The sequence below is a fragment of the Canis aureus genome, chromosome 1, assembly GCF_053574225.1.
Source record: "Canis aureus isolate CA01 chromosome 1, VMU_Caureus_v.1.0, whole genome shotgun sequence".
In the NCBI taxonomy this organism is placed as follows: domain Eukaryota; kingdom Metazoa; phylum Chordata; class Mammalia; order Carnivora; family Canidae; genus Canis; species Canis aureus.
In genome coordinates, this window is record NC_135611.1 from 26,138,473 (window position 1) to 26,200,244 (window position 61,772).

General features: G+C 38.2%; 1 protein-coding gene and 1 non-coding gene across 7 annotated transcripts; both read right to left on the bottom strand.

The window, feature by feature from the left end:
* Positions 1-22,222: 22,222 nt before the first annotated feature.
* VNN1 (vanin 1) lies at positions 22,223-56,972 on the bottom strand. 6 transcript variants are annotated; one of them, XM_077893403.1, is made up of 11 exons: positions 56,824-56,972; positions 50,595-50,734; positions 50,125-50,179; positions 46,116-46,253; positions 42,464-42,712; positions 40,812-40,942; positions 31,357-31,549; positions 30,383-30,674; positions 29,579-29,940; positions 23,741-23,911; positions 22,223-22,785 (listed from the first exon to the last, which is right to left on the bottom strand). In XM_077893403.1, exons 3-11 carry the CDS (start codon positions 50,158-50,160, stop codon positions 22,603-22,605), a joined length of 1,755 nt encoding a protein of 584 aa, XP_077749529.1. In that variant the 5' UTR covers positions 50,161-50,179; positions 50,595-50,734; positions 56,824-56,972; the 3' UTR covers positions 22,223-22,602. The 6 variants fall into 6 exon arrangements, with proteins under 6 accessions (XP_077749529.1, XP_077749537.1, XP_077749565.1 ...); XM_077893411.1 differs by lacking the exon at positions 50,125-50,179; XM_077893439.1 differs by lacking the exons at positions 46,116-46,253; positions 50,125-50,179.
* On the bottom strand, positions 38,419-38,522 carry LOC144289085 (U6 spliceosomal RNA). The gene has a single exon (XR_013357138.1). It is a non-coding gene; the product is annotated as a U6 spliceosomal RNA (small nuclear RNA).
* Positions 56,973-61,772: the final 4,800 nt, after the last annotated feature.

Sequence of the window (61,772 nt, forward strand, 5' to 3'; positions counted from 1 at the left end):
ATGCTCTGCATCACTTGCCATCAGGGAAATACAAATCAAAACCACAATGAGATACCACCTCACCCCAGTGAGAATGGGGAACATTAACAAGGCAGGAAACCACAAATGTTGGAGAGGATGTGGAGAAAAGGGAACCCTCTTGCACTGTTGGTGGGAATGTGAACTGGTGCAGCCACTCTGGAAAACTGTGTGGAGGTTCCTCAAAGAGTTAAAAATAGATCTGCCCTACGACCCAGCAATTGCACTGCTGGGGATTTACCCCAAAGATACAGATGCAGTGAAATGCTGGGACACCTGCACCCCGATGTTTATAGCAGCAATGTCCACAATAGCCAAACTGTGGAAGGAGCCTCTGTGTTCACTGAAAGATAAATGGATAAAGAAGCTGTGGTCTAGGTATACAATGGAATATTACTCAGCCATTAGAAACGACAAATACCCACTATTAGCTTCGACATGGAGGGACCTGGAGGGTATTATGCTGAGTGAAATAAGTCAATCGGAAAAGGACAAACATTATATGGTCTTATTCATTTGGGGAATATAAAAATTAGTGAAAGGGAATAAAGAGAAAGGAGAGAAAATGAGTGAAAATATCAGTGAGGGTGACAAAACATGAGAGACTCCTAATTCTGGGAAATGAAAAAGGGGTAGTGGAAGGGGAAGTGGGCAGGGGGTTGGGGTGACTGGGTGATGGGCCCTGAGGGAGGCAGTTGGCGGGATGAGCACTGGGTGTTATGCTATATGTTGGCAAATTGAACTCCAATAAAAAAAAAAATTAAAAAGAAAAAAAGAAACTGACTCTGAATGAAATATCTGAATATGAACTCTGGAGCTAACTGCTTGGATATGTGCAAAGGGGAAGAGCAATCAAGGGAGAGGATGCAGCAGCCAAAGGCCCTGAGATGGGAACATGCTTTAGTGTGTTTGCAAAGTTAGCAGGTGTCAATGTGGTTGGAGCAGACCCAGCAAAGCAGCAAAGAAGAGATGGGGAACCTGTGGAAGCATATAAGGCTACACTGAACAGAGCCTTACAGGTCACAGTAAGAATTTTAGCTTCACCTTTGAGTGAAAAGGGAAGGCACTGGTGGGTTTTGAACCCAACAACATGATCTGAAGTGGAAAAGATGGCGGTTGGAGAAGGATAAGGAGCTATCCAACCTCTTGGGGTTACAGCTTTCTCATGCAAGAAAGCCTAGAAAATTGCTTGCTTGCTTGCTTGCTTGCTTTTCTTCTTTCTTGTCTGCTTGCCTGCTTGCTTGCTTGCTTTTTCTTTCTTCCTTTTCTTTCTTTTTTGCATGAGAAATCTGTAACCTCAAGAGGTTGGGTAGCCTGACCAAAGGCGCAGAATGGGTGAATGGTGACTTACTTTATATGGGCCACAGGGAGCATAGAACAGAGGCAGTGGGCACTATAGGCCACGCTCTTCAGCACGCAGTTCCAACTTCACAAATTCAAAATCCAACTCCCAATTTCCTCCTGCTCCTTATCTTTCTCCAACCACCATCTTTTCCACTTTCATAAATGGAAGACCCCTTCAAGCTGCTTAAACCAAAAGCCTTGTTGTTTCCCATGATAACTTCCTCCCAGCCTGTACTCAGTCCATGTGTGAATTCTCCCTGCTGTATCTTCAGAACATTTCCAGACTTGGCCACTACTTCCCACACTCAGAACTGCTGCTTCCTTCACCTTTGTTCTTACTTTCTGCTTCTGTTCTCTGCACAGCAGCAGGGTGAATCTGTCAGATCATGTTGCTGGGTTCAAAACCCACCAGTGCCTTCCCTTTTCACTCAAAGGTGAAGCTAAAATTCTTACTGTGACCTGTAAGGCTCTGTTCAGTGTAGCCTTATATGCTTCCACAGGTTCCCCATGTCTTCTTTGCTGCTTTGCTGGGTTTGCTCCAACCACATTGACATCTGCTAACTTTGCAAACACACTAAAGCATGTTCCCATCTCAGGTCCTTTGAGCTGCTGCATCCTCTCCCTTGATTGCTCTTCCCCTTTGCACATATCCATGCAGTTAGCTCCAGAGTTCATATTCAGATATTTCATTCAGAGTCGTTTCTTATTTAAGTTTCTTAAGTCAGTTTTATATGGGTATGACCATATAAAGTAAGGCAAATACACTTAGCCTGGCTCTGATTCCAAAGAAAGGAAACGTTGTAGCTATCCAGTTAGAAATTCCTTCATTGTGGTGATAGTATCATAGGTACTTGCATATGTCCAAACTCATCAAGTTGTACATATTAAATATATGGTTTTTTACATATCAGTTGTAAGTCAAAAATGCTGCTTTAAAAAAAAACAAAGAAAGAAAGATGATCAGGCTACTGTAGAATTTATTTGTAATTTTAGAAGCCAGTGGGCAGTGGAATGAGTTTAGAAACTATTAAGGAAATAGCAACTCAATCATCTAATCTTCAGCCAAAATGGTAGTCATAGAAAGGCAAAAGAAAGATAGTAAATGTGCATTTATAATCACCTTCTGAGAAACTACAAAATACTCCAGCAATATAAAAATTAAATCAAACCAAAAATTTCTAAATAGCAAGAGATGAAGAAAAAAAGCCACAACTGTGAGTAATATTACCAAAATCAAGATTTATTTAAAATCAAAAAGGAGGGATGCCTGGGTGGCCCAGCAGTTGAGCACCTGCTTTTGGCTCAGGGTGTGATCCTGGGTCTAGGGATGGAGTCCTGTATCAGTCTCCCTGCGAGGAGCCTGCTTCTCCCTCTGCCTGTGTCTGTGCCTCTCTCTGTGTGTGTCTCTCCTGAATAAACAAATAAAATCTTTAAATCAATAAATAAATAAAACCAAAAAGGTTTATGATCATAGGACAGAAAAGAATGCTTGTTGAATGAGGATTTTTGAAATAGAAAACATGTATTTCAAGAAAACACTTAATATTAACCTAGAACTTAAATTCTCAACTATCTCAGTGACCCCCAATTGTTATCAGGTTGATGAGGGGCTAGCAAGTTAAACTTCTTGACAAGATGACAAGATACATAGCTAATCATTTATTTTGGCAACTTTTCTAGCAGTATTTTTTAAAGTTTTAAATGCCCGTGTTGTTCAACCCAGCAGTAATTTTTGTAACAGCAACAGAAGTAAAAACTAAAATAGTCTGAACTTCTATAAGACATATACACTTCAGTAGATATGACATATATTAAATAAGTTGTTAAATGAATTGGTTCTTTTTAATGTCCAACTCCATTGGAATGAAACAAGACACATCTTCACAGCTTTTGACAGGCACTATCGTGGGTATTTAGCTTTGGAAGATTTCAAGAAAGCATTTAGGCTGGTAGTTCCCAACTTATCAGAAAGGACTATTCTGGATGTATTTAGGACCTATGTGGATTTTTGACAAAGGTCCTCATGATCTCTGAAAGCCCAGAATTATTATGAGCTGGGTGTAGAACTGAGTTGTCCATCAAGAGACCTGGTGTTCTATCCTGCTTTTGTTGCCAGTTGGATACGTAACTTTAGGGAAGTAGATCAAGACTCAGATGGTCTTTTCAGCTTTAAAGACTTTGAATATGCCATGAACCATGGACAAAATGAAGCCTAACTATTGTAAACTGGTTTTGGCAACTTCTGGGGAGACAAGTAGATTGTAATATATATTTAAATGTCAAATTCTGTTCTGCTAGTTATGTAATAATGCTGCATATTTGTGATTAAACTCTCCGTCATGGTTTAAAAAAAAAAATGTGGAGACATAGAAAAATTGTTGTGCCCAAGATTGCGAATCTGAGAAACCACCGAGGAGCCAACACCAATGCAAGTACACGAGGATTTATTAACAAGCTCGAGTTTGGGTCCAAGTATACCTGACACAGCGGAGCAGGGACATGGACCCCAAAGTGGGTTCCAGCTTAGTTTTATGGGCTGGTCTAGGGGACCTCCAGAAGAGGTGGAGGAATTTCTCAAGTTCTGTTTACATTCTGATATGGGGCTTTTAAAGGCATTAAATTCTGTTCTTATTCTGATACGGGACTTTCTGCCATGGGGCTTTTAAAGGCATTAAACTCTGTTCTTATTCTGATACGGGACTTTCTGCCATGGGCCTTGAGCTCTGTTCTCATTCTAATATGGGACTTTCTAGGGCATTAAGCTGTCCCCCCGTCCTCCCCCCACACAGTAACTGAAGTAAGGTAAAGTTCAGCTCTTATTCACAGGGGCCTGAGATGGATGTACTTATGCTAATGCTGAACTTAAGGTGGAATGGCCTTAATTTCCTCAGCTTCCACAAAAATGTCAAGCACATGTTGTCAAGTAAAGAAAAAACATTTATACAGTGTTTTAAAATACCATATATAGGGACACACATACTAACACACACAAATGCACACAGCCACACACACATATTTGTATAAGCATGGAAAATAGGTGTGGAATGGTATACTCCAAATGCTCAATATCATTTATTCAGAGATGTTGAGATTGAAACTAAAAAAAAAAAAAATTAAACAACAACATAAAAGAAAAATAATATCAAATTTTAGCAATAAGTTTTCCTGGCTGATAAAATAACAGGTGAGTTTTACTTTCTTCTCTATTATTTCTACATATTCCAAGTTTTCTACTATGAGAATGTCTCACTTTCATAACTAGAAAAATATTATTTAATAAAATTAAATGAATTGCTCCAAATGACAGTTTAGTGAAACATAAAAAAACCAGTGGCGAATAATTATTTACAAATGATACAATCTGTGCTCTTTGCACTTGCATAATTTTGAGTTACTCATCCATTTTAGCATCATCTTAAAATTAAATTTTTTGCTAAATATCTGAACTAAACCCATATCCTGTTTTTGTCCAATACAAATTTAGAAATAGAGTTAGAAATAAACTTGATAATAATTGTATTTCAAAAATATGTTTACAGCTGTGTAGTTTATCTTATTAAAATGCTAAAAGTATTTTTGAAAAATACTTATTTTAAAGGAGAGATAATGTCAAGGGTCAGGAGAAACCATATTTTCAAAAATTTAAGTCCTGAGTCTCAGTGGGGGGACATCACTGGAAGCAATCTGTTTCCATCTTAAAGAAACAGGAAGCCTGGCAAATTCCATTTGTTTGCCTATCCATCAACATGGACTGACAGGAGAAAAAACAATCTCCAGCAATATCATGATAGGTAAATAGACTATACCTGAAAGTTTTTCTGCTGTGTAGACCTGCATAAGATAATATATATTAGCTTTAGGTCATCATAACTAAAAGATTTTTAAGTTAGTCTAATATACGGCATATGGATACACACACACACACACACACACACACACACACATAAAACACACCCCACCCACTCAGGAATAAAGTCACTCGACAATAGGCCAGGAGTGTTTAACTTCAAAACCTGTAAAAATCTCCATGAATACTTTCATAATGTTAAAACCAGTTAACATACACAGAATGAATTTTCTTCTTCATTTACAAGAAAAGGAGATAAAAAATTGTGTTTCAACTTTTCAAGTTTCCTAGGTTTTCATAGGTGAATTTTTAATAAAAGCGAAACATTTTAAAAGCACATGTAAAGCAAGTGATTTAAAAATATGTAACTACTAGTTGACCTCTCTTACTAACACAGGATTTAAGTAACTAAATTACAGAAACTTTGTTACTTTTCTATTAAATGATTGTAAATTTTAATGTAGGAGTAAGTACTAAACCATTGATAACTTTTGGTCTTCAGCATTCTCTCAATAAAAGATTCCCTAAAGCCCCAGGCTAATCCCTGCTTTTTTTTTTAATCCCTGCTTTTTGATGTGGCTATTGAGTGCCCTCAGACCTACCTTCTTAGCTAAGACTGAACAGAATGGATGAGCTGGGAACAGAAACAGCCTTTGGGAGGAAGTCCACTGCATCTGTGTCCTGCAGAGCTACTGCTGGCTATAGCCACTGCTGCGCTGTGGTAGGCCACAGTTCACATAGACAAATGATACAGATATTAAAATCTGGAAAAGATAAGCTGATAATAAATCTTTCTGAAGCAAAGTAACAATATATTATTGATACATATAACTGGGAGAGGTTTTTATTCCAGCATCAGGAAGCTAGCAGTGAGCAAGCTAAAAAGAGAAGGTAAATAATACCATTATTTTCAAAATAATCTCAAACATGAGCCACCAGTCACGGGTGTTAGCAGCATATATATATAAAAACACATGTCTGTTAAAACTGCCTTAATTGTTGATTGATTTGAAAGAAAAGAACTATATTAGACATCTTTACAAAGGAAATAACTAGCACTAAAAAACACTTCAGTTTTGAAACAGGTAACTTATACCTGCCAAAGGACTATTTTGAAAAATTAGAACATACTTAAACCCAATAACATCCTATAGATGGAAAATAAGTTAAAACAATGGCTTTCTCAAACTTTGTTTTAACCACAATAGGAAGAAATATATTTTATATCATGACTCAATATACATGTAGGTAAGCATCCATAACAGAAGCAAATGTTTTCACTAAAAAATATGCTTACTTCATTCAACCCATTCTGATATTTTCTATTTTATTTCTTTTTTTAATTACTGGGATTTATATTACAATAATGTTACTAATCACAATTATAGAAGCACTGCTTTAGAGCTTAAATGGTCACATATATGTAGTCCACCAATGTTTTTAATTGTGTAAATGTAAATGTAAATAAAATGTAAATAATGTAAATAAAATATTATGTAAATAAATTTTCCAAAATGACATTCTTCCACAGGGATCCAGATCCTTCTGACAAAATAACTAGCTTAACAAGTGCAATTTCTCGTCTATGTCTATTTGTTATTCTGCCACAGAAATCATAAGATCATTATGATAGACTATTACTGGTCCTAATTCTTCACTCTCCTAGCATCTACACTTGTGTCTTGTCTTCATTGAGAATGGAAGGTTCTTCCCTATCCTTCAAACTTCAGCTTTCTTTGCCACTTTACTTTTTTGGCCAAAAGAATATAGACAGAAATAAAAGTGTGCCAAGTTCTAAGCCTTGTCATTAGGAGGACTTTCATATTTGTGAATGCCTTCCATGCCCTTCCACAAGGAGACAATTCCCCAGTGAAGCCCACTGGTCCAAAAAGGATGACATGTGGACCAGATTGGGGTGTAGAAATATGCAGTATAGGGCAGAACAAGCCACTCTAGCTGATTCCACAGATTCATGAACATAAGTTACTATGTTATTTTAAGCTATTGAGTTTTGGGGTGGTTTGTTATACAGCATTTTCATGGCAACAAATTACTGGGTTAATTGTGTTCCTGAAAGAAGCCACTGAGATCTATTACCCCATTCTCCTGCCTTGCAGAAACACTGACACCACACGTTGGGTCACCTGTTATCTAAATAGCCATTAACAAAAGCTGCCTTTGCAAAAACAAAAACAAAAAAAGCATAAAATGTAGATTACCCTTTACTAAGTGAAGTTGGCATTTTACTGGGTTAATATAACTCCTTTTTCAGAGATTTCCAGATATTAAAGTTTGGTTCAAGGAATAACATACAAGTTCACTTTTTATAACAGTAAATAGAAAATTTCATTCATCTATCCAAACATGAGTTCAGTGTTTGTCTGAATCATACACACATCTGTCATTTTGTGAGTTTCTTTGTAAGCAAGCACAAGGCCTCACCTAGTGGAGTTTATTATACTCTTGGAAATCAGAGATCTCATCTGCTTTGTTCCTTACTGTTTCCCCAATTACCTGAAACCGTGCCTGCAAATCATTTGCTTAATAAATATTTGTTGGTTGAAAGGTAATAAATTATAATTAAGTCAATTATTCATTTTAAAGGTTTTTCAATTAAAGTATTAAGTGAATATGGAATTCTCATAATTTCACTTGTGTTAAATATAAAACTGCTCTGCAAGTTTTCTTTTCATTTTATGTCACATTCTTCATTTTAACCTGAACACTTATTTAGTTGACTGGGTGGTAAGCTTGTGGGATAAAATATAATTATGATTCTTCCTTCCAGGAATATGTAGCTAATGGTGAGTTAGATGGGCAAATGGACACAGTGTGATAGACAAAGTGCTGACTGGAAATAGAAAGGCTGAGTTATGGGAGCACATAAGAGAGATTTGGAAACCACACATGGTAGCTGGGAAAGATTGCCCATGGGAGATCACATAAAAGCTGAATCTGGAAAGGTCTCAGAGAATTTCACAAACAGGCTAAATTTAGAATAGAGAAATATAACAAAAATCTATTATTTAATTTTAATAATATAATCTCATAGTGGACAATTAAAATATTTTAATTGGTAAGAATCATATTTTACATTTTTATTATCTTATTCTAGCATGATTTTTATCAACAAGTGTTTTGACTATGTGCCTTAGGCATTCAAGTTAGTTTCTTTTTCCTTCTTGTTACACACACACACACACATACACACACACTTAAAAAAATAGAAACTAAGGACACCTGGGTGGTGCTGTGGTTGAGTGTCTGCCGTTGGCTCAGATAGTGATCCTGGAGTTCTGGGATCGAGTCCCACGTCGGGCTCCCTGCATGGAGTTTGCTTCTCCCTCTGCCTGCATCTCTGCCTCTCTCTCTCTTGCTCTGTCTCTCATGAATTAATAAATAAATAAAATCTTAAAAAAAAAAAGAAACTAGTAAATGTCTTAATGTCCACTATCTAAGCCCAATGAATTACAAGTTAATTATTAGCTTTATCTCTCTTATCATATTTGCAAAGAACAAAATTGAGGTATCTTTGTATTTGGAATAACGATATCATTTTTACAAATGGCATGTTTCTGTGGGTACACTGATGTTTTCAAAATACATAGAAATATTTTTAAGGATTTTAAAGTTTATTTTAGAGAGAGAGCATGAGCAGGAGGGGCAGGGAGAGAGTCTCAAGCAGACTCCAAGCTGAGCATGGAGCTCTACATGAGGCAATTTCATGACTCTGAGATCCTGACCTGAGCCAAAAACAAGAGTTGGACATTTAACTGACTGTACCACCCAAGCAACTCTCAAAATATATTTTTAAAGTTATTTCTATTATATATGAATAATACTAATTGAGAACTTATTATGAATAGAATTAAGTGCTAAAGTAGTATTTTCACTTAATCCTCACAATAACCAGATGGAATAGATATCATTACTCCCACTTTACAGGTTATGATGAGTTTGGGAGAATTTAAGTTGCTTTTCCAATGTCATATTACCAGCAAACAGCAAAGTCAGAAATCAAGTTAATATTTCTTAAACACCTGACCCCATTCTCTTAAGGAAGATTCTACACTGCCTCCAGAAACCACTTTCGTAATATGTATAGCAGTTCATTATTGAAGAAAATATCACACTCTCCTAAAGGATGAAAAAATTTAATGAAACAGACTATGCAAAGACAGGAAAGAGTAAATAGAGTAATATTACTGCTTTCTTTCTATTCACATTTTCTTAGAAATGAAAAAAGATCTTTGAGAGAAATGAAAGTCTCACCACTGACACAGGCTAGAGCATTGGTTCTCAAAGGTGGTAAGATGCCCCCCAGGGAACATTAGGCAATATCCCGAGACATTTTTGATCATCACAACTGGAGGATGTAGAACCGGGAGGGTGCTATGGTCATCTAGCAAGTAGAGGCCCAGGATGCTGCTAAACATCTTATAATGCATGGGGCAGTCCTCACAACAATTATCCAGCCCCAAATGACAATGGTACCAAGGTCAAGACATCCTGGTTTATTTATTTATTTTTTTATAATAAATTTATTTTTTATTGGTGTTCAATTTGCCAACATACAGAATAACACCCAGTGCTCATCCCGTCAAGTGCCCCCATCAGTGCCCGCCACCCAGTCACCCCCACCCCTCACCCTCCTCCCCTTCCACCACCCCTAGTTCGTTTCCCAGAGTTAGGAGTTTTTATGTTCTGTCTCCCTTTACTGATATTTCCTACCCATTTCTTCTCCCTTCCCTTCTATTCCCTTTCACTATTATTTATATTCCCCAAATGAATGAGAACATATAATGTTTGTCCTTCTCCGATTGACTTATTTCACTCAGCATAATACCCTCCAGTTCCATCCACATCGAAGCAAATGGTGGGCATTTGTCATTTCTAATGGCTGAGTAATATTCCATTGTATACATAAACCACATCTTCTTTATCCATTCATCTTTCGATGGACGCCGAGGCTCCTTCCACAGTTTGGCTATTGTAGACATTGCTGCTATAAACATCGGGGTGCAGGTGTCCTGGCGTTTCATTACATCTGTATCTTTGGGGTAAATCCCCAGCAGTGCAATTGCTGGGTCATAGGGCAGGTCTCTTTTTAACTCTTTGAGGAACCTCCACACAGTTTTCCAGAGCGGCTGCACCAGTTCACATTCCCACCAACAGTGTAAGAGAGTTCCCTTTTCTCTGCATCCTCTCCAACATTTGTGGTTTCCTGCCTTGTTAATGTTCCCCATTCTCACTGGGGTGAGGTGGTATCTCATTGTGGTTTTGATTTGTATTTCCCTGATGGCAAGTGATGCAGAGCATTTTCTCATGTGCATGTTGGCCATGTCTATGTCTTCCTCTGTGAGATTTCTCTTCATGTCTTTTGCCCATTTCATGATTGGATTGTTTGTTTCTGTGCTGTTGAGTTTAAGAAGTTCTTTATAGATCTTGGAAATTATCCCTTTATCTGATACGTCATTTGCAAATATCTTCTCCCATTCTGTAGGTTGTCTTTTAGTTTTGTTGACTGTATCCTTTGCTGTGCAAAAGCTTCTTATCTTGATGAAGTCCCAATAGTTCATTTTTGCTTTTGTTTCTTTTGCCTTCGTGGATGTATCTTGCAAGAAGTTACTGTGGCCGAGTTCAAAAAGGGTGTTGCTTGTGTTCTCCTCTAGGATTTTGAAGGAATCTTGTCTCACATTTAGATCTTTCATCCATTTTGAGTTTATCTTTGTATATGGTGAAAGAGAGTGGTCTAGTTTCATTCTTCTGCATGTGGATGTCCAATTTTCCCAGCACCATTTATTGAAAAGACTGTCTTTCTTCCAGTGGATAGTCTTTCCTCCTTTATTGAATATTAGTTGACCATAAAGTTGAGGGTCCACTTCTGGATTCTCTATTCTGTTCCATTGATCTATGAAGGCATCCTGGTTTAAATGATATTCTCAGTCATAAGAACGAAGACTCTCCTAACTAATTTTTGCAGGAAAAACAACTTCAAATTACACTCTTTGGGAAAAAGGGGGACTTCAGGAAAGCAAAAAGGCACTGCCTGATAGAATGGGCATATGCTAGGATTAGAAATAAAAGAACAATTATCCACTTCTCAGTTTTACTGAAAACTCTATACATGGGCATGTTGCCAAACTTCTGTGAACATGAGTTTCCCAATTATAAAATGAAGGGTTGTTTGTTTATCTGTTCCATCACTGAATGATTTTTGATGATGGCATAATCCATGTCACTGGATATGCTTCCAGTTTGCCTGTTGACCTGGAACTGGAGTGGGACACTCCTGTGGATGTCGTGAATTCGATGAAGACAGAGACCAGATAGGCTTTGTTCACTGCTGTGTTCCCAGGACCTGGCACATAGTATGTGCTCAATAATGACTGGTCAATTGACTCCCTGAAATTTCTAGCAGATTCACTGAATATTTAGGTCTATAGCACAAGAGGAATCAGAATCTGTGGTGTGATTCGGAAAGCATCATTCTTATGGTAACAATTGAAGTTGTCTGTATTAGAAGACTAAAAAAAATCCCAGAGAGAGAGAGAAAGAGAGTGGAAGATGGAACTGTGTGAAAGATATTTCTTAAGGGTGGAGAAGAAAAAATAGACCATTACAGTCAAGGGGGAAAGAAGAATGCTTCAGATGGAGTCATAGTGTAAAATACTACAAAGTGACAAAGTAAGGACATGGACCAAGAATAAGCTCAGAGGATAAAGAAAGTTGTCATTAATGATTTTAGAGCAATGTCAATGCAGCAATATGGGCCATGGAGAGGGGTCAGAAAAAAGCTAGATTCATGAGATAAGGAAGATAATGTGTAGTGAGAAAATAGTGGTAGCCAGATTAAAATTAATTTTTTGAGACATGTGACAGTGAAAGAAAGGTGGAAAATGGAATATTAGTTTGAAGGAATGGGAGGTTCAGAGAAGGACAAATATAAATTAAAAATCAAATGCTTAATTCTCCTTGTTGAAAATAAGAGACTCCCCACAGCAACCTGCCCACTCCCTTTTCTTAAAGCATTTACTTTAGAAGACTTGCAAGTTTTTTCCCAGTCTCTTTGAAATGTATGTAAATGTTTTTAAAAGCTTAGTAATCCTCTTGCCAATTTTATGACCCAGGAATGTCTTGCTCAAGGACCAGAGAATGTCTCTTTGAAATGTAATCATTAAGGAAGATATCTTTATTTCCCAGTTTCTGTGGATGCAACTTACCTCAGTAGACACTTCTGCAAGACTACCTCTTATCATAAACGGCCTGTTTTTCCTTTGCTTAAAGTAAAATAGCTAACACAGATGGTCATCTCAACTACCAAGTGAATTTAAGATGAAATATGTGGGACAAACAATACTGTCAGCACTTTCACTTGAGGACTAGTGATTTTTTATCTTGAGAACATGCATTAGTCAGCGTTCTCCAGAGAAAGAACCAATAGGTTGTATATATACATAGAAGAGACTTATTATAGGAAACTGGCTTATGCAATTATAAAGGCTGACCAGGCTCAGGATCTGCAAGGGGATCCAGGCAGTTGGAGACCCAGGAGAGTCAATAGTGTGGTTTCAATCTGAAGGATAGCAGGCTCAAGATCCAGAAAAATCCAATGTTTCAGTCTGAGTCCAAGGCAGAAAAAAGCCAATGTCCTGATTCAAAGGCAATCAGGCAAAGAGAACCTTCTCTTCCTCAGGGAGGGTCTGCCTTTTTGTTCTGTTGAGTCCCTCAACAGACTGGATGGAGCCCATCCATATTAGAGAGGACAATATGCTTTACTCAATCTATCGATTTCAAAATTAATCTCATCCAAAAATATCCTTACAGAAACACACAGAATAATGTTTTACCAAATACCTGGGCACCTCATGACATAGCCAAAGTGACACATAAAATTGGCTGTCACAATGTATGGAATGGGGTCTCTGCTTGACTATATAAAAGAGTGAGATTTTGTTCTCTTTGCAATTTTGTAGCAGATTGCCCTTGGTGTGCATCACATTCTGGTTCAATGCTTATTCACTAACAAGATGATTTTCTTTCTCTTCTACCTTTGTGGTGTGTTTTTTTGGGTTGAGAGAAGATGGTGTTTTTATCTATATTTCCCCAGCAGTAGCATTCATTAGTTTTATTAGAATATGCATGAAAGAATTTGTCAGCTTCTAGGTCAGACCAGAGCAAAAGAAAGAGTAAACACCAAAGAGGAGGAATATGAGGCTTAGGGAGATGGTTGTGATGGGGTCAGAAATATGAGAAATGATGAGCATTAAAAATAAGAGGAACTCTCCCATCTTGCTCTTTCTCCTCTTTCTAGTAGAATTAGTTTGCTAGGGCTTCCATAACAAGTATCACAGACTGAGTTCCAACAACAGACATTTGTGTTCTCATAATTTTGAAACTGGAAGTTAAAGATTACAGTGTAAGTAGGTGTGGTGTCTCCTCTGGCCCATCTCCAGGGCTTACAGTAGACTGCCTTCTCACTGTGTCCTCACAAGGTCTTGCACATCACTGGTGTCTGTGTGTCCAAATTCTTCTTCTTACAAAGACACTGGTTAGATCACATTGGGGCCCACCCTATCAGCATCACTGTAACTTTATCATCATTTTAAAAGCTCTGTTTCCAAATGCAGTCAAATGAGGCTTTGTGTGGGCTAGAGCTTCAGCCTATGAATCTGGAAGGAACACTGTTCAGCCCATAACACCAATGTGTCACATTTTACTCATCTTCCAAAACCCAATTCATGTGTTCTTCTCCCCTTCTCATCCAAATTAATTTCCCTCATCCCTTTTCTTCCTTAGCATTTTATCTTTTATTAATATAACTGCCTTGTAATAGTTATTATTTATATTTGTTAGAGATTTATTTTAAATAGATTAAATAATGCTGTACTGCAAACATTTTCTTACATAAATTATACAAATAAAATTAATTGATTTAATGGTTGTGTGTGTAGAACTGATACCTGATCATGTTGACTTTCCCTGACCTTGGAATTTTTATCTTTCAGTCCTTGCTCAAAATACTGCCTCTCATCAGACAGCATATCCGGGACTTAGAATTTTTATCTGTAAAGTGAACAGATTGACATAGATAATCTTGAAAATAGGGCCATTTCTTTCTTTCTTTCTTTCTTTCTTTCTTTCTTTCTTTCTTTCTTTCTTTCTTTCTTTCTTTCTTTCTTTCTTTCTTCCTTTTTTTTTTAGTGAGAGAGAGCACATGCATGTGTGACCAGGTGGAAGGGTAAAGGGACAGAGAAAGAGAATCAAGTAGACTGCATGCTCAATGCACATAGAGCCCAATGTCATGACCCTGATATCATGACCTAAGTCTATAGCAAAAACTGAGTCAGTTAATTAATGCCCCATACATAGACAATCTTTCAATTTCTTTAATCCCTGATTTTCCATACATTCATTCATTTATTTATTCCTCCACTCAGTAGGAAGCATCCTTTACTCCTACATGGCAGACACAGAGTTCAGTATTTATAATGTAATGAATAAGACTGAGTTCTTACCGTCAAGGTAAAAGAGTTTACATTCTAATCCTGAACTGCCATCAAACCTATTGGTTTGTCTTGATACTCTCGTTTCTCAGCTTCTACATCTATGGCTCACTTTGCAAAATCATGCTTCAGTGAGTCTTTTCAGACTACCTTCTCCTATTATAAGTGTGGTCAATTCTCTTTAGTTTTCAGGCTAGATATTCTATAGTCCTCTGGCTTCAACACATCACATAAGGGATGCCTGGGTGGCTCAGTGGTTGACCATCGGCCTTAGGCTCAGGGCATGATCCCGGTTTGGGGATCGAGTCCCTCATCCAGCCTCCCGCAGGGAGCCTGCTTCTCCTTCTGCCTGTGTCTCTGCCTCTTTCTCTATGTTTCTCATGAATAAATAAATAAAATCTTAAAAAAAAAAACCCACATCAAATGAATACAACTATATTACAGCTAAACAATTAGATAGAATGATGGGATATAATTTGAATGCCATAAACCTAATAATCTGCCCTAAGCCATCTTGCCCAGTAATGAGCAAGTGTACCTGAAATCACCTCTCTATAGAAGCTTCTTTGGATTAAGGCATTCTCTCTGGAAGTTTTCTTTTGAAATGTAAGTATTATAGTATTATATTTTCTGTTGTACTTTATTATAATAATTGATTGGAATTGTATCCTTTAACTCACATTTCCCACAGTGCTTTTATGTAAACAATGAATGAAATACAGTTCTCAGAAGATTATATCCACTAACATTAATAGACATTTAACACAAAATCGCTTATGAGAACAGTATGGGAAGAAGGGTTTCTGCATAACAGAGTGTGGTAAGAAGGGTTCAGGATAGGTTTGAGGACAGTTCTCACAGGGGAAATCAGGGTATCAACGCTGATAAATTTAAATGCTCTGAACTGGGGCACCTGTGTGACTCAGTCGGTTAAGCATTTGCCTTTGGCTCAGGTCATGATCTTGGGGTCCTGGGATCCAGCTCCCTGCTTAGTGCAGTCTGCCTCTACCTCTGCCTCTCTCTCCCACTCATTGAACTGGAAAGTAGTCGTCATAGATGTTACATAAATGAATGGGTGTGGTTGTGTCCAATAAAACTTTATTTGCAAGACACAGTTTACTGACTCCTGATCTAGATTATAGAAGAGATACTATGGGGTTTCATATCACCAACCAAAGCAAAATGATGAGGATTCAAAACCATTTTACTGGTAAGATCCTTCCTTCCATTCTGCTACACAGAAGATACCAAAGGTTTATAAATGTCATGTTCAGTGGGAAAAAAATAAGTTGGTTGAGGCAAAAATAAGGAATAGCAAAGTCTCAACAATTCCACTTGAATTTTACATTTGCAGCTGTTGCCTACTGACATAAAATGAAAGCAACGTTGTCAGAGCAAGAAATCATATAAATAAAACTCTCTGTAGGGTTATCATAGGCATAACTGGTTGTTACTTGGAAACTATTCCAGAGATGTCTTAGACTTAAGGAGAATTCTCTGATATGGAGGGCCTTCTCCTTTCTTTGATTTTTTTACTGTAAATACAGCAAAGATTTTATCTGAGGTCTTTCCACTTTTCATTATTCTCAGATGCCCTAATGCTTCTTTCCATTGTAGAGCTCATCTTTTCAGTGAATGGTCATCAATGAGCCCAAGTTTTCAACAGCTAAGCAAATATGACCATGCCCAGAGATACTTGTCATTGAAAGGACTCAAACAAACCAGATCTTCAATGCATAAAAGAATGTCTCAACTTAAGGAATTTTTAGCAGACAGGAAAAAGGCATTGGTTTAAAGAATGAGACTTCAGGTCCCTGAAATCACAGCATAGCCTAGGCATTGTCTGGGACTAAGCCTTTCCTGCATAGGCCATGCATATGGTCAGTTGGGCAGCACCATTTCTATTGTGAAGAAAACTGATTCAGCAAACTATCATGGCCTCCTGAAAAGTATTCCACAAGAAGATAAATGTCCTTTATTATCATTTTTTAAAGAAATTATTTTATTCATTTTAGAGAGACAGAGGGTGTGTACATATATGGGCATTAGGAAGGAGCAGAGGGAGAGAATCCCCAAGCAGACTCCCAGTGAGTACAGAGCCCAACTCAGGGCTCCATTTCACAACCCATGAGATCATGACCTTAGCAGAAAACCAGGAGTCAGTTGCTCAACTGATTGAGTCATTCGGGTGGCCATATTATTTTTTAGCAAGCAGAGCTATGTGTATTACAAGATTCAACTGTAATGTCAACTGCTGACCCTCCATAGAATTGAAAATCTATGTATAACTTTTGACTTTCCAGAAACTTAACTATTAATATCCTACTGTTTGACTGGAATTCTTACCATTAACACAGTCATATAACACATATTTTGCATGTTATATGTATTATATATTGTGTTATTACAATAAATAAGCTAGAGAAAAGAAAATGTTATCATGAAAATCATAAAGAAGAAAGATTACATCTGCAGCAGTGTATTCGTCCAAAATGTGAGTGTAAGCAAACCCACACAGTTCAAACCCATGTTGTTCAGAGGTCAAATGTATTCGGGCGTCCCAGGAAGACTTTTATTTCTTTTCTTTTCTTTTATTTCCCTCATTATGCAGAGAACTAGAAACACTCTGATTTATAAAACGTCTTTGGTGGAATTTAATTAAAGTGGCTCAATTTCCCAGAGTGGCATTGAGACATTTCTGGTGGCATTGAGACAACTGAGTGTAGAGCTTGCAGTATAGAGAACCAGACAGGGAACAGAACTCTCTCCCCATCAAAAAAAAAACAAAAAAAAAACACCTTTATACAATTTGTCAATTTCTTGGCTGTATTAGCAGACAGGGTATAAGTAGTGGATATGACAACAATGTCTTTTACTAGCCTTGAAAAAGACATGCAGCAATCCTTGGGTGTGGAATCTAGTAGCAAGTCAAGTGACTCTATAGAAATCTTCATACAGTTCTCTACATCAGTGCTAAATATTATATCTCAGGCCACTTATATCTAAGTATCAGCTGAAGCATTTATATTTTATGGGCCTAGCTTAGCCCCTGGAATTTAGAAACCCAGTAAATAATAGTTACAGAAACTAATATTGTATGGAGCCCAAAAAGCAAAGTGATACTTCAAAAATTGTGTTCAGTTCAAAGCCCTGAGAACAGACCAAATGCTAGCAGGTCTCATAAATCTCTTAAAACTTTTTTCAGAAAACAGGTTGATAAATAAAATCATCCTGATGACACCAACCCTGAATATTTTCATAACTATTACAGGGAGGAGTTTTAGAGGATTGTCTGGATATCTATTCTTTGGCCACGACAAATAGAAGAATGGAATATAGGGGAATTCAGCTTCTACATTTCAGGAAGGATAGTCTTTTTGAACCTATCCTAAGACACTTCACCTTGAATGTTAATTTCTTATTGAACTGGAATCTCTGACCCAGGTTTTGCATGCACTTGGAGCTATAGGGGGCAGCCTTTGGGTATTTATACTTGATTTCTTACTGCCCGCCCCCTCTGCCCAAGGTCCCAGAACAGAGGATGACCCAGTACATCTCTATTAGTTTATTTGTTTTCCCATTGGGAGGGGAGAAGAGGGATAAACTAGGGCAACAATTTACAATAGTGAATTTCCCACAGTGTGCTGTTTTCTAGATAATTTTTTCCATATTCATCTTGATATTCAGAACATTTCAATTATTTCAATTTTTTCCACTTCCACTATATTTTTTTTATAGATTATTAGAAAAAAAATCCTTGCTGATTAAAAAAAAAAAAAAAAAAACACAGTTAAATAAATATGCTGATGTTCTTAAGACCCTTTTCCCAAGTAGTGTCATTTCATGAATTAATGATCCTGGAATTTATGCCATTTATACTATTTTACTTTTCAGTGTATATTCATTCTCTTATAAAGTAGGATTCTAAGAAGTGAATATAAAAGTGACAGGTATATATCTGGAGAAGATAGTATTGCCACAAATGAGTTAATCCAATCAATTTGAGCATCAGAAGCAGAAATCATTAAATTATTTAATCTTTGTTATAGAAAGTAATTGTAGAAATTGCCCAATACCTTTCAGATATAAATATTGGGAGTATATTTGATCCTTGCCTCTTGATATTCTCACCTTTGTGTGATTCACTCCCACATCATACCACTGTTGGTCTGTGTGACTAATAGCATATGACAGAAATGATATAACTTCCACAATTAAGCTATAAAAGACTGAAATTTCCATCCTTTCATCTCCGTTTTTCTCTCTCTTTCTACTTCTATTCTACCTATCTCATCACTCACTCTAGGAGATGCCAGTTGCATTGTTGTGAAAACTTTCAGGCAGCCCACGCATAAGGAACAAAGGCATCAGCCAACTTCCAGCAAGAAACTGAGGCCCATTAACATCTATGTGAGTGAGCTTAGAATCAGAGTCTTCAGCTCCAACAGAATTTGAGATGACTGCACCACACTGGGCAGGTTGATGACAACTTTAAGAGAGACCTTAAACCAGAACATCCTGACTCGTAGAAACTGTGTAAGATAATAAATGTTGTTTTAAGCTGTTACATTGACAGTAATTATCCGTGCTACAATGGATAGCTAATATAATTGTCAAAATTGAACAGAAAAAAGCACGCAAAGTTTTTGAAGCTTTAATACTTTGAACTTATCACCACTACAACAATTTTCTTCTTTAAACTGAACTTGTATGATGGTATTAGTGCTTGCCATGATGATTGCTGTTCCTAAATTCCCAGGGGTTTATTTTCTACTGGGTCTTTTTTTGGAAGTCAGTTAATGTCACCCAAAAATCACCAGATGAATTTTACTCAAATATTTATTATAGTATTTTTTAAGAAAAACACCTGCCACAAAAATGTTTATTTCAAAATGCTGTATTGCTGGTATGGATCCCCGCTCTCTTTTCCAGAAGGGCATGTTTTGTACAGCATTGGGCAATTTCAGGGCTATGTGGATTGTCTACCAGTTGAGAGATGCTTTGAATTAAAAAGTGTTCTTCATTTCACTAAATTGTATAATGTCAACAGATTCTGCTCTTACTGAAAAAGAACACTTAAGGTCAGATTAATTACATGATTTCATCAATGTGATTTTCTTATTTCCAAACTCCAGAAGATTTTCAATGTCTGATGGTTTCACTATCAGTTCATCACCAGTGCTTCTCTAAGAGGATCTAGTTGAGTCTTGGGGAACCTGGCTAGCTAGATATCCTTAACCAGGTAACCATTTTGTATAAGATTCAATTTGTGGTGGAAATACAAAAGAAGGGGATTGGAATTTGTATTCGTTTGCTAGGGCTGCCATAATAAAGTACCATGGATTAGCTTAAACAACAAAAATTTATTGTTTCAAGATTCTGGAGGCTAGAAATATAAATCAAATTGGTATCAGCAGGGTTGATTCTTCTGAGGGCCTCTATCCTTGCCTTGTAGATGTCCATCTTCCTTTGTGTCTTCATATAGTTTCCACTCTGTGCATGTCTATGTCCTAGTCCTCTCTTCTTACAAGAACACCAGTGATATTGGTTTAGGGTCCACCCTAATGCTGTCATTTTACCTCTTTAAAGACCCTATCTTCAAATATAGTCACAGTCTGAGGTGTGAAGTTCAACTTCAATATATGAATTTGAGAGGGCACAAAATTCAGTCTATGAGACTTGAAATATATTGTTTGGATAAACTAAAAGAGCAAATAAGTAAAATCATTGGAAGACTTAAAGCAGAGCTGAATAAGAGATATGTTACAGTACAAGTGGGAATGGATTCAAATTTATAAGTGACAAGGCTCAGAAATTGTATAAGAAATAATACAAGAATCAGGGGCACCCAGGTGGCTCAGTCAGTTAACCGTCCAATTCTTGATTTCGGCTCAGATCATGATCTCAGGGTCATGAAATTAAGCCCCACATCGGATTCTGCACCAGGTGAGGAGAATGCTTAAGATTCTCTCCCTCTGCTCCTCCCTCCCACTCATGTGCTCTCTCTCAGAAAGACAGAGAGAGAGAGAGAGAAGGAGAGAGGGGAAGGGAAGGGAGAAGGGAAGGAGGGAGGGAGGGAGGGAGGAAGGGAGGGAGGGAGGAAGGAAGGAAGGAAGGTAGGAAGGAAGGAAGGAAGGAAGGAAGGAAGAAAGAAAAAGAAAGAAAGAAAGAAAGAAAGAAAGAAAGAAAGAAAGAAAGAAAGAAAGAAAGAAAGAAAGAAAGAAGGAAAGAAGGATTCAAGAATCAATAGCAACAAAACAGTTAATCATGGAGAATTTCCATGATTCCATGTGTGTATTAAAAGAGCATCATGAATTATGCAGAGGAAATAAAAATTACAGTTAAAAAGCATATCAAAACTATCATAAAATACATACATATGGCTTAAAGAAATCCAGAATGAACAAGTAATCAGAGCTGGGTACAGATGTAGTAAATACCATTTTGAAAAAAATAGATTCACTACTTGTAACATTTAACTTTAAGAAAAATCACTTTGAAACAGGCTAGTAAGTTTGCCACAGGGGAAATTATCAGATAGTATGTTCATATCAGTAGTTCTCAGTTGATTTCCAGGAAAATTTTGAAAATAAAAACTAATATGCATTCTCTCAGAATTTTAGAACATATTAAATGCAAAAAAAAACAAAGACTTTTGTGTATCTTATAGTAAATAAATATCAATCATGTTCAAAAATTATCTTCACTTATTTGGGGCATTAATCTACTTAGCACATTTGGTTGTAAGTTAATCAGGGTAATCTTTTGTGTGTATGTGTATCTGTGATGGCATATCATACAAAGCAAATAAAACTATCTTATTCCTCCTTTTATGAAAGAATTACAAGACAGACACTTAAGGCAATTTGCCCACTGAGATGTTTTAAAGGTTTTCAATACTAAACTCCATTGTTACTTAACACTTCAGAGCAGGAGTCAACAAACTGTTTCTATTAAAGGCCAGGCAGTAAATATTTGCAGCTTTTCTGGCCATAGGGTCTGTGTCATAACAACCCAACTTCAGCACCATAGCATAGGAACAGCCATCAACAATACTTAAAGAATGCGGTGTGTTCAATCAAGCTTTAGGTATGGAGACTGAAACTTGAGTTTCAGATCATTTTCATGTGTCACGAAATATTATTCTTCATTTTACTCTTCTTTGGTTTTCAACCACTTAGAAACTTTCTTAGCTCACAGGCTTCACAAAATCAAATTCAGTAAGTGCTTGGTTTAGAACCACCCTATTAATATGCTCGTAGGCTGATAAAATAGGCAAAACACTACAGACATACTGAAAAATGTGCAAAAATGTGAAGAAGTGCTAATAGATTCCTAGGTGCAAGCCTAGTTGCCTTCTAGAGTACATAATTGCTAGGTATGGAGCCAAAACCAATTTGCTAAGGTTGAGTTCACTGATTTTCTAACTGAAATATGCATGGTGGCTAAGCCATGAGAAAATGTTTACACTTTAGACAATCAGAAGTAATATAACTTTAGCAATAAATATATCACACGTGCTTTTATTGTGATAGTCACACAGTTATAATAGCTAGCACACATACCAGACCCAGAAACTTGCCTAAGGACTTTAAATGTATTCAATTATTTAATTCTCACCCCAAGAAATCCTGTAAAATATGGGTAAAACTGTTACTCTCATTTTATAGATTTTACTTTCAAAATTATGTCACAGTTTATCCGGCATCTATTATCTGGGGGGGGGGGGGGGTGTGTGTGTGTGTGTCTAAAAAACAGTGAACTATATATGAAAATATACTTGTATTTGCTTGTACAAGAGACCATGACCACTGTTATGGTCTTCATTCTTTTCTCATCCATCATTTTTTAAATTACACAAAATAAAAGAGAACAAATGAAAATATTCTACCAACTTAATGAGCACACAATTGGTATTATGACTAAGAGCATTACTCCTGGTACTTGTGACCTGGGATCTGATGAAGCCTTTAATGTCTGGTCCTTCTCATATATTCTCCCAAACAGAGTCACAGTCAAGAGGGGTCCAGATAGCGGCTTCATGCTAAACAACCGTCCATCACTTGACACCTAATTAAAACACAGAGGAGTTGACTGAGTCTCCCTGTAAGTTATACCACCCCAAAACAGCTTCTAAAATTCAGTACAACTAGGTGAAGAAACAATAAAAATAATGTTGTTGAAATGGTATAGAGTATAAGAAGAATCAGAGCCATGGAATCAGCACTGATTCATTTATTATTGAAATGGCTATAATCAAGATCTTATCATTTACTTATTTGAAGAAGTATTCCATGAGTCGACAAGCCTGCCTAAAGCAATGGGTTTGTGAGTATCTAAGAGAAATCTGGTCTAGTCCTCTCAGACATAATAGGCTCCTCCAAGTGGACAGAGGGGATTGATTGAGGGGATTTGAGCTGAGCCTCTGCCATCTCTGCCACTCACTCACCACAGTCTCCCAACCTGTTCATTGTCCCTAGTGCCCCACAGTAGCTGTTCCTACAAGGAAGGGGGAATAAAAGCAGAACCCACAGGAATGTCAAGGGAAGAATATGGCTGGGCAGAGCTTGTATGTTAAGGAAATATTTCTGGACTTTCAAAAAAGTGATAGCTTTCTTGCCTATTTCAGCCATTGTCAGATTCTCTCTCCTCAGCTGTTCCTTCTTTCTTTTTCACTCATGAATCACAGAAGGCCTTCCCCGCACAATGAGAGGAATTCTCTTTAACTTTGCTAAGCTATCACTGCCCAAAAGCTGAAGAGTTTCCCTCTGGTGGGGCCAATCCTGAAACCCTGCTTGAATCTTCTTCCTATTCAACAGATCCCAAACAGCTCAGCCTCTTTCCAATAGTCTCCACAATAATATATAAATATATTATTTAATTTATATATATATATATATATATATATATATATATATATATATATATATAGTGTGATATTTGTAAACACTTAAGAAGGTTTTGTACTCAAAAAGTGTTTCCTCTTACATAAAATGAATTGTCAATATTAAGCAAAAGTTCTTACCTGAAATTCTCCGGGTGCAAGCTGAGTTTCACTTAGCAACACCTCAGGGAAAACATACTGGGTTCCAAAAGTACCACTGAGGGAAAACATGTCAAACCTGGTAGAAGCAGTTTCAACTGCACCACCACAAGTATGTACATGTGCTGTTTTACACTTCAGCAGAGTACAAATCTAGGAAAGTAAATGCAAACCAGTAAGCCTTAAGCATATACCCTCCAGAACTAGAAATCATATCTATGCCCCTTTGTTTGATAAAATACTTTTTTTCCATTACATTAATCCAGTTCATTGATACATAGCTACTTCAGCTAGTAATAAAAATAAAGGACTTCAGAACCTACCTAGTGCTTTCTGCAACTCACAGTCAAACAGATTAAATTTCTTAAAGAAATGATCAGACACCTCATCTTTAGCTGTGAACAGCTGTACCCTCATCGTTCTCAAGCTAGCAATGCTTTTATAATCAAATATTCTATTTTTTAAAGGATATATCTAGACACTATAATCTCTACATTTTTGCCTATTTGACACAATAAAAGAACTTTAAAGTTGTAATGAACCCTAGAGTTGATCTAGAGGCAATCCCTGTGAATTGGAAAAGTCATATACGTTATATCTAAGTAAGAACTGACACAGTTCTCACTGTACTACATAGTTATACTAACTACACTGGCCTGCTACATACTTATTGAATGTAAACTTTAAGTATTGAGTCATCTCTCTGTGCAGATGCAAAGTCCTCAAAAGGAAGATCCTATTTATTTAACTCTATCTTGCTGCATCTTCCAAGTCTTATTTCAAACCACCTTCACCTCCTGCCTGACTAAAGCGGTCCCCCTGCTTCTACTTTTGAAGTTGGAGAATAAATGCTTTAGAGCAAATGTGTTAGATGGGATACAATTAGATTTCAGGTTAAGGTAAAATGAATATATGCTCCTATTTTATTTTCTTGACATCTTACTGAAACCAACATTAGGTTTTTGTTTGCTTGTTTTTTTAAGACATAAACTCACAAGGACAGAATGGGAGGATAGATCATGGTACAACGTTGGAAGCTGGGGTGGTTGATGCAGAAGAGGCAAATGATTTAGCAGACCTAAATAGAAAACCGAGTCCTAAACTGGCAATGGGAGAGCCAAGAATCAACCCTATCTACACTGCAGAATACTCAGAAGATTCCATTACTGGAAGCACTAAGTGCCCCAGGAGCCAGTAAAGTACTGGCTAAAGTAAGGAAAATTTGTGGGAAGTTAAGGATGCCTCAGATACTGAGTCCCCCATCATGGATGTGCAACTGTCCTTACCTTCCTCCCATAAAAGGTGGAGCATTTATTTCCAGAAAGGGTAAAGCAGATTATGTTTAGTGGAGGTTTTAAATAACCTAGTTGAAGGGGATTCATGAATGAAACCTAGTAAATGTTGTGACCATCTCCTTCCCCCAGGGCCACATCCGGCAAGGTCATTGCTCCCACCTGGCTCTCTAAATGCTGCCAGCAAATAATTAATCCTTTAGAAATAAAATTGCCAGATAAATACAGGAAAGGAGTCTTGTTAAATTTGAAGTTTAGATAAACTAAACTACCAAAAATAGTTTTCAGTTTAAGTATGTCCCAAATATTGCATGGAACATACTTGTATCTTTTAAAATATTTGTTGTTTACCCAAACTTTGAATTTACCAAGCCATCTTGTATTTTAGTTTGCAAAATTAAGCAACACTATTAAGGAAGGGAATTAGAAGAATTTTAAAACCTGAGTAACCTGACCCATCTCAAGAGGAAGTCTCCAAATATACTTAACTCAGGGATTTCTTTAACAAAGGGCCTGGCTAGTTATTCTCCAGTGAAGCTTAAAATTGGCAAGTATCACTCCTATGCTCAACTTTTCAGTCAGTTTTTGGTAATGTTAAAGGGTAACCCTATCTATGAGGAAAGCTTCTAACATGAAAGGGAGAGCAAAACAAGTAGATAAAGGAAATTTGAGGGGAAAAGAAAGTGTTTAAGGGGAAGAAACTCCAAGGAAAAAAAGATTTCCTTAATAGCCTCAGAGAGTTAAATACTGTATCCAGAAAACATCAGCAAAAAAGATACAAACAAAAACTCATAAAGGAAAAAGTAATTCTTCAAAAATAAAAACATGTCAGCAAAAATAAAAGACTCAATGCAAGCCTTGGAAGATCAAGAGGAGAAAAACTCTCAGAAAGCAAATGGAGAAAATGAAAAGAAATAGCAAAGAAAAGTTTAAAAAATTAGAAGACCAATCCAAAAGACACATGTCCCCGATAACAGGAGTTCCAAAAGAAGAAATGGAGGGGAGGAAATTCTAAAAGATTTCTGAGAAACCAGGAGGAAGAGGGATACATATACAAAGGATCAGGAATCAAAATAACTCAAGAATTCTCATTGTAGCAATACAATGACCTTGATTTCCATACCTAGGGATATACTCCATTAAATATGAAAAGAAAGGCATTTTCAGTCTTTTAAGTTGAAAACATTTCATCGCCCACTCACTCTCTTCCCAGAACTTAGAACAAAGGAAGTGTGTGGTATTGTGATTTATAGTAAGAAATATATATTCGGTCTTTTTCTAGTTCCTGACATAGAAGGCCCTAAAATCCTTGGAATTTCCTTAGTGATAAGAGGGGAAATGTGAAAGGAGGCACTTTTTTTATTCATAATGAGCCTCTTTCCACCACACCTGAGTGCATGTTAATGATGAGATTTTTGGAAAGCCTTTAATAACCACAGAATGGAAATGGTTACCATCTGGTAAGAGAGTTGGAAATGTAAGCCTCATCATTTACACCCCCATCTCTGGGGAGGAGAGAGGAGCTGGAGGTTAAATTAATCACCAATGATCAATGATTGAATCAATTGTGTCCATGAAATTAAGCCTCCATAGTTACTACTAAAGTATGGGGTTTAGAGAGATTTCAGGCTGGCAAACAAGAATGCCATATTTACATGCCAGGAAGGTGGCACAAGCCAAAATCTCCATGGGGACAGAAACTCTTATGCTTGGGACACTTCCAGATCTTGCCCTATGTATCATGTCCTCGATTGTTCGTATGTATTCTTTAAAATGTCCTCTGTAATAAATGGTTAGTAGTACATAAAGCACTTTCCTGGGTTCGATGAGCCATTCCAGAACATTAGCAAATCCAAGGCAGGGATATGGAAACCCCTGATTTACAGTCAGGTCAGAAAGCACCTAGACTTGCCACAAGTCTCAAGCGGAGAGGGGACCAGACTTGTGAGACCAAGTCCTTACTCTGTGGACTCTGCACTGGCTCCAGGTAGATGGTGTCAGATGTAGGCTGCTCCTTCTCCCACTCTCCCTTAACAACTGCTGTAAATCTTTATCCAATATTTTACCATCTTCTACTCTAAAAAATGATACAAGCACCTTCTTTACCCACGTCCTTAAAATTCACTCTAGAATACTTGGAAAATCTTTGTGGCAAGATGTGGAGTTATTGTATCCTTATTTCCTTTAATTTCTCTTCTCTCAGTTAAGAAATAGATTTCGGTGTTAGAGATTTTTCTAGCATTAATTATCATCACAGTTAGACTATAAAAGATTATGAACATAATACCAAAATCCCTCATCCTCAATCCCAAGATCAGACTTCTCTAAAAATAAAGGCTTTGTAGCATTTGACATTGTGACCTAATTTGAACTAATATAAGGCTATTCTGTTTTTAGTTAAGCTATTTAGGGTAAATAGTCCCATGTTTTCCATCAGTCATATTAACATGTTTGATTTGGGGTGCTGCCCCAGATTCTGCTGGTGATATTGGGTACCATGGCTCCAGGTGAATGTTCCATGAATACTTCAAACCAACATCCAAAATGATCTGAGCATCTCCCCACTGCCACTCAATCTGCTCCCACTCTAGCATTCTGATCTGTCAGAGCATTATATTCACCCAGCTACTCTTGCCAGAAACCTGGCACACTCCGGTTGCCTCATTCTGCTGTCCTATTCTGTATCAAATTAACTACTAAGTTAAGTTTTCTAAATATTGCTTGACTCCAAACCCTGCTCTTATTCCAACATAATCTTGGTACAGGTCCTGATAGGACTATTCTAGTAATCTAAGTAGCCTTTTTGCCCTAGTTTCATCATGCCACAGTGATCTACTCAACAGCAGATCTGATAACATCATTCCCTTGCTGAACACCTTCCAACAGAAGACTGTCACCCAGAAAATAAAGTCCAAACTTTAGGAATGACTGGTAAGATTCTGTCAAATGTGATCCTGCCTCTAGGTTCATCTTCCACCAACCCTTGTTTCTTACATTATGCCTTAATAACAATGACCTGCATACCCTACTTCTTGACACATCCACACACTTGCTCAAATTCCATTCTGTCTAGAATTTCCTTCCACTCTTTTCATTTGGATAAAAGCATAAGTCTATATATCATGTCTCTGGAAACTTCCCTGAATCTCCAGATTAGGCCAGGTAGAGCTTGTTCGTATTCCTACAACAAAATGTGGATTCTAAGTTCTATTACATGCCACCTGTATTGACCTTATTTATTCATATGTCTATCCCTGCTACTAAATTCTTCAAGAGAAGGGCCTTTACTTATTCATCTTCATATCCAGTAGCACTGAATATATACCTACTATGCAGTAGGCACTAAAATAAATGTCCAAATGAGCAAGCATTGGTAAAGTGTTTGTCATATAGCAAACAGAATATTGTACAATGGGTTTAGGTCCAGCACTCAATAGTTTTCAGTCTTAAATGAGTATGTGGATAATTTCACATAATATGTCCTTGATAAAGCTGAGCATGGATGTCTGAAGTACCTAGACCAGGTAGGGAGGTGGGAGTGGTGCTACAGAAAGTGCCAGGGCAGCCTTCTTGGTGAAGACAACACTTGAAAAGCACTGTGAATGGTGAATAGGTGGGGCCATCATGGATAAAGGAAACCACCTGTGCACACATGCATAGGGTCTGCAGATGCCCACACAATGGGGAAGAGGAAAGGTCTCAATATGAGAGAAGCCGAGGGCACATGTGAGAGAAGTGAGAGAAGACAATGGAGACTAGGAAATGGCACATGTCAAGAATTTGAGTATGTTTTGTTAAGGAATTTGATTTGCCCACTAGAAGACAGTGAGGAATTTTAAGCAAGAGAATAAAATAATCAGAAATGGCTTTTAGTAATTTTTGTAACTAGAGTACAGGAAATGGATTGGATGGGGCTGAAATGTCAACAGGAAGCCTTGAAATAGGATGGGAGCCAGTTTAGGGAAGAGGAGAACAAAATGAGAGGAATATGAAAGTTGTTTGCTCATAGGGGTCACACCTCACCAGGCTATAATAGTTCCCCCTTTAATGTTGAGGGAAGTGAACTATCTACTACATATCTCAGAGGTCAACTGTCAATGTCTCCAGGACATACTTAGTGTCAAGCTCTTAATGAAACATGCAATGATAAGCTTTAGTGGACATATCAAAAAAAAAAAAAGGATAAATTTATTCAGGAAAGAAATAGGAGAGGTTAACAACCATTAAAGTCATCTGTAACTTAATTATTATATCATTTTAAATACAGGTACTGTAAATAAATCTTCTGCCTTTTCTCTAGCCAGTTTCAAATCAGACTGACAACTAGGATTTCAAGTTTTAGCACATAAAAATTCAAGATGCCCAACTAAACTCAAATTTCAAATAAAATTTTTAGTGCACATGTATCCAAAAAATTGAGGCATGCTTATAATAAAAATAAAAATTCATTGTTTATCTGTAATTCAAATTCAACTGGGGGTCCTGTATTATATCTGGTTAACTTCCCTGTGACCAAAACAATAATTACCTGTAAATAATACCTCCCTTCGACAACATGTAGTCCATCAAACGCCCCTAGGGCATAAACTTCATCTGTTCTCTTTTCAGACATCTTGTAGCTTAGATGACAGCAGAGTTTTTTCTGACAAACTGTGTAATTTCCTGTGACTCTTGTGAGCTCCAAGAAGGTGAATTCATCAAAAAAAGCAGTACCTGTAAATTCCTGATTTTCTGTTGGGAATGCTTTTATACTACTGGCATAAGAAGTCCAATTCACCACGATAGGGTGATGTGTATAAGAATCCAGTTGTGAGAGGAGAAGTTTTCCCTCTTTTGTCTTCATATCATAATGAAATGCTCTTGGAGAATCGGGTGCATAGATGCCACTTCCTGAAAGTGATGTTGGAAATAGCATTTAAAATAGAGAAGTGAAATGGAATTGCATAGTTGTTATTGTTATTTTAAACTCACATTACCATTTACTCTAAGTTATATGCATCATTAATTATAGTAAAATATATTGAAAAGGACAACAAGTGAGAAGAAATCAAAGTATGATACTAAGAGGCCAATAAGAGAAACTTTCATGTAAGAAGTGGTGAATTTTTGAAGGGGAAAAAAAAAGTATACATATAAAAGGAAAAAAAAAAAAAACCTAAATAAATCTACAAAACAATTTGGATTGAGACTGATTCTACAGTATGTCACCAGCTAGATATGCAAAAATTAAGAAAATATTATATTAAGGAGTATACACGTTAGCTAGAAAAAATATTATTTCTTGTACTTTTTTTATTACAAAAGTTTGTAAATTTTAGAGCTTACACATTACCTGTCATTCTTTTTGAGGGGTGATGTATATTGGATGCAAGGAAGTTGACTCCCATGCCCATTGCCCAAGCTGAGTGGAATTGAATAGCTGATAAATGTGGCAAAACATTCATCCATGCTGTTGGGAAGACTATGGTATCCACATGGAAATCTTTCACCAGAGTAACAGCAGGATCATAGAAGAGTATATCAAAGCATGTGAAAACGCCAAATCTTCCAAAGATGGTGTCAAAAGTCACAATCTCAGGTTTCTTGGGTACATTGAATTGATTTTCACCCATGAAAAGGTTGTGCTGTAAGAAACGGAAGATGAAGTGGGTAAAAGTCTCTTTTCAGAAGTTGGCCTGGGTGTTACTGTGCCTGAAAATGTGCAAGCCAACATCTCTTAGTGCCAATTTAATCCATGACCACTGTCTTCACAGGGAAAAAGTGTAAGAGAATCAGAGATTACTACAACTGATAGGAGCCTTTGGTTCAATATCCACATTTTATAGATATGTAGAAGGAAATCCTTAACTATTAAGGCCCTCTTGAATCTTAGAAAGACATAGGAGTGAAATAGATAACTTCTATTTGCCAAGAACACTTAACTCTTTTCTGTGGAGAAAGAACTTTCTTTGCTTCTTTCTCTTCAAAACCAAGTCTATCTGGTAGGTAGTTTTTCCTTCTAGTCTTGACCCAATGCCAAGGCATGTCTTTAAAAGGACAAAGTCTAAAAGGCAACATTATACGTCAATGCAGGTACCTCCTGCTGATTTTCATACACTTCCACAGATATATTCCTGTGTTCCTAAATGCATAGGAAGCCTCCTGAGCCTCTTCATAGGAGCTTACCACACCTAATCATTGCTTACTATGCTTGGTCTCTAGTCTGCTTCTGAAGTATACTTTTTACCAACACTAATTATTTTTCTTTCTTGTCCACTTTATTTTGTTAAATACTTAGTAACTGAACTGTTTGCAAATTAATTTTACCTTATGGTAGCGTGCCACCAGTTTTCCCTGAGAATCAAACACCACATCAGTGTTGTATTGATAACGACCATCGAGGGGACACTGAGAGTCACTGGCATTGCATGGCTTCTTATCTCCAATATTAGCTACAACGTAGATAGAGTTGTCCTTGGCCAGGCAGCTGAGTCTTTCTTGCACTGGGGTGTAGCCAAACCTGATATGTGTTTATTGGAAAAAGAAAACAAAAATGAAACTTATCTTTTAATAAAATTCAGAATTATGTTGTCTAAACCTATTATGTTATATATGTGAAAATAAATTCTAAATAAAATCATAGAAGGGAAGGATTAAAACAAGAATAGATTTCAGAGGAAGTACATGCTTGTGAGAATTTGGTTGTAGGAAACTCTTCTAGGACAAGATTATAGGCCATGAATTTTTTTCATCAGAGCATTTGTCATCATATATAATAATCATGTATTCATTATGTGTTTGTCTTAAGATGTGTGTCACATCTCATGGATATTTGGGAGCAATGATACACATCTTCTGTTCACTAACCCTGGCAGAAAAGAGGAATAAAAAAATATTTCAAGTGAAAGAATGAAAACTTGGAATTTACAATTCCAGATGGCAGAGTAGGAAGGACCAGGAATACATCCCTCCACCTAGATAATATTTGTATCAGCAGAATCTAACCTATGCAACTATTTTGAAATTCTGAAGTCTACCCCAAGGCTTGTAAATTCCAAGGGAAGGCTTGGAAGGCAAATTGTAGCCAACTGCAGTCACTTTCAGCTCTTAGCTCAGCAATGGCTACCCATGCTTTACCCCACATCCATGCAGGTGCCTGGAGCACCATGCAGGCAGCTTATTGGGACCAGGTTGGACAATAAAAACCCTGTCCTCCAAATATCAGGGATCTGTGTTCTGATCACTGATAAGAGCTTCTGATCATGGAGGTACAGACACAAGGGTAGGTAGCCATTTTTGTACCCCATTACCACCACAACTACCATATTATTGCAAGTCCTTCCCCTACTAGCTCAAGTAATTTCTAGAGGATTTAAAGAGCCATGGTTGTCTTCTCTCTCCCTTCCGTAATTTTGTCCTTTTTCTCTTTTGGGAGTCAGACATTTAAAGACTAGGACATAAAAAAGCAATAATATACATAGGAGAATTTAGAAAGTCAACACATGTGGTCAGGGAAAGACACAGGCTAAGAAAAGCCCTCAAAAGATCTTAATTTTACACCTCAAGCTTATGCCTAGAACAGAAACAGCCTACAAGAATCAAAACAAGCAAACTAACAAAAGGCACTAAACCCTGAGGAAGGGGAAGAATTTGATGTCCAGAATGATCATATTTAAGTTTCAAATATCAATTTATCAACAAAAAAATCACAGGCATGCAAATAAACAAGAAAGTATGGCCCATTCAAAGGGAAAAAAAAAAAAAAAAGAATAAACTAATAAACCTACAGAAATCATCCTACGGAAAGACCACAGGGCAAACCTACTGGACAAAGACTAAAACAACTGTCTTAAAGATGCTCAAGAATTAAAAGCAAGTGTAGAAAAAGTCAAGAAGATAACATATTAACAAAATGGAAATATCAGTAGGGAGATGGAAAACCTAAGAGGAACCAAAAAGAAATTCTGGAGCTGAAAATTACAATGACTAAAATAAAAAATTTACAAATGGTATTCAAAGATGAATTTTAGCTGAAAGAATCAATAAATTTAAAGGTAAGCCAACTGAAATAATCAAGTCAAAATAATGGAAAGACAAAAAGATTGAAGTGAACAAGGCCTAAGGGAGCTGTGGGACACCACAAAGTGGACTAATACACAGATTATATGAGTCCAAGAAGAGTGAGATAAAGAGACAGAGAGATTATTTGAAGAAATCATATCTAAGAACTTCCCAAATTTAATTAAAGACATGAATATAAATAACCAAGAAGTTCAATGATCTCCAGGAAGGATGAACTCAAAGACACCCATACCAAGACATGTTGTAATCAAATTGTCAGAAGCCAAACACAAAATAAGGATTTTGAAAGCCACAAGAGATAAGTGATTCATAACATACAAGGAATCCCCAGTGAAATTATTAGCAGTTTTTGATCAGACACTTTAGAGACCAGAAAGCAGTGGGCCAATATATTTAGAGTGCTGGAAGAAAAAAAATGTCAACTAAGAATCTGGTATCCAGCAATACTGTTCAAATGTGAGGGAGAAATTAAGACACTCTATGCTAATATCAGGTAAAATAGATTTTAAATTAAAAAAAGATTACAAGAGACAAAGAAGGACAATTTATATTCATATTCACAATACAAGAGAACTCTTAAAATTCAACAACAATCTGATTTTAAAATGGGCAAAAGACTTGAATAGTCTTTTCTTAAAAAAACAAAAACAAAAACAAACAAACAAAAAAGAACCAGCCATGCAAATGGCCTATAAGCATGTGAAAAGATGCTCAACCTCACTAATCACTAGGAAAATGCAAATCAAAACCACAATGAAATGTCACCTCACACCCTTTAGAATGTCTACTACTTAAAAAAAAAAAAAAAAAAAAGGAAAATAACAAGGGTTTCTGAGGATGTGGAGAAATTGGAACACAAAGGCGCTGTTGGTGAAAATGTAAAAATGACATGATTAGGAAAAGAACTGCCAGGAAACCAGTTTGGTAGTCCCTCAAAAAATTAAAAATAGAACCAGCATATGATTTGGCAGTTACACTTCAGGATAGATTTCCAAAAAATTGAGAGCAGGGTCTTGAAGATACATCTGTATACTTATGTTCATGGCAACGTTATTCACAATACCTAAAGGTGGAAGTAACTCAAGTGTCCATCAATGGATGAAAGGTAGTAAAATGTGGTTATACATACACAGTAGAATATTATTCAGCCTAAAAAGGAAGGAAATTCTGACACGTGCTATAACACGAATGAACTTTGAAAACATTGTGCTAAGTGAAATAAGTCAATCACAAAAAGGTAATATATAGGTAGCTAGCATAGTCAAGAGTAGCCAAATTCATCAATATAGAAAGTAAAGTGATGACTGCCAGGGGCTACAGAGATGGGGAAATAGGGAGTTATTGTGTTCTTTCTCCAGCTTTACTGAAATATAGTTGATGTTTAACATTGTGTGAGATCAAAATATAAAATGTGATTTGATCCATGTATATATTAATGTTTACCACAATTAGGTTAACACATTCTTTAGTATAATTACTGTTTGATTGTTAATACGGTGAGAGCATTTAATATTCACTCCCATTGCAACTTTCAAGCAAACAATAGAGTATTGTTAACTATAGTCACCATGATATACATTAGATCTCTGGAACTTATTCCCTCTTATAACTAGAAGTTTGTATCCTTTGCCTAACTTTTGTCTCATTTCTCCCACCATCAGCCCCTAGCAACTATTATTCTCTCTGCTTCTAGAAGTTTGGCATTTTTAGACTCTACTTATAAGTGAGATCATGCAGTTTTTGTCCTCTGCCTGGCTTAGTTCACTTAGCAGAATGTTCTCGGGGTTCATCCATGTTGTTGCAAATGGCAATATTTCTTTTTCATGGCTGAATAATATTCCATTGAATATATGTATATAACACATTTCTTTATCCATTCATCTGTTAAAGGTCACTTCATTGTTTCTATGTCTTGGCTATTGTAGAAAATGCTGCAATAAACATAGAGGTGCAGATATCTTTTGGAAATAACGATTTCACTTCCTTGTGGATCATACGGTAGTTATATCTTGAGGAAACTCCATACTGTTTTCGACAGTGACTGCACCCCTTTATATTCCCACCAACAGTAGAAAAGGTTTTCTTTGTATTCTCTTCAGCAATTGTTATCCCTTATCTTTTTGATAATTCCAGGAGATTTCCAGTGAGCGTGAGATATCATACAGTGGGTTTGATTTGCTTTTTCTTGCATTTACTTGATTAGTCATGTTTGGGGGAAATGTCTATTTAGATCCATTGTCCCTTTCTCTCCCTTTTTAACTATTGAGTTGTGTGAATTCCTTACATATCTTTGGATATTAAGCCCTTATCAGATATAAGATTTGCAAATATTTTCTCTCATTCTATAGGTTGCCCTTTCATTTTGTTCCTTGGCTGTGCTGAGCTTTTTACCTTGAGGTAGTTCTATTTGTTGATCTTTGCTTTTTTTTGTTTATGCTTCTGGTGTCATATCTAAAAAGTCCTTACCAACTCCAATGTCAAGATGTTTCCCTGTTTTCTTCAACTGTTTTACGGTTTCAGGTCTTATGTTTAAATCTTTAATACATTTGAGTTAATTTTTGTGAATGGTGTAAGATAAAGGTTCAATTTTGCTCTTTTGCATATGAATATACAGTTTTCCCAACACGAGTTATTGAGGAGACTATCCTCTTTCCATTGTATATTCAAGGCTGCTTTGTCAAATATTAGTTGACTATATACACATGATTTATTTCTGGGCTTTGGAGTCTGTTCTACTGGTCTATGTGTTTGTTTTTATGCCAATAAAATAGCACAGTAAGTTTTGATTACTATAGCTTTCTAATATAGAGTGAAATCCGGAAGTGTGATGCTTCTGGCTTTGTTCTTTCTCAAGATTGCTTTGGCTATTTGGAATCTTCAGTAGCTCCATACAAATTTGAGGATCTATTTTTTTCTATTTCTATGAAGATACAATTTTAATTTTGATAAGCATAGCACTGAATCTGTAGATGGTTTGGGTAGTATGAATATTTTAACACTATTAACTCTTCCAATCCAAGAACACAGGATCTTTTCATTTATTTATGTTTTCTTCAATTTCTTCCCTTAATGTCTTATTATTTCTGGTGTACAGATCTTTCCCTTCCCTTCTTTTGTTAAATTTATTCCTAAGTATTTTATTATTTTTGGTACTTTGTAAATGAGATTATTTTTTAATGGTTCATCATTAGTATACAGAAATAGAACTGACTTTAATATATTGATTTTGTATCCTGCAACTTTCCTGAATTCACTTTTTTTTTCCAATTTTTATTTGAATTCTAATTAATTGGCTCCAGGTATAGAATTTAGTGATTTATCATTTACAATAACATCTACTGCCCATCACAGTAAGTGCTCTCATTAATATTCATTATTCTTCTAGCCCATTTCCCCACCCATCTCCCTCCATCAATCTTTGTTCTATAGAGAACTCTAGCTATAGAATTAAGAGTCTCTTATGGTTTGCCTCCCTCTTTTTTTTTCCTTCCCATATATTCATCTGTTTTGTTTCTTAAATTCCACATATGAGTGAAATCATATGGGATTTGTCTTCCTCTGACTTATGTCACTTAGCATAATATACTCTAGCTCCATCCATGTTGTTGCACATGGCAAGAGCTCATCCTTTTTGATAGCTGAGTAACATTCCGTGTGTGTGTGTGTGTGTGTGTGTGTGTACACTACATCTTCTTTAAAAATTTATTTGTGAGAAGAGAGAGAGCATGAGTAGGGAGGGGGGAAGGACAGAGAAAGAAGGAGAGGAAGAAGCAGACTTCCCACTGAGCAGAGAGCCCAATGTGGAGCTCAATCTCAGGACCTCAAAATCATGACCTGAGCTGAAGGCAGATGCTTAACCAACTGAGCCCCCCAAGTATCCCTATACTACACCTTTATCAATTAGTGAATGGACATTTAAGCTCTTTGCATAGCTTAGCTATTGTTGATAATGCTGCTATAAATATCGGGATGGATGTGCCCCTTCAAATCTGTATTTTTGTATCCTGTGGGTAAGTACCTAGTAGTATACATCCTGAGTTAGAAGGTAGTTCTATTTTTAGCTTTTTGAGGAATTTCCATACCGTTTTCTAGAGTGGCTACACCAGTTTGCATTCTTACCACCTGTGTAAGAGGATTCCCCTGTCTCCACATCCTCACCAACATCTGTTGCTTCCTGTGTTATTATTTTTAGCCATTCTGACAGGTGTGAGGTGGTATCTCACCATGATTTTGATTTGTATTTCCCTGATGATGAGTGATGTTGAGCATTTTTTCATGTGTCTGTTAGCCATCTGAATGTCTTCTGTGGAGTAATGTCTATTCATATCTTCTGCCCATTTCTTAACTGGGTTATTTAGCTTTGGGTTTCATAGTTTTTTGGTGAAGTCCTTAGGATTTTCTTTATACAAGACACAGCAGCAGCAAATCGAAACAATTTTAGTTCTTCCTTTCCAATTTGGATGCCATTTATTTCTTCGCTTGACTAATTGCTCTGGCTAAGACTTCTAGTAGTACATTGAATAGGAGTATGGAGAGTGGACACCCTTGTCTTTTCCCTGATCTAGAGGGATTCTTCAAATTTCTATCAGTATGCTTTGAGCTGCAGGCTTGCCATATATGGCCTTCATTATGTTGAGATGTGTCCCTTTTATATTGACTTTCTTGATCGTTTCTATAATGAAAGTATGTGGAATTTTGTCAAATGCTTTTTCTGCATCTATTGAAGTGATTTTATGATTTTCATATTTCATTCTATTAATATGGTGTATCACATTTTTGTATTACTTATGTTGAAAAATTCTTGCATGCCAGGACAAATTCCATTTAATCATGGTCTCTTATCCTTTTAATATGCTATTGAATTTGGTTTCCTAGTATTTTGTTAAGAACTTCTATGTCTGTATTCATCAGGGATATTGGCCTGTAGTGGTTTCTTTTTTTTTACCTTGTGGTATCCTTATCTAACTGGCATCAAGGTAACCCTGGCTCCATTAAGTGAATTTGGGAATGTTCCCTCCTCTTAAATATTTTAGATGAGTTTAAGAGGGACTGGCATTAACTCTTCCTTAAATATTTGTAGAATTTATCTGTAATTCATTTGGTTCAAGCTTTCCTTTGCTGGGAATTTTTTGATTACTGATCCAATCTCCTTAATCATTATTGGTCTTGTTAGGTTCCCTATTTCTAGAAATCCATGGATTTATCTTACGTTGTCCAATTTGTTGTCATATACTTATTCATAGTAGCCTCTTCTCATAATCTTTTGTATTTCTGTGGTATCATTATAATGTCTCCTCTTTCTTTTCTAAAAATATGGAGTGCTTCAGGAATTTGCATGTCATCCTTGTGCAAGAGCCATGCTAATATTCTCTGTATTGCTCCAATTTTAGTATAGGTGCTGCCAAAATGACCGCAAGCAAAATTATTGTTTAATGGGTATAGAGTTTGAGTTTTGCTAGATAAAAAGGGTTCTGGAGGTGGGTGATAGTGATGGTGGAATAACAATACGAATATACTTAATACTACTGACTGTACATTTTAAATGGTTAAGATAGTAAACCTTATGCTCTATATATTTTACCACAATAAAAAAAATTAGGAAAAAAGAGACCCTTGGAGGTTAAGAAAAGGGAAATCTTGTTCAGGGAAGTAGTCAATCTGGTTGGAGCAGAGGCATCATTAGGGATAGAAAAGGGAAAGGGGAATTTAAAAGATGCATTTGGGATCATAAAAGAGCTCAGCACAAAAAGCTAAAAACTTACTTCAAATTTAATAGACAAAAGGTTTTGAGGACAGAAGTCACATGATCTGAATTTTCCTTAAGATAATAGGCCATTAGGGTATAGAATGTATTAGAATGATAGACTAAATACAGGGAATCATTAGAAAGCTGTTGCAATAGCTCAGATTAAAGGAAACAAGGATTGACCTAGGGCACTACCAGACAGTATGGAAAAATGGAAATACTGGAATGCTTGTTAATGTTTTCTTTATTCTTTTTTTTTTTTTTTTTTAAAGATTTCATTTACTCATTTGAGAGAGAAACAGAGAGAGAGAGAACACACACGAGCAGGGTGGAGAGGAATAGGGAAAAGCAGACACCCCTATGAGCAGGAAGCTTGGGGCTCAATTCCAGGACTCTGGGATCATGACCTGAGCAGAAGGCAGACAGATGCTTAACCATCTGAGCCACCCAGGTGCCCCTGATTTCTTTATTCTTTATCAGGTTACCAGTAGTTGTCCCAGTAAGTAATTTAAAAAGCAATCTTCAAAAGTGAGACCCTACTACAGGTAACATGTAGCCATATTTATTCTCTCTTGGCACAATCTTTAAATAATAGATGGTTAATAGGAGGTAGGTTATTGAAGAAGAGCTGAGAAGTGTAAAATAACAGTTAAATGAATGGAAATTTAGCGCTATCTCCTGGCAATAGTAGTAAAAGCTTTCTTTGAGTATCAAACCGAGACCATTAGATAGATCTACAAATTGGTACAATTAATATAAGCAAAACCATACCAATTATCAACAAAAACATATCCTTGAAAAAGACCAAGAAGGATGAGAAACCACATCTAAAAAATTATCTTAATGCATTATATATAAAGAATGAGTATTTGACAATTCTTCTCTCTCGTTTGCTTCAATTAATGTCTGAAATACCTAGGTATTAAACACAATACATCACATCACTTGAAACATTTAGCCGAAGTCTTTTCAGATCACCACAACTGGTAGAATAAGTACCTTAAATAGAATTCTGGTGTTTGGGATTTTTTAAACAGTCCTGATAACATATTTCCCTTCTGCCTCTATTAATCTTGAAAGTCCATCATATATCCAAATATATGCACATTTAAACTATATCTTTCAGACTGTTTGCTATATCCAATAAAGACTACAAAATGCTTTCTTAGAACACACACCCTAAAATCTTTAAAAAAAAAAAAAAAAAAAAAAGGAACACCTGGGTGGCTCAGGTTTAGCGCCTGCCTTCAGCCCAGGGTGTGATCCCAGGATCCTGGGATCAAGTCCCACATCGGACTCCCTGCGTGGAACCTGCTTCTCCCTCTGCCTGTGTCTCTGCCTCTCTCCCTGTGTCTCTCATTAATAAATAAATACGATCTTAAAAATAAAGTCTAGACCTGGCTTAAACCACTTCCGCAGTTCTGCTACATCATCACTTTAAGCTCTTAGGACTTCATACACATTAACCTCATTTAGCTATCTTATTGACGTAAAAAGGAAAATTTTAAATCCGGAACTAACACGTGGCTCTATTTTGCCATTTTCTCACACAGTTTCCAAATTATGGAAACACGGGACAACAATTTTCTGTTCACTGGTAAGAAGTCAGAAAACTAAAGTTTGATTGTTTAGTCACCTTTAGTCATCTTTGACTCACCACTACCCCTGTATCCCTAAGCAAGTTATGCTATTCTTTCTCCAGGTTCCTTTTCTCAATGGAAATATATTCACATTGAATTTGATGATTTCTGTGTTACCTTCCTGGACTGATTTTCTGTGATTTCACAACTCATATTCACTTTCCTAATAAATGTATCCACAGGAGATGAAAAATAATAAAATGGTCTTGAACTTAGAGTTGACAGTGGATCTTACACAGTGATCTTCTACAAAGTCCTTCCAGATAAAGGAAGTTCATGTTCATGATTGAATTGTCCACCACCTATTTCCTTACCTTTTAGGATTATTACAAGGGATCCAGTTCACTCCAGGGTCTGGGATATCCTCCAAGTATGGGTAGATAGTTTCCCTGCTAAAGTTCCAGCCATAAATACCATCTTCTGGAGTCACAATAATATGTGCACCCTGTTAAAAATGTAGCTCAATTAAAATATTTCTCAGGTAAGAAAACAATCCAAGAGAGGGTCTGTAAAGGAAACTGAGAAACTGAATGGATTAGCAACAGCCATCCAGGCCTTTTCTTTCTTTCAATCTTAATTTTTTGTGTTCTGTATTTTTATAATTTTTTTTCACAATTGCATAGTCTAATCCCACCACCTTTTCTCTATAACATTTTCATTCTTTCTTAAACATCAATAGCTTATTGAAAGGTTTGCTATCCACTGCGGTTGTTAAGCATAAAACCAATTCTTCTCAAAATCGCTCCCCCCATCCCTCCCCTCCCCCCCACCCCCACTTCAGTCGGGTGTTGTATTACAGGATTAATTTATACTCAAATTCTCCATTTTACTTCCTCCTCTGCTCCAACCTTCTCTGCTCTCCAAATCACTCTGTAAAAGTGATTCTGGCTTCTCAGAAGGAGAGCACTCAGACACGGATTCCCCAAAGGGTGCCAAGCCCAGAGGTACACCATGAGCTCACTGGGGCCCCTTCAGATGGGAGAGTCACCCTGAAAGCTGCTGCAGCTTTTAAGAAAATAGTTGGACTAAGGATGAAAAAGGACCTCAGAATGCTTCATAGTATTTAAAATGTTTGTATTGTATAAGAATGTATATTGGTAGATAGGAGTTACATGTATGTATTCATGACTCATCACACTTCACATAATCTCCCTCTATACCTGACCTACAAATATCTTGTTTAAATCATATCCATTCAGGGACGCCTGGGTGGCTCAGTGGTTGAGCATCTGCCTTCAGCTCAGGGCGTGATCCTGGGATCTGGGATTGAGTACCCCATCGGGGTCCCTGCATGGAGCCTGCTTCTCCCTCTACCTGTGTCTCTGCCCCTCTCTCTCTCTTCTCTCTCTCTCTCGCTGTCTCTCATGAATAAATCTTTAAAAAAAATCATATCCATTCAAACCAGACCTTTATACTTAACCCTTCATTCAACCCAAGAACTCACTACACATTAACATATATAGTTTATCTTGTAATTAGAATGAAATATGAAGTACATAATACATATTGTTAAGTAATTTGCAACTTAACTTTATTTTGGTGTTATAAACTAATCCAAAAACCCACACAAGGCTAAGAGCACAAAAGTATACCAAGGCTACTAATACTCACTGCACAGTACCTGGTCCTGATCCACTTATCCTCCACTCTCTACGTATAGTGAAAGAGAGCAGCAGAGCTGTTGAGCATATAGCAAGTTCCTCAAAGATCTACTGCCCCTTAATGATGATGAAGCTATTATTTTCTTTTTTTTTTTTTTTTCTTAACTTTATCTCACAATTAGGGAAGTAGAACAGTATCCTTGCTGTAACAATTTTGAGAAGGAGGTAAGAGGTAGGAGTACAACAAAGTTGTTGGCTACCTAACATACATGTTTTCCAAAAGTATAATTGAACTTGACAGGGACCCTGTGTCCTAAGACCCCATCTTTCTCTTGGTGGAATCCAGAGTGCTTGAGAGAAGGTACCTGGTTTGCTGCTGAAGTGATTGCTGCCTCCAACAGGTCCAGATTTTGGTTCATTACTGCCAATGCCTCTTCATGGGACACTGGTACTAGGGTGGCATTAGGCAATTTCACTGCATGTTCATAAACAGCTGCAATAAATGTATCCCGGGAGCTGACTTTTATGACACAGAGAACCAAAACTGCCACATAAACCAGTAACCGAGAGGTAATCATGCTGAAGTCAGATGACTGCTGATAAAGAGAGCAAGTCTTGATATGTAGAGAGAGAAAACACAATTAATCATGTGATTCCCAAGAGTTAGTACCTTAAAATAAATTATCAAATCTACTCAAAGCAAGCCTTATGGTTTTGCACGATAGACATAGATGTAAACAAATCTTATATAACAAAGGACCCTTATTGCAGGGATTTATGAGGATCTAAAAAGGAAATGTATGTTTTAGTTTGCTAGGGTTGTCATCCCAAAGTACCCCAAACCGGGCAGTTTAAACAACAGAAATTTATTATCTCACGGTTCTTGAGGCAAGAAGTTTCAGAGGAAAGTGTCGGCGAAGTCGTTCCTCCTGAGGGACTGCAAGGGAAGGATCTTTTCAAGCCCCCTCTCTCTGCATAGATCTCTGTCTTCTCCCTGTGTCTGCACATGGTGTTCTCACTGTGTGCATATCTGAGTCCAAATTCCCCCTTCTTACAAGGACACCAGTCATTGGATTTACTGCCTATCTTCCTCCAGAATGACCTCATTTTAACTTCTATCTGAAACAGTCTTATTTCCAAGTGAGGTCACATTCTAAGGGTACAGGTGGTTGGAACCAGAATAGGTATGATCATTTTAACTGTCATTAACTAATTGCCAAGACACTCTGTGTGGACAAGCTTAAGAGTTAAAATCTTAGGGAGGTCCTAGTGTCAGAGAGGCCCTCAGACTTATGTGAGATTTCCCTCTAGGAACCCCACCAGATCCTCTGGGAGAACAATGGAGACAAAAATCCCTCTGCCTCATACTTCCTACAGTGGGAAGAAAAATATTCCCAACTTTGAAATAAGCCCAAAACATTTTGTTGTCCTCAACCAAAGGCTGTCCTCAAGGGAAACCATTTGCCAAAGCATAATTAGCCTGGGCAAAGGGAAAACTGCAACTGTAGCCCTCCAAGCCTTCCTGTTTCAACTTAGGGGAAAAGAAAAAAGTTGAGAAACCCTAGCAAAGGTTACAGCACAGGGGCCCAGGCTCAAGACAAGATAGAAACTTAATCACTGACTTTATAACCCTTCTCCTGTCCTCACATGTCATACCATCTCATCAGTCTGTAATTGTGGCCTACTTAGCATGTACTAGTCAAGAGAAGGTCTTCAGATGAACACCTGCAAGATTTGAGGTAGAATGCCATTGGCTGAAACTGCGACTGGATGGGGACCAACAACTTCCACTCTGGTGCCTGAGCTGCGTCCTCTGATCACTACTGTCACTACATTAGCTTTGCTAAGCCACCAACTGAGTGCCAAGCTACCCAAATGTGGCCTTTCTGCTCATACAAAGGAGAAAACATGGGGAAATTGTCTCTGGGGGGAAGAAACAATTTACTTCTACCCTTTCAACATCTTCCGGCTGGTATGGAGATTAAATTGACATGAGACATACTAACAGGAGAAAAAAATAAAGTTTTATTGAGTGTGCATGGAAGCCCCAAAATGAAATTGAGACCTAAAGAAACAACCAAGGCAGGCATTTTCAGACAACAACAAGGTTCAGACTACTTTTTAGGTAAAGAGCCAATAAATCTGGGACGAATTGACAAGACAAATGGACAGGGCCATCCAGGTGCCCCAGCTTATGTATTTTCAAAGTTAAGCCTGTGGTTCAATTAATCATGCAATAAAGAAGAGGTATTTTTATGAAAACAAAAGAAAAGCAATGGTTAAGATTAGATAAATTATAAAACTGGTTTCTGAGTTCTGAGAGTAGCTAGTTTAGAAGATTTCTAGTTATCAGGCTAAGCATCTTCAAATAGGGTGAGGGCAGGCAGTGGCAATCCGGCAGACTCTTTTGGTTTGTAGGTCAAGTGTGTCTGGTGACCTGAGTGACAACAGGCATGAAGATGATCTATATATGAGTTGTTATGGTGATTTCTCTCAAGTTTACATAAAGCTGTGTATATTTAGTTTGCAGAGCTCCAAGAAAAGAGGAATTTTTACTTATGAAGTGATTCCATGTCAAAATTACAGGAAAAAATTGGAAATGTTAATTAGGAGTTGTGACCAGACATTGAAGGAAACTAGAAAAAAACAGGATCTAGTCTCATCAGATCTAGAATCTGATATCCATAAAGGTATGTTACTTAAATAGAATTTTTCTCTTTATAAACACTCTCATTTTATGACCAAAGGTAGCCAAATTAAGACTGATTAATTTATAAAATAAATATGGCGGGGGTGGGGGGAGCAACCTTGGCCTGATTCTATATAGGAGTTCAGCAAGAATAGCAATTGATCATTTTAGACTCTTAAATCTGCCTTGTTGGAACTTTTTTTTTTTTTTTTTTGGAACTTTTTACAAGGAATCTCTACGTTGAACTTTTAACAGCCTCTTGAGGCCAGAAGCCAAGCCAAATATTTGCCACCAGACTGCATGTAATACTTATATATTTGGGTGAGTTCCTCTCTTGTTGAGGTCTGCAAAACATTCTGAGGTTCCTGTACCTGCCAAGAAGTGGCATTCTTTACCTGGAATGTTTAGTATTACTTGACAATACTTCCCATGTAATAAGTGCAATTAGTTTAATGCCTCTGTTTCATGATGAGAAACAAAATCATTGAAATGTTAGACTGTAGTCAAAAGATGTTATTTTAGAACTTGATTTTGGGGGGCACTTGGCTGGCTCTGTCAGACTGACTCTTGATCTTGAGGTGATGAATTCAAGCCCCGTCGGGTATAGAGATTAAACATAAAATCTTAAAATAATAATAATAACTTGATTTTGGGAAATTTGTCAAAAAATATCAAAAGCTTCAAGCATTTAATTAAAGAAGGATCACAGATCATTATAAAACTATGTATTTATTTAGACAAAGTGACAATAAAAGATTTTAAAGGTAAATAGAGAAGGTTACATAATTGTAAAAAATCTTAGCTCTTTTAATATTAAGGAATATCTTCTTGAATGAGCAAAGATTTGGTGAAAACAGAGCATAAAATCTTTTTCTAGGCAGATTACATAAGAAAATTTTGTTTATAATTTCTAATAAAAAGCAAACCAATCATCTAAGAAAGCTTTTTTAACAGAGAAAAATCAAATTCTAATTTTCCAGCAATATTCTTTTGATATTCAAACTAACTCTTGGCCTCCCGCCACCGCTGCGCTCTCCGGGGCTCTCCGGGGCTCTCCGGGGCTCTCCGGGGCTCGGGGCGGAGTGGGGGGGGCCCTGCGGCCGGGCCCGGCCCTCGGGGGCGGAGCCGAGCTGGGCCCGGAGGAGGCGGGGCCTCAAAGCCTGTGAGTCCGCCGAGGAGGGGTGCGCGCCCCCGCCCCCGCCCCCGCCCCGCCCCGCCCCCGCCCGGCCCCTCGCAGGCCGCGGAGCCGGGAAGCGCCAGCCCCTGGTGCCGCCGGCGCCCGCACCTCCTCCCGCCGCCTGGCACCGCCGCGAAGCCTCCGGCCTCACCAAGGCTCCTCTGGTGCCCCGGGTCTCGGCCGACGGGCCAACACCCACCCCGGGCGTCCGCGGGTCGCGGGGGCGAACACTCTGGTTTCTTGTCGCAGTTTTAAGATGCTGCCTCGGAGGAGCTGTTGCGGGTTTCGACTGTAAGAGAAAACAGAAGACACACACACACACACACACACACACACACACACACACACGGAAAAGAGAAAAAGGAAAGGCAGATGAGGGCCAGAATCTGCCTGTCGGGCCAGGACCAAATAACCTGAAATGACCTAAACGATGGAGTTCCACTTGAGGAAGCTTGATGAGCAGGTTACCTTTGTAAACCCTGAGTGTCCTCCTTGGGTGAGTGCTTGGAGCAGAGTAGAAACTTGGGAAGTGACTTGTGGGTGAAGGAAAAGTTGGCCTGGGGCACTGAGGTTTGGGGCCGCAGGCGTCTGCGCTGGAGGCCGGGGGCACTGCAACTTGGTAAACTCTGAAATGTATGCTGAGTTCCTGAGACAGGGAGAACAGAAGAATTAGGCCCTTTGCTTCAAGAACTTGCCTGATGTGGACCGGCTTAGAGGCGTCTGAAGACCCATCCTCCAGGCCACACACTTGCAGCTCTGGGATCTGCCACTCGGAACTCCCTGCCTCGGCAGACAGCTGTGTCCTGTGACCAGCCCACCCTTCCTCTTCTGCCGGCCAGCACCATCCCCGGCACCATCCGCTGTTAGGAAACAGCTCTGTGGACCCCGCGCTGAGTTTAGAGGCTGGGCCCTGGTTCCTTAAGCCTCTGGCGACTCTTAACAGTGTATTGTGGGATTTGTTTACCTGTCTGCCTCACCCAGTTGGTTTTAGGGCACGTACCTTAAATTTTTTGTTTTATTTCCTGCTTGGCATATTGCCTGGCACATTTTTCTTGAAAGCTTTATTTAAGCTTTTAAATATTCAATCTTTACAAAATCAGTAGAATGCAGCAGGTACTATAAAGCAGATACTGTTACATATCATGTCTCAGGACTAAGCTTTCTAATAACCCCACGAAGAAATGGTATGTGCAGTAGGACTTTAAAGGACTAAGAAGTAGTGTTTCTGTATTTCATTTTTAAAATAATAATGCAGAGGCTCTTGGCTGGCTCAATCAGTAGATCATACAACTCCTGATCTCGGCCTCATGAATGTGAGCCTCACATTGGGTGTGGAGTTTATTAAGAAAACAAAAATGTGTGAGTCTGAAAGTTTAAAATAAATAAATAAATAAATAAACAAATAAATAAATAAATAAATAAATAAATAAAATAATTATGCCTGCTGATGGCAGAAAACCAAAACGATTTCCAGATGGGTTGAAACAGCTTGTTAAAGTCTCAGTGGGTAGGAGCACCCCGGCTGGCTCAGTCAGTAGAGCATGTGACTCCTGTCCTCCCAGTTTGAGCCCCACTGTTGGGTGTGGAGATTACTTAAAAATAAATCTTGGGGGGATCCCTGGGTGGCTCAGCGGTTTAGCACCTGCCTTCGGCCCAGGGCGTGTTCCTGGAGACCCGGGATCGAGTCCTCAAGTCGAGTCCCATGTCGGGCTCCCTGCGTGGAGCCTGCTTCTCCCTCTGCCTGTGTCTCTGCCTCTCTCTCTCTCTCTCTCTGTGTCTCTCATGAATAAATAAATAAAATCTTAAAAAAAAAAAAAACAAAAAAACTAACTCTTAAATATACTTATCGTAACCTTAGCTATATATAAAATTTTTTTCAAAGGAGGTTTTTTTTTCATAAATCATGTTGTAATATTTATTTTTTATTATTTATACTTGGTTTTTAAGTTTTCCCTTTCTAAATAACTAGATTCACTTCAGGAAGAATTATTTTTGCCCTCAACAAAAATGTATTGCCATTCGTCATACTGTTTCTTACCAAAAACATCTATCTCACAGGGTTGTTTCCCTTATAATTTTTAGCAGCTTTAGTCAAATATGTTAATTACAACTTTTAATCCTTAGAAACTTTAATTTCTAGTGAAAACTAAGTAGTAAGCAACAGTGAATTGTCTGTTTTCCCAGCATTGTTTAGATTGGCAAATTTATGACTATATTTCATAATTTCTAGAAACATGTGTTTCTTCATAGTACAATCTTTTATTAAAAAAGAACAGAACATCTTTACTAGCAGACCCAAATTTTTAGTTTCTCTAGAGTAATAAGGAAACCACCAGTAGATAAATGTATGTTCAGCATTTAATGTTTATTATTTCATGTTATTTGAAAATGACCTAGATATTCAGTGAACTTAACCTTATCACTTATCACTTAGCAAACCTTCAAGGTTTCAAGTTGCCAAAAAGATTTGGGGAAACTATTTTAGGTACAGAACAATTTTGTTCCAATATCCTGATCTTTTATGTCTATAAAGCATTGAGAGGAATAGGCAAGATTTTGAGATCAGTAAAAATAGGTGGGTTTTGACTTGTTTTTAGAGTTGCATTTCTAGTTGTATAGAGATTTGTAACACAAAGACAATTGTCTTTAATTCCCCCTAAAGATTTGGATTGTAGCCTGAATATCAAGGGATTGACCTGCCTTTTTTTTACTAATATATATATATATATATATATATATATATATATATATATATCAGGGAGATGTTTAACTAAAATGGAGATCAAAAGTTTTATGCCTTCATAAATTCTGTATAAAGCATTTTAGTAAAAGTTTTTTTCTAAGTATGTAATTTAACCTTGGGCTTTTTATTATTATTAGGCCCTGAGAATCATCCTTCCACTGATTAATTGCAGGAGGGCTTAGGAGAAATTTTGGTGATCTGTTTCCTCTGTGAAGGGGGACTGGGCTCCAGGGGGCCTTCTGGTTTGCCTAATAATCATAATATAATCAGGAGCTGAAAGAAACTTTCCTTAGCAGCCAAGTTCTCTGTGATTGGGGTTTCGAACAGCCATTAACATTTCTAAATCCTCTAAATTTGGTAGGATCTTTTGAAAGTGGAGGAAAAGGGGCTTTATAATTTAAAAGATCTGTTGCTGTTCAAGAGACATGATGAATTCTGTGGGGGGGGGGGTGGCGGGCGGGGAGGTGGGGGGGGAGATGCATAGTTCTAAGATCCATCTGCCAAGGTCATTGCATAGAAATGCCTAAAGCTGGCAGACCCGGATTACAGCAAAGCAAGCCCTACTCCCTGTCCCAGGTACTTCTGCCAAATTTACTTCTTGGCTTCCAGCATTTAGAAGAATAGCCTGTATACTTTGAGCTTGAGATTAAGCTGGACTGCCGTCTAAAATAAATCTTATAAGGAAAGGGAAGTTAAAACTGACAGATCGGGTCAGATTTTAAGAAGGGAAATTTGCAATGGATATAGACATTAATTTTTGCCTTAAGTCTAATTTCTGTTCTTTATCTTGTCAAAGGAATCCTTTTAAAGCTAGCTTTATACTAATAAAACAATTAAAAGCTCACCATAAAGACTTTTTTTTAATTTAGCCAATTTAAAGGATTCATCTTTCGGCCATTGATCTTACCATGGTTCTTACTATTTAATTATCAATTAATAGTGACTCAAACCAATAAACCTTTTTATGCTTTGACCAAAGATACAAGAGGGCATCCCTAGAGAGGGATCTAGTTTGATGAAAACCCCATGATCCAAAAGTCTACTCCCAAGAATAGTCCAAGAAAGCAAAGACCTTCAGGGCCAGGTGGGAAGAATGATGTGGTGTATCAGGTGTCTCCAGTCTCCCATAAAAGGGTGAAGCTTCCAGTCCCAGACCCGCCAATCTGTGACAGTGGGCAGGTGCTACTGGAATGGGATTTTTCGAGCACTTTGTTAGTGCTCGATAAAGCAAGCAATGAAGCAATGAAGGTTGAGATGACAAAGGCTCTTACAGTCTAGGAGCTCTTAGGACAAACTCCCCTGAGAGCTGGCACAACTGGACAAAGAAAATGCTGCCTATAAATGGATGTCTCCGATCCCCAGTCTATTCAACTGGCTACCTTAGTGTACCCCAGTAAATGCACCCCAGTAAACATACCCTCCAGATGGCAGAAACCAAAGAGGATATCCTCATTGGTCACAAAGCCAAGTTCCTAGGACATAGAACAAGACAAAAAGAAAAACTTCATCCAGTTTTTACAAGGGACCCGCAGCAAAGTATGTCTAAACAGACACTGCCTGATGAGAAGCATGAACCCAGCACTGTGTGAGGCCCACTTGAACAGCTGAGAGGGCCTATGCCTGCCTTCTGATTTATGGTAATCCCCTTTAAGACAAACAACACAAAAGACACCACAAAGGAAAACAAAAGCCATCTGGGAGGAAATGGATCACTAACCAAAAGTACTCTACCAAATTTTTACCAAGAGTCGCTAAACTAAAGGAATTAGTTCTACAAATATTTTCTCCTGCTAATTTGAGAGAAAGAGAAAAAGAATGTCATCACTCTCCCTCCACCAGACCCCACAGACAGAGATTCCAGGAGACTGAAAGGGTAAGAAATCTTACCTTCCGCTGGCTGTACGTCAGATTTCCCGAGATCTCAAAACTGCAGACCCTTCAGAGCAAATATCCAGCGGAAGCTGACCCAGCTGGCTACGCCCAACTGCAGGGGAGGAACCACTTCCTCTGCTGTCAAGGATCTCCAGCTGATAGAAGAATGTAAGGGACATGAGCCAGATTAATGGGGGGGGGGGGGGGGGTAGTTTTATGACACACACACAGAGGTCCAGTAATGACATGGAGACCTAAATGACCAAAGGCAGGCAGTTTTTATACTTCTTAGACAAAGAGGCAATAAATCTGTGAAGAATTGACAGGACAAAGAAAACGACTTGGAGAGCTTCAATTAGTAAGGAATTCTGGACAGAATTTCGGCCTGGTAGTAAATCAATAAAAGGTAACAAGGGTTGTTTATACAGCCTTTTTGACGACAAATTTCCCGTGCCTGACAAGAAGAATCTCTTTACCTCCTGGTGCAGAGAGGCCACCTTTTACAGAAGATATTTATTTCTTGTCTTCTGAAGACAAGGAGAAGTCAGTGTTTTCTTGCACTGGCTGTTTCTTAAGGAACTTTTATTTAAAATAATCAATATGCCAAAGTGGCACAGTTCTGAGTGGCCTGCCTTGGAGCCCAACAAAACTGTTCTGTGGAAAGGAGCCTTGATTAATACCACCGGACTCTGCAAGGATGCAGAGGATTGCCTCTCTAGAGGGAGAAGGGGACATCCCACTGCCGGAGTAGGAAAGAAACCCACCGTGTTGGGACATTCACGGATAGCACCCCAGAGGCAGCAGGCCCCAGAAGGAACTCCACAGGGATTTGTGCCCCACCCCCAGGGGAAAGAACCAGAAATAGGGAAGAACAAAGACTAAATAGGATGGGTGCTGCCTCTTGCACTTCTCTGACCCCAGTACCTAGCAGAGTGCCTGGTACTCAAAAGACCCAAGGCATCACTTAAGGAATTTTGCCTAGGACTGCCACTTGTGGGACCCAGGAAATTTAACAAAAATCCCCTGCCCCTGGACAAGCAGAGCAGGACTAACTCCATTTTGTGCTGCACCCGCCACCTCCTGTGTGACCCCCACATGACCTGCTTATTGCTTAAGGCGCTGCCCCCCCCCCCCCAGTCCAGCCGCTGGGCACACCCTAATCAGAAATGGGCTCATAACAATGTCACCCCGCCTTGTGCCCGCCAAAACTCCGCCCCGATTCTGACCAGAGTAATAGGCCCGCTCAAGTGGATATATAGGGGAAGGTGTAATGCAATTGGCCACCTGCGTGGGGACCGACATGCCTGTGCAACTTTCTGCGTATCCCATTGGCCACTGGCCCCTATAAAGCTGCTGCGCCTCTAGGTCTCCGGGTCCAAGTCCCTGCTCCACTGTGTCGGGTGCACTTGGACCCAAGCTCGAGCCTGTAAATAAACCCTCGTGTGTTTGCATCGGTGTCGGCTCCTTGGTGGTTTCTCGGATTCGAAATCTTGGGCACAACACCACTCACTTGCCAGAGGACTTTGGAGACTTTACTTCCCTTATCTCCTCAATCATCCAGCTAACCCAGTTGATCCAGTTGATGCTCTCTGATTCAAGGGAAGTCAGTGCCAGAAAACCAATCATGGAATTACAGGTTTGGAATTTCAGTCCCAACCCTGACCTCAGGGGAGGAGACAGGGCCTGGAAATTGAATCAAGAGCCAATGGCCAATAACTTAATCAAGTGTGCCTATATGATGAAGGGGTTGGGAGTACTTCTGAGTTGGCGAACAAGTGGATATCTGGGGAGAGTGGTGCGCTTGAAGAGGGCATGGGGCTCTGGGCCCCTTCCCTTGCCCTGTGCATCCCTTCCATCTGACTGGTCCTGAGTTACATTCTTTTTAATTAAAATGATGTTAAGAAGAAAACTATAGGCCCATGATAACATCACTTAGGGCCCCAAGTCAGTAAAGGGCCCCAAGACTTAATGCCTCACCTGTCTGTAATTTCAACACCCCAAGAATTCACTACCAATCAACACAGAAATTCCTGGTCAAGGGCAGCCCGGGTGGCTGAGTGGTTTAGCGCCCCCTTCAGCCCAGGGCGGGATCCTGGAGACCCGTTATCGAGTCCCGAGTTGGGCTCCCTGCATGGGGCCTGTTTGTGTCTCTGCCTCTCTCTCTCTCTCTCTGTCTCTCATGAAAAAATAAATAAAATCTTAAAAAAAGAAAAAAATTCCTGGTCAATTCTAGAAAATTTACTGGTAGGTAACCTTGCCTAAACAATGCATCCTCGCTAATAAATTCCTTTTTTCTTTTTTTTTTAATGCCATATCTCTGCCTTTAAAAACTGTCACCAGCTACGCCCCAGGACATCACCTTTATTGCTCACCTGCTTGTATTCGCCAACCTTTGTCCCACATTCTTCCTTAAGCTCTTCTTTCCACCTTATCTTAACTCAGGCAAATAGAAACCAAAACTACCCCTCAGGCAATAGTGACTGCCCTGGGAAGATCTCCAGCCAGCCCAGACCAACAAGACCAGTTAGAACCTAATCCCTGACTCACAGCTACACGGACCCAGACTCAATGGGCCACCAACTACCTTTGCTCATTATAATACTAAAATCTCAAGAAGCAGCACAAACCTCATTTACATAACAGGTAATGTATGGATAGGCATGTTTCCTTAAGGCACATGTGCTACCTTATGCCTACTTTTACATAAGATGAACAGGCCTCCTACTCTAAATATTCATTTTAACCCTAAGTAAGGAGAATCCATTCACCTTTAGCTCAGAGAGTCACAGCTTTGGAAGCCATCCCTCATCATCTCCTTATTTGCTGGAAACCTTTCTTTGTGTGACATTTCAACCTGATGCAGTTTCTAACTCACCAAGGCACAAACCTGCAGTGGTTCACTTAGAAAACCTGTCTCTTACTTAGCTCAGGGGAGCTCCCCTCTATTTGCTAGATGAGATGCTGCCTGATTTGTGAATCATTTAATAAAGCCAATGAGACCTTCAAGTTTACTTGGATACTTTTGTTTCATTTCGTTTTTAACCGATTTCATGGCAGCATCAGTGTCTGAAGCAAGATTCTGACTGCATTTGGAAACAGGGAGAAACACAAGTGTGGTGCTCTGTGACCACCTAAGTTCACTGTCTTTATGGCTGTTTCTAAAAGCCATTGGCAAGTCACTCAGTTAAGCTCTGCTCTTTTTTTGCATTCCAGCTCCTGACCTAATTGGCTTTCTAGTCCAGGGTTAACATATCTGTCTACACTAACGGGAGATTCTAAGGGAGCGCCACTCCTTAGCCCTTGGCTCAGTCCACAATTCAATGCTGGAATTTCTTCTTCATTTCCAACCTGTGGTCCCCATTCAGTGTGGTTTGCAGGTTTACCCCTTTCCCCAGTTCTAGTCTGCAAGTCTCCGTAGTGGATTTTGCTGGTTTGGCCCACACTGGGAATTGCTGGTATTGGGCACAGCCTTCTCTTGGCCAGTCCACAGTGACAACTTGTGGTTACTGCTGTTGCATTGCGCTTGTCTTGTTTTGAGTAAACAAAGGCTCAGCTAATGGGATCCTTAAAATCAGAAGTCAAGTGTAACCACCTTCCGGCACACTTGCTTTTTCATATCTAAAAACAAAACTACGGTGCCAGGAGCTGTGACGGTCTACAGAAATGGTAAAGATTTTACTAAAAAAAACAGAATTATCATGGCCATAATGGAGAATGTTTCAGTTAGATAAGGTCCTCTAAGGAATGCACTTGAAAGCAAGGGTTGCCAAGGTCAATGAAATGGGATACCTGTTTTAATTGGCAAGCAGAAGCCTCCAAAAAGCTTCAAAATTCCAAAACATTGTCTTTGAAAGATCCATTGCAAAAAGCTAATGCAAAATTAAATATATATATGAGGTACTTGTAGGGACCGAGGGCAGGCTGCCCTAAAATGCACCACTTTGGCATGAACATTATTTTGACTTAAGAGCAATCAAAACCCAGCAGATCCAAACTCTCCCCCTCCTTCCTCAACTGCCTCCCTCTACTATGAAAACAGGTATTAATGGAGATTTCTCTTTACCTAATAAATCTATCTGCATAAAACGGCAAGTGTTGTTTTCCAAGCATCTCAACTTCGTGCTGATGATCCCTCTCCCTTTTGTATCTTCAGGCCCCTCCCCCTCTTCTTAGCTCCCAGAAGCTTCATATAAGTCTTTGGAATTTCATGACCCTGTGGATCCCTGTACGTATGAAATTAAATTGGATTTTCACCTGTTCATCTGTCTCATGTCAATTTCTAGAGGAAATTGAAGGACTTGAATAGCAGAAGAAATTCTCCTCCTCAACACACCTTTGTAAATATTAGATTTTAATGCTGGAATATTAAAAGTTGGAATAGATCCTGAGTTCTTCTAGTGTCCTCCAATGGCTGGCTACAACTATCCAAATTAGCATTGTTAAATTGTTCTCTCACCTTTCTGACTTGGAATCGTTTAAAAATAAAAACTTCCCTTTCTCCTGAAGCTCTACAAACTGAATATAAACAATTTGATATAAGTTTCTGAGAAATCACAGCAGCTCAGGTGTAAACCATCTTTGTGCCTCTTGCTCTGTGGGTCACTCCGTAAGATAGCTGTTGGGCCGGTGGGATCAAGGGGGATCGGGAAGCACCAACAAAATGTTGGCGGACCCCCCACCTTGTTGCCCCCACCTCAGAACTTTCCCATCACCAGCAGACCTCCCGAGGACGTGTCATCAGGGGGAGCCTGGACCTATGCAGGAAACCTGAACGGTACTTTACCCAGACCCCATATAAGGGCATGGGCAGTTATTGCCCCCAGGCCAATTTCACCAGTAATAAGCCTAATACCTATCACCCCATACAGAACCCAAGCCCTTACTCCTCCCCTCTTTAAAAGCCCGTTGCCCTCCCCTGCGCCCACGACTTGCCCACTCTCTCCCTCCCCTGCGGGCTGCAGAACCTCGCCAGAGAGCGCGTCCCATTAAAAATCTGTTTCGACCAACTTTTGCCTGGTCTATTTCATTTCACTACCGATCAGATTAAACCGGACAATAGCCTGACATATAGAAATCTTCTCTACTGGCTACCCTTAAAACTCAAAAATTGGTTTATAATTTGATCTAATCATTAACATTGCTTTTCTTCTGTTTCCATAAAAATGTCTCTTATTTACTACCTGATTGCTTGAACCATAGGCCTACCCTTGAGAACACACCTGCGTCACTGCCTCTAGAAATGAGTTTAACTAAACTGACCGATTGTGAGGACTAAGAGACTGGTACAACAAGATGAAACAATCTACCAACTCAATTTCAGTGTGTGAAACTTCAGAGAAGTTTCAGAGGAAGGAACTGTAGGGGCAAAAGGTTGGCTGCCCCAGGATGGGCCACTTGGCAGGAAGGTTAGTTTGAGTTAAAAAAGTAATCAAGTCAGCAGATTGAGTAACAGCTCTTTACCTCACCCAAAACTGCCTAAGGAGAATTTAGATAGAGGATCTGCTCCAGGAAGAGAGCTATCACCATAGATAACTATGACTTTGTGAAGACTTGAACAAGGTGTGGCAGACAGAGAGGAATCTCACAAGACCTGTTTGATCAAAGTCCCCCAGGGCCCCTTCTCACCCCCTCCCAGTGGCCTAGTAAACATTTGTTTACTTTTTTCTGTGAATTACATTCCTTTCCTTTGAAGTCCCAGATCCCTTACCCTCCTCTTCTTACTTCAGAATGACATATGTACCTCATTTTTGCCTGCCTTTGGAATTTCCATATGCATGTGAATTCCCCATATGTATGAAATTAAATTTGATTTCTCCTTAACTTCTCAATCAATTTGATTCCCAATCCGCCTAGATGGGCCTTGAAAGGGACAGGGAAGTCTTGCTCCCCAACATGCCTACAACAAAAGATTATTAGACTGATGTAGCTCCTACAATTCATCTCTAATTTCCCTTTGAGTACTCGTTCTACTACTTGTCTATCTGAATTGTTCTTCACTCTGGAAAGGCTACATCATTGTAAGCAAAAGTCTGCTAAGTTAATGGTTTTACAGACACTCCCATATCTACCTTCAAAGAAAGGCACCCAGAGAGGGCCCCCTCCCAGAGTTGCAAGTGAGGAGTTTTCTGGTAAACTGCTACATTATTCCCTTAAATAGCTAAGGGAAAACTCTGGTGGATACCAGAGCTTGTGTATGGGATCCTGGACAAACTGTCAAAAGCCAGTGAAGAATGAAAATTCTTACCAGAATCAGTTCTTCTGAACCTCTGTCTGTGGTGCTCTGTCTGGAAAGGAAAATATAATCTCACTGTTGTCCCTTCATTTCCAAATTCAAGCCCATTGTGGATTTTTCTTTTCTCTCCTAGGTATAGCAACTGCCTTTTTGCTTGTCTTGTTTTGGATAACTAGGCTTGGCTTTCAGCCTGCCTGGTATATGCAAATTGTTTCTTTTAGCTACCTATGGGAGTGACTTTAGATTTGTGGAATCCAGTATCCTTTGGACTGTCTTTGGTGACCTGTCAGACATCCAAGGGGTTACACAACGCTGCCAGAAATACTTAAAACTATGTACCCATGCAGCATTATTTACAATAGCCAAATTATGGAAGTCACCTGTGTCTGTCAATAGATGAATTGACAAAAAGTAATATATGTATATATACAATAAATGTTGCTCACCCACAAAAACGAATGTAATCTTGACATTTGCAGCAAATGGATAAATCTAGAGAGTATAATGTGAAGTGAAATAAGCCAGTCAGAGAAAGACAAATACAATGTGATTTCACTCATGTGGAATTTAAGAAACAAAACAAATGAACAAAGAAAAAAAGAGACAAAAAAACCCCACTCTTAAATATAGAGTATAAACTGATGGTTATCAGAGGGGAGGGGGGTGGGAGGATAGGTGAAATAGGTGAAAGGGATTAAGAGCACACTTATATCATGATAAGCACCAAGCAACTATAGAATTGTTGTATCACCACACTGCATACCGGAAACTAATATAACATTGTATGCTAATTATACTGGAATTAAAAAAACAACAAAACTATGTACCCAGAGGGAAAACAACAAATTGAGGATAATGTAGTAGGATAGGTGAATGAACATATGATGTCATTTAAGTTATTGTCCAATTCTTTGAGGAATTAAAAACACTATCCTTATTTTATAAAACAAAAATCAGTATACCGGTAATTCAATATTTACCTATTCTTTTACCAAATGAACTTCCGTTGTTTATCTGAAAAGCCCTGTAAATTATTGGCCTTAGAAAATCAAAGTCCTTCTTGGAAGAACTTACTTTTTTTTCTTCCCCTTAAAGTTACACACTTTATCATGCCTCTGCAGTGTAAACACAGCTCACAATTACCGGGGACTTAAGGGGGAGAAAGAGAAGTATTTTTAAAATAAACTGCTAAAAAAAAAAATAAAATAAATAAATAAATAAATAAATAAATAAATAAAATAAAATAAAATAAAATAAAATAAAATAAAATAAAATAAAATAAAATAAAATAAAAAACTGCTAAAGGGCTCATGCCCAGACTCTAGCACAGCTTTCAACTCTACGGACAAGTTCAAATCTTAAAAATCTTCACAAGTATTGGTAACTACACAGTCTTCGCACACATGTGTTTGTGGGTATGTTATAAATACCTCTGGATGGCATCGCTAAAATTAATTTCCAAAAGAGCCCTAGTTAGGTGGTTTGAAGACAAGTGCAAAAAAGGATTGATCATTCTAAACCTATCAAAAAGATAGAAACTAACCAAAATGTCTTTTCAAGTTCATGTCCACATGAGAGCTTGTTTAAGATTGTTGGTTTGATTAAAATAGACGTGTCTTTAGAGATATCAGCAACAAAATTAAGATTTGTAGGCTACTGGGGTTTACTTAAAGTCAGATAGGTCAATGTTATCTCTGTTGCAGAATATTTAAAAGAAAGTAGCTTGGAAGAATGAGTGACTTTTTTTTAATAATAAATTTATTTTTTATTGGTGTTCAATTTGCCAGCATACAGAATAACACCCAGTGCTCATCCCGTCAAGTGCCTCCCTCAGTGCCCGCCACCCAGTCACCTCCCCCCTCCGCCCTCCTCCCCTTCCACCACCCCTAGTTCGTTTCCCAGAGTTAGGAGTCTTCCATGTTCTGTCTCCCTTTCTGATATTTCCTACCCATTTCTTCTCTCTTCCCCTCTACTCCCTTATAATGTTTGTCCGTCTGCGATTGACTTATTTCACTCAGCATAATACCCTCCAGTTCCATCCACGTCGAAGCAAATGGTATTCGTCATTTCTAATGGCTGAGTAATATTCCATTGTATACATAAACCACATCTTCTTTATCCATCGAAAGATGAATGGAATGAGTGACTTTGATGCCTCACAAAGTTTTTATGAGTGATCTAAGCATAATTATTAAGAACAAGTAAATTAAATAGACCTAAATTAAATGAAAAATTTTAGGTAAGTGTTGAAATTGTTTTCCCGAATCTTGTTGGTAACCTAAAACCTAAAGTTTTGCCGAGTTAGATCAAATGATGAATTAAGTTAAATCTGTTAAATATTTAGATTACTTCCAAGTAAAACAAAATACTAAAACATTAATTACCAAGTATCGGTTTATTTTTGGCTTCTAATTACAGAGAAGCTAAAAGATATCTGGATCTGTTCATGCTACACTGGAAAATCCAAAAACACATAAACTTCTAAAAATCATGAGAAATATTTATGAATTTGAAAATCTAAAGAATTGTAGTAAAAGAGACAGATCACTATTATTTAATTTTCACTAGAAACTAAGATTTCTAAGGCTTAAAAATTCCAATAAATTTAATATATTAGGCCACTGGAAATAATAAGGGAAAATATATTTTCTATGTCTATGCTTCTATAATATTTCTATTTCTAGGAGGAAAATGCATGCTTTTGGTAAGAAAAAATTATGAGGAATAAAGACACATTTTTGTTGAGGAGAAATAAAGTAATTTCGTCCTAAAATAAGGCTGGTTATTTAAAAAGGGAAAACTTGGGGATCCCTGGGTGGCTCAGTGGTTTGGTGCCTGCCTTCGGCCCAAGGTGTTATCCTGGAATCCCAGGATCGAGTCCCATATCAGGCTCCCTGCATGGAGCCTGCTTCTCCCTCTGCCTGTCTCTCTGCCTCTCTGCCTCTCTTTCTCTCTGTGTCTTTCATATATAAATAAATAAAATCTTTTGAAAAATAAAAATAAAAAGGGAAAACAGGACAAAATCTAAGTGTAAAAAGAAAATTGTAGAAGGTTTGTGTAAAAGGAATCTTTGGAAAAAACTTTGAATATATTAAATTTATTAGAATTTTTAAATCTTAGAAATCTTAGTTCCTCCATCACTGGAGATTATAGAAGGTATGCCATGCAAAGGCAGCAGAAACAGAATCTATAATGATTGTAACACACCTGGATGAGGTCCATTCTGCTTCCTCAAAAAATGGCTCCTAATGGCCAGGCTTTTGCCATCCTCACATCCTTATAACATGGCAACAGTTTGCTCTTGAACCAGAGAAATTGAGATTAGTAAACAATAGCTATAAATTAAGTAAATAGTCGGGGCTAGGAGAAACCTGAGATGGCTGCTTGCTTTTTCCCAGCTCCTTGATAAACCCCATTTTCTGATTTTTGCATTCCTTCCTCTAATGCATTTAAGATGACTGGAGTTATAAATAAACATTAGTGGAGAAATTTCTATAAAATTGCAAAAACAGTCTACCAATAATATCTAACTGGTCAGACCCATAACCCTAAAAAACTGATTTTGTCTCTAATGTCCTCAGACCTCCTTCCTACAGACCCTTTGAACACTTGCAGTTAGACTTCATTCAGTTATCACTTAGTATGGGTTATCAATATGTCCTCGTTTTTGTATGCATGTTTTCCAAATGGGTTGAAGCCTTTCTCCACCATAAGACTATGCTCTCACAGTGGGAGGGACATGCTAAAAAAATGTGTCTCCCACTTAAAATATACCTTCTATAATCTCCAGTGATCAAGGCACCCACTTCACTGAATCAGATGAGTCTTAATGAAAACCTTGCAGAGTTGGAATTCTATCGATATATAACCTCCTGTTGATCCCTGTCTCATGCTAGTATGATCACTACTAGTAGGTCTCTAATGCGTTATGCTCAAGCCTGTCATCAACAGCTTAAAGAAGCCTTCCTGGGTCCCAATTCAAAGGCTCCTGTTGGTCACAGTTTAGGGCCTAGTGATCAAGTATCTGAAAGCATCATCAGAGGAAGACCTCAAGCCCCACTGGAAAGAACCTTACCAAGTATTCCTGACTACTGACACTAATTTAAAGATATTAAGTCTTGGATAAACATTACACAGGTAAAGAAGACTCCACCTGATAATCTGGTCCCATGCAGACACTGGAGACCTCTGAATCAAACTGCCAGGGAAGAGAAGTAGCTGATATTAAGGTAGACTGCTTCTACCCAAGGGGCCAGATCAAGACTTCCTACTCTAAGTGAACATGAAACCACTTCTCCTTTTCCCTTCCTTCACTCTGCCATTGGTCTGGAAAGACCATCTCATCTTTATCTCATAAATACCCTCATCTTTCCTCCCAGGCCATTGCTAAGATGGGTAACCTCTGGAATTTAGAGCAACCTTTTTTTCAGGCTTGGAACCTGAAATCTAGCTACATCTCACTGGTTGACTCCCCTGTATAAATTTACATAATCAAGTTAGAAAAGGTCTACCAGGAGGCTCTCATGATTCAGGATTCACTCCTTTTGGCAGGCTCCTACTTCTGGGCGTGGATAAATATGAATGAAGCTGGGATCAGGAACTGCTCCTTAATTCTTGAAATTGTTGTAGAATTCATTGCAAAAGCAATAGCTGCCCACCAAAGATCCTTAGACGCTCTGGCCAAAGGTGTTCTTGATAATAGAATAGCCCTCAATTATCTGTTGGCTGTAATAGATAATTGGATTACCACTTCTGGTGAAGTTAAAACTCAATTACATAAAATCACAAAACAAGCCATTTGGCTTAAAAAGATGACTTCTTCCATGGGGGTCTTTATTATTTGATTGCATTGGATTGGATTGGATCCTGGGGACTGATAAGGAGAAGAAAGGTAGGGGAAATCAGATAAAATTAAATTTTCTTATAACTTGCCCATTTATAAATACCTGAGACATGCAGAG

What these genes read in the sequence shown, in the direction of transcription:
- VNN1 (XM_077893403.1), bottom strand. Translation starts at nt 50,160, where the DNA reads ATGAGGATATCCTCTTTGGTTTCTGCCATCTGGAGG. An exon ending in TGGTGGCACGCTACCATAAG is followed by an intron (nt 30,675 to 31,356) that starts GTAAAATTAATT and finishes CGTTTCTTACAG; the next exon opens with CACAACCTTTTCATGGGTGA. An exon ending in CCCCTCAAAAAGAATGACAG is followed by an intron (nt 29,941 to 30,382) that starts GTAATGTGTAAG and finishes CATCACTTTCAG; the next exon opens with GAAGTGGCATCTATGCACCC.